The sequence below is a fragment of the Tympanuchus pallidicinctus genome, unplaced genomic scaffold (assembly GCF_026119805.1).
Source record: "Tympanuchus pallidicinctus isolate F22 unplaced genomic scaffold, pur_lepc_1.0 scaffold6, whole genome shotgun sequence".
NCBI classification, from domain to species: domain Eukaryota; kingdom Metazoa; phylum Chordata; class Aves; order Galliformes; family Phasianidae; genus Tympanuchus; species Tympanuchus pallidicinctus.
Window position 1 is genome coordinate 29,939,609 of NW_026294780.1, and position 72,089 is coordinate 30,011,697.

General features: G+C 36.2%; 1 protein-coding gene across 2 annotated transcripts; it reads right to left on the reverse strand.

The window, feature by feature from the left end:
* Positions 1–4,819: 4,819 nt before the first annotated feature.
* On the reverse strand, positions 4,820–52,626 carry SCEL (sciellin). Of its 2 annotated transcripts, none has more exons than XM_052664419.1 (18): positions 52,158–52,626; positions 44,987–45,060; positions 40,600–40,717; positions 39,882–39,944; positions 39,482–39,547; positions 34,532–34,600; positions 32,591–32,656; positions 30,906–30,971; positions 28,893–28,928; positions 27,953–28,024; positions 17,637–17,696; positions 16,511–16,567; positions 14,949–15,008; positions 13,496–13,585; positions 11,139–11,213; positions 10,117–10,225; positions 8,280–8,382; positions 4,820–7,525 (listed from the first exon to the last, which is right to left on the reverse strand). In XM_052664419.1, exons 2-18 carry the CDS (start codon positions 45,027–45,029, stop codon positions 7,509–7,511), a joined length of 1,170 nt encoding a protein of 389 aa, XP_052520379.1. In that variant the 5' UTR covers positions 45,030–45,060; positions 52,158–52,626; the 3' UTR covers positions 4,820–7,508. The 2 variants fall into 2 exon arrangements, with proteins under 2 accessions (XP_052520379.1, XP_052520378.1); XM_052664418.1 differs by having other exon boundaries at positions 39,482–39,550; positions 52,158–52,624.
* Between the last annotated feature and the right edge of the window lie 19,463 nt (positions 52,627–72,089).

The window sequence follows — 72,089 nt, forward strand, 5'->3', positions numbered from 1 at the left end:
CAAGATGTTCTCAAGAACACAAGGGTCCTTCATCCTCTATATAACACTCTTAAGATGAAGTAAAACCCATAGTTGCCCCCATACTCCACCAATAGTTGTCATGGGGTTATCCTTAGATGTAAGTCCGTGACAGGGGGCACAGGCCTTGGGGGGTGGGGGAGAGGAAAGAAGAGGTACTAACAGTTTGCCATGACCCAGCCAGCCCTGGGCAGCATGCACTCCGGGAGATGGGGAAGGGCAGAGAGCTAGCCAATAGTTTTAACGAAAACACAATGGCAACGACCTGAGGAGGAATGGTAATTTCCTGAATTTAACTAAGTCAAATAAAACAAGAGAGACAAGAGTATCCAAAATGCGAGTCAAACCACGACTATGCAAGGGAAAGCACGTGCTTTTCTCCACAGTGAGCTGAGATGGCTGAGCTGGAGCCAGAAGGAGAGAGGCAGATGCTCGGACCCTGTCCAGAGCTCCACCCCATTCCTCTTCCTGCCAGGTCCTCCAAGGATGCCGCCCCCTCCCCTCCCATCAGGATACTCAAACTACCCATAAAAGGCAGTAAATAGAACCAGAACATTAACTCGTTAACTCTCATTGGTCCACATGATGTTCTGATGGGGAATACTAACAACAAAAAATTAATAACAAAGCCACAACACAACTGCACCACTCAGCTTAGTGTTATCTGTGTACTTGCTGAGGGTGTATTCAATTCCAACGTCCAGGTCATTGAGAAAGACATTAAAGAGTACTGGTCCAAAAAGGACCCCTAGGGGACACCACTCATCATTGGCCTCCACTTGGACAGAGTAGCTGACCACAACCATATCACCTTTGTGATTTCTTTATATCCTATCAGATGTGATCAGAAAAAAAAACCACCTCACACTCAAAGCCCATTCTTGCATTATCTATAACTTATTCATGCACGAAAGAGTCCATATCACATAAATATGGTGTTACAGCTGGAAAGATTACCGTGAAAATGGGAAAAGAAACTAACAGGGAAAGAATGCTCACCTATATCCAAAGATCTATATTATGAGGAAAGACTCCACAGAAGAGGGATCTCCAGAAAGTATGGCAGTCAGCTCTTAAATGGGGTCTAGTACAGCCAGGCTCCACCTCTTCTGGTCAGACAGCTGAATCACCTTCACCTGTGCACCCACCGCTGACTCAGTCCTTGCCTCAGGTGATCAATCAGTGGTTCAGGCTGTGACTGAACAGTTACCATACAATAGCAAAGATGCCTAAAGTAGAACTTCAGCATAGTTACAAAACCTAAATCAAACCACTGTTTTTCCAGAGCCTCTCTTCCATATGCTATACCACTTTTAAAATACTCGATAGCTTTCCTGCAATAAATCATGAGATAAGCATTAAAATATTTACCATTCCTCGTAGGACAGGGTAGTGATGTGTCAGTCTTTCTGACTGTGGTGATTTTTCACCAGCACCATCACAGTGCTCTCTCACTCCTCCTCAAATAGATAGGTGGAGAAAATAGGATGAAAAAAATCTCATGGACCCAGATAAGAACTGGGTGATCACTCACCACTTACCATAATGGGCAAAACAGAATTGGTGTGAGGGAAATTAATATAGCTTATTGCCCACTAATAATCAAAGTAGGGCAGTGAAAAAACAAAAGCAGATTAGAAACAGCTTCCCCACACCTCCTCCCCACAGGTGTCATAGGACATGGAGAATGGGAGCTGTAGTCAGTCCATAACACTTTGTCTCTACTACTGCTTCACTGTCACAGTCTCCCACTCCACATGGGTCCCTCTCAAGGGATGCTGTCATTTCTGAACTGACCTTGTGTGAGTTTCCCATAGGCTGCAGCTCCACAAGGCTCCTCTCCTCAAGCTGCAGCTCTGGCTTGGGACTGCTGCTATAGGATCTCTCCATAGGCTGCAGCTTCCTTTTGGAGCAGCTGGAGCTGACTCTCTTCTGATATGGAGCAGCTGCTGGGCTCTGCTCACAGAGACTACCCTTGTGGGCAACATTACCAAAATCTCAGTACATACGCCCAGTACATTCTGGAACACTTAATTTGTTCCATTATGCAGTCTCTGCCAGCCAAACCTCTGAGGCTGGACAGGAGCTGCACAGTAAGCAGCCCTGAAACAATCTGTATACAAAATAAATGTTGCTGTGGCAAAGGCATTTTGCAAGTGCGCTCACTGGACTGATGAAGGACTTTTGAATTATGGTTTCTTTTCAGCTATGTCTTTTCCGTGTATTTGTTCAGATTTCTTCAGGAGAAGCAAAGTCCCTCCTACCCCCACTTCACTGTTTCCTTTATGTTCCTATTGAGAAGATCTGATTCTGTGTTAGAAAGCTCAATTAGGAAACAAACAGAAAGTGGAGTTCCCAGAGCACGTGCTTTCCTCTGAGTGTCTGGGATGTCTCACACTGCAGTGGAAGAGGCAGAAGAATTAGTATTTCTGTTTTCTTCCTCAAGCTTTCCACAGATGTCACTCATGTCAAAACTAGCATGCCTACTCCCACAGAGAATTTTCGTCTGCAGAAAACTGGTATTTTACTTCAGAAAGTTATACTGTTACTTTGTTAAAAGGATAAATACATTCTCAGTTGTATGGGTTTTTTTGTTTGTTTGTTTTTTGTTGTTGTTGTTCTTTTTTTGGTAGATTTACCAAATATTAGTACTCAAAATATTTGAATGTCTGGGATTACAGTGCTACATGTTCAAGAAGCTGGTATCCAATTCTTAATTATAACATCTGAGCTAGAGACAGAGATGACATAATTCCAGATTCCATAGCTGGATACTCCCTAGAGGAACCAGAAGATGTGAAGATAAATATTTTATAGAGTATTCATCTTGCAGTCAAGTTTTATTATTGATTTCAATGACACCATTATTTATGACAACACTATTACTTTTAAATTCCTATCCCCAGTTTCAAAAGCACTAACTCTGCTTGCCCTTAATTGGCTTCTTTGCACAATACTTTCGTTTTTTTCTTAGTCGTTTTCCCCTTTTCTGCTAGTTTTGTGTATTTTGACATGTGAACACTAGTATTTATTCCTCCATTAGGAAAAATACCATGAAAGCTAGGAAAATACTGAATTTTCTTTTCAGAAATGACTATTCTTTTCTTCTTTTTTTTTTCTTTTCAGAGTATGTAGTTTTAAAATATTGGCTGCCATTGCTTTGACTGTAACAGCTGTCTGAGAGTGCTAAACAGATGTCTGAAGACTATGCAGCAATGCCAAGACTCAGACATTGATTCTAATGGGCCAAAATCGGGAAGTTTTAAGTCTTGGCACGGGTAAGAAGAGGCTGTAGCCGACAATTTATAACTCACACAGGTATAAAACCTCCTGAAAAGCAGTAAATTATAGGTAGCTTTCTTGGAAAGGGAGGTGAAACCTGTTTTCCTTGAGCCATGTCCACAGGTGCAGAAGTACCACCCAGAGGCCGCTATGCTGAGTACTGCACAGAAAGAGGGAATTAGTTCCCATCCAGCAGAGTTCAGAGGCAAAAAAAGGCAAAGAATATACCAAAGCTTAAAAGAGATCATCCTCTGAAGTCTTTTCTAGTACACTCAAATGAAACTCACCACCTCACACTCCCTCACTATCCTGCTCAAGCCAAAGCTGAGTGCACCCAGCTCCTCTAATGGTGCTAGAAGGGAGCATGATGTTAACAGGGATAAACAGAGAATCATAAAGACTGCTTTTAATTATGAATTAGACCACTTTGATGACTCAAAGAAATTCCAGGATGTTCTCTTTGCTTCTGGGATTTTTTCTATATTTTCTACTCAATAGTAGTTCCTGAGGGTTCAATAGGCATACAGATATCGAGTGTGCAAAACTGTGCAGATAACCTGTGGTCTACAGGCTATAAGAATTCACCCTGCACAAGTCATGGAACATGGCAAAAACATGAATGGGAACATACTTTATTTCACACACCAGAGTATTAAACCATCTGGTTAAAACATAGGTAGTGCTGGGGGATAAATTAATCATGTCCCTCCTACTTTATGGGCAGTGCTCTTTTGAAAGAGAACACTACCATCTCCACGATTTTAAAAGATGAGAGTTTTGAGGGTGTCCGATACTAGCAAATGTGCTTTGAGAATATCTGCAGATTCTTATCCCTAAAATGCATGGAGTGTTTCTTAGATCTTCATTTTACTGATGCGGGAGATAAGAACTGAGTTGGCCAGGCCAGGCAAAGCGCATGACACTTTGAAGATTTCAAAGTCAAAGAAGTAAATATAAAATAGCCTTAAGATCTCTAGGACTATTCATCACTTACGTGGTTAAACAAAACATTTTTTAGTTAACAATTTCAGATTTTGGCATATCAAACCTATCTAGGTGTCTTTATCCACTGTCGTTACGGAATGGAGTGTGTCTCTGCTGTTAAGCTGGGGTGAAGAAAAATGAGATGATCTGGTGCAGTGGAAAGGAAAAAAGAAGGCTACAATTCTCTCTTGCAGTCTGATACTTATTTGACTGGAAGCTAGAACTGTCTCCTCGGGTATCAGTAGTTACTGTGAACAACAAGCAACCTTAGGATCCTAAAGCAAAAACAATGAGGAAAACCGGTATATTTTATCCTAAATAATAGGATTTTTAAAATATCAAGAGAAGAAAGTGTGTAAGTGACTCATACGTGTTTAAGGAGATACACACTGAACATGTACAACTTCCAACATGACATGCATCTCCATATCAAGGAGAAATACAGAGAGCTGTCCTACTGAATAAAAGCAAGGACCGTTTGCAGTTGACCACATTTTCATAAGCTAATGAGGCTCTACAAAGAAGAGAGACTGTCTTGTCAAACTCATGGAGGCATTTATTGCAAGAGGAAAAAGACTAGAAGACAATATTAACATGCTTGTCACTTTGCTTCAAGCAAAGACTGAGTATTCTGTAAGAACCTATATAGGATACAGCGGAATACAGTACAACAGTGAAACAGTTCTTGTGACGCTCCTCCTACTTGTAAATATGTAAATATGTAATGAAGTAGTTTTGATGCCATCTACATATGTATATGCATGAATGATTTTTTTCCCCTGTAGAGCTATGCCCAAGATTTGCAAAAGAAACTATCCATTACACACTGAGAAAATGGGCCTGATGAATCACAAAATCCCACATAATTTAGTACATCACCTCTCAGTGCAGCTTTTCAGTCTAATTTAAAGCATTATTGAAGATAACACATTCATTAAAACAGCTGTCAGCAAACTGCTCATTTCAATAGCTCATGGAAGTACCAGTCAAAGAGAAATAAAACACCACATGCTAATGATATGCAAAAAGGACAAAAAACAATTCCGTTTTGATACATCGCTATTGAGATGTTAATTTGATTTTTTTAATGACTACTGCTATCTGTGCTTTTATATGGTAAATATCACACATCACAAAACCAGTGTTTCTTTTCAGGAAAATTACAACATATGATAATTAAAAAAAAAATAAAATCAATCCACATTGCAAAATAGCCAGTGCTGTTCAGCAAGGATGAATTGATGAGCACAGAATTATTGTTTATTGCTTCTGTATTGTTACTTCTCTGTCAGTGATTATTTAAGTACCAGATATTTGGATCCATAGTTTTCTCCTGGTTTCTCAAACACTGGAATGCACTAGATTCTAATGTGCTGTCTCAGGTAAATATCCAGCAACTTCCATTGTAATTCAGCCTTAGGAATAACTGTTGGTCTCTGAACAGGACCAAATTTGTCACCCATATTAAAACTCCTCTACGGATTTTCTCCACCAGTTTTGCAAGTCTCATTACACCAGTAATGCACACGGTAATATTGATAATAATTTAACTAAAGCATGTCATCAGCAATGGGCACACAATAGAAAAAGAAATAATAGAAAACAGATAATAACAGATTTTCTAAAGCTACTACCATTAATTCATAATCATTTTTCATAAAAATAATTAAACAAATTATGTACTGTTACATGACTCTTTTTCATACAACAGTATGTACACTCTTTACGCTAGGCTAAAAAGACTGCATCATATTCAGTTGAGGGCCCAAAGGTTTAAATCATACAGAAATTCTTACCTCCTGTCTCTATTAGAGCAAGTGCAAACAAGGAGAGGAAATCTGGCAGTGACAGACATTCAACAATCTAATATTAATCTATGGATTTGGCACTTTTCAGTTTTGTAAGCTCTGGTCAGGTCCAGCAGATTCCAAGCACTCAACTCTGTCACAGTCATAACTAAGAAGTCCTTTTCAGCAGAGAGGTAAGGGAGGAAAATCAGTTCTGAATATTATGATCTAAAACACCTCAAAGCATAGAATAGCAGTCGATATCTTTGTTTTTCCAGTAAACCACTGAAATAATTATTTTAGGCAATTAAGGCAAATAACAATTAAGTGTCGCAGAAACATAACAGAGAATGAAGTCATTTCAGTTTCTGTGCTTCAACAGACATACACTGTCCAAAAATAAAAAGCTTTCAATGTAGGCTCAAGAGAAGGAGGTCATCTGTCTCGATGTCAGTGTCTAGAGATCAGAACTATTTACCCCAGGTTCCTTTGTAAGCAGTGGAAAGTAAAATATCTGTTCATAACATGGCTAACCTCATCATAAAATAGATACTTTCAATCTGACCAACCAGTTCCTAAAATTATATACTTCCTCACCGAAGATGTTTACATTTAGAAGAGATTAATCCATCCCAGATATTTAGACAGGCAGCTTGATAGAGTAAGAAACACAAGTACAACATAATGTCAGGCAAAGCACGTATTCTGTGACTTCATGGCAACTATGAAGTGTGCACTTCTTAAAAAAAATTCAACTGCTAATACAATGGTTACCAGGATTTAAGACATGGAGTGGGATACTACTGTGATAAATCAACTAACAATTTTTTTGTTTATAATGCCTCTGCCGTTAATAAAGGGAGATGTATTCTCCAAATATACTTGTTCTATCTTAAAATTATCATTTAAGTTATTTGGGAAGAATCTTCCTCTGGAGATTCACGTCTATCTTCAAAGCATGAAGAAGAACCCACCTCACTCTATATGAAACCAGTAGTTTTAAGTGAATAACTGACTTCTAGATGGCTAATCATAGATGAGATTAAAACCTTTCATGCTTCACAAAGATAACAGTTTCTTATTTATAAGGAGATATGGTTGCAATAAAAAGAATAAACAGCCTTCAGAACTGATGTGTAAGTTTATGTCCTACTCAGAAGTATGTCCTATTCAGAGCATTTCAATAAATTATCATTAGTTTTACATACAGTTTAGCAGTGATGAATATACTGAACAATAGATATCTTGTTTTGCTTTCTGGAATCTGTGTATGAAAAGGCATCTCAATTCTCATGGAATTCATTCCTTTGAGAACCATGCAGTAGGGCATTCTAGAAATAAAAACTGATTGTGTTCCTCAACAGTTTGAAGTAACAGGCCAATACACTTAAGTAAACACTAGTGGGACTTCTTTGTCTTACTTTCTGTATGTCAAAATTAGTAGATCCATTTTTCTGCAAGAGAAAAAAAAATGATTAGAGATGCCAAACACAGAAGCAGTCTCTAAATGTCATACAAGTAAAACTTTAGGTCTTCTTTTTTTCTTAGAAAATCAATCGGAGTCTGATTATCACTTCTTGTCACTTGCTGAAAGATGGTATATACATTTATAAAACAATATGCATACTTTTGGTATTTCTTTCTACAGTTTTATAACAGTTACAATGTCTTATTTTTTAAATATGATTAATTGTAAAATTCACTCTTCCCATCAAATTTTGCAATGGCTTAACAACACTGTTCTTTAACAACACAAATTGATTAATTTCAGTTTACATGATCATATCTCAAAAAAGCCCATAAGGCAACACTAGCTTATTATAACTTTTCATCTAGGTTTAAGTTTGTCTTTATTTGGTATAGAAGTACTGTTTTATAGTATTATGAATTAATAATTGCCATGAACAAAGAAGATTTAAAGTCTAACAACTTCTAGAGAAGTTAATGAAATAAAAGCTTCATTCTTTGCCACCTTGCATATTTGTTTACTCACTATCCTCCTCACAAAGTAAAGAATGTCAGTCAGTATAATATTTTCATTATAATTTAATAGATGTTTTTAATTTCCCTTTTTATGGGGCAGACTTTGAAAAGGTTAGCATACACTGATATAAGCAAAAGCAACAGACTTGTTGTAATACACTGAAGTTTTCTGAATGTTCCTTACGTTTTTTTCCTCTGTTCGATATAATAAATCTTGCATCTTACCCTTAATTTTGGAGTAGCAAGGCTCACAATGTACAGTTTGTCTGTAAATCCAAACACTGTCTCCTGCTTTCAGATCTTCCAGTGGTCTTTTGCATACTTCACACTTCAAAGTGCAAGTAAAAGTAAAAACAAAAAATAAAATAAAGCCCCTCACTACTATTCATTTCCAGCATACGCATTCATAAAGCAAACATATCCAGATCAGAACAGCATTTGTGAGTACTGTAGTATCATGAATTCTGAATTTAAAAAAAAAAAGAAAAAAAGAAAAAAAGAAAAAAAGTATTTACATGAAATAAACTATAAATGTAAAAATAAAATTTTCAGACCTCTAGAAGTCAGATATCTGAATCTCGGCTGGTTGTCTAGGTTCTATTTATCATCACTAACCTCTCTCTCTCCCCCAGACATTTCCAGAGGGTAATTTCTATCTTCACTTAGAATTTGATTCTAAAACAAGATGATTCACCATTTCAAGATCCCCTTCTGTTTTCACTGAGTAAAGGAAGCATAATTAAACATCCAACTCAGAGTAGAACTCAAGGAATCTGAACTTTCTTATTTCAAACTTTTTATAATACTTTACCTCAACCATTATATATATTTCCCATTACTGGAGAATCCAGAGATTTCTTCAACAAATGTAAGAAAAAGCTAAATTCTGAGCTAAATTTCCCTTGTTTCATGTCTTGAACTGCACAGATAAACACAAAGACTGACTTCCCAAAGTCACAAGGAGAGCATACACTGAGTGTATCAAGAAACACTCTCATTCTATTTACAGAACAGAATTTTGAACATCAGATAATACTTACTTGCTTAATTTTCTGCCAGTACTTTCATAAATGTGTAGTTACAGAAAACTTAAGCTGACTTTTGCTGGGAAAACACATTGCCAATTGGGAATATGTATCAAAAAGGATATAATCTAATCAGAAAGCTTAAATATTTAAAAAATAATTCAGCTGATAACAACAGAAGAAATTATCAGTCCTAACTGCATTCAAAAATAATTCCTCTTTATGTGGGTTCATCCATCTAAAAAGAATGGAAGCAAACCAGAGTTTGTATTTGTAATAACAATTTTGAGAAAGTATTACACAGTGATTGTCAGAGATGAAATTGCATTTCTAGTGCTCACTATTCAGGTTTGGGTGACTTTTCATGCAACAGCTGGGTAAAAGAGTAGGTCTGAGAAACAGAAACTATGGTAGACTGGGCAGAAAGTGATCTATGCTAATGAGGGGGTTTTGCACAAGTAATTATTGTTACAACAACAAATCATGCTTGAAGATGCAAGCAGAATTAAAATTATTGTATTATACAGCAGAAACTCTCCATAGCAACAAAATCTTAACTGATATTTTGATCCCAATGGGAAAGTGATTTCAACCCTATTATTTATGTAAATTCTTCTTACTAGTGCCTTTGAGTGTGGCTTTAACCGAGAAAATTCACAAAACTTCATAGAAAAGAAGTAGAATAAAATTTTACAGTATGATTAAACTATAAATAGGATATAATTCACTGTATCAGTCGGGAAGTATGTATAACTGAAGGCTTATAAATATGAATGACATTCAGGATATGTCCTGCTGTATCCTTTATCCTTCTGGTTTTTGCAAGAGAATGGAAGGAGAGGGAAGGAGAGGGAGAGGGAAAGGACTGGGGAGGAAAGACTGGAGACAAGTACTTCCTAGATTACTCTTCTCCTTTAGTATGCAAGCCTTCCTCATCTCCCACGCCTAAGGCCTAACTATTCACTTATTAGATGTGTAATATAACGTAAGTATTATATTTACATTTTATTTCGTAATAGTAAGTGAAATTTTCTTACCTTGAAGCAAGTTGAATGACAGCAAATTTGCAAGGCATCTAAGATCATTTTGGCATCTATGCCCAAGGGCTTCCTGCAGTATGTACATATATCTTTTCCAATTATACTCCTGTGTATATAATATAACATCAGCTGTCAGAAAAAGAGCAATCTCAAGGAGAAACCTGATAATCTTAGTGCACTGTGTGTATTTTCAAGGCAGCTATATAGGACATGTGTATAAAACAGCTCACCTAGTATTTATAACAACATCAATGTTTTTAAATATTTTCTCTTTTTTTTTTTTTTGCATCCTTGTAAGCCATCAGTGTATGTATTAGCTAGGTGCAACTGTCAGTGCTGCTTTTGTATTATAAAATTAACTGGTCCTGCTCCTTTCCAGTCAATGATAAAACAATGTATTCATTGTATTTCTTAATCATCCCCAGAGTTTCTTATACTTACATTGAAAAGGATACAAGTTTTTATGATTCTATGCATTTCCAAGTAATGGAAATATCCAAATTATCTGAACTGAAAGCAGTGTGCACATTTAATTTTTTTTTTCTTCTCAAGACATATTACTGATTTGAACAAATATTCTTCTATGCGTGGGAAAATATTTACTGGTGTGAAAACATGAAATTTTTAATCAGCATTATCATGTGGACCTATTCTCCCACATCCGGACTTAAACTTGGTCACATAAACACTATTTTCAAAAAGGAATGAAATTTTGCAGAGAAAGTAGCCAGCAGAGTTAGAAACCTACAGAATTACAAATCCAACTCTACCCCTTAAGGCCCTGGCTATTGTTTCTAGATGTTTTATATGTCAGCTCCAACAAGCCCACATAATATTAGGCTGCCAAACTGTAGTAATGATTTGAAGACAAGATCCCACTGAAAGGGAGTGCTGTATGAAAAGCTGTCTGACTAGCCTAATGATGACTTCCACTGCTCTCTTTTGTTCGAACACCTGAAAAGCTAATGTAAAACATCTGTGCCCTTTGATACTGCATAACATTATTAATGTGTACTTACTGATCAGAAGTAGAGTAAACAGTTTTGATAGTATTTCCAGTTATATTTTCATCATAGGCATGACGTGATGAATTTCTGCAAGGCAGTAAATACATAAAAATTATGAAAAGCTACTTTTTATTATAAAAGGCTTCACTACACGGATCATATGGAAATTAAACAAATGTAACACTGTTGTAAAAAAAAAAATCCTATTTAGTTATGAGTTCTTTTTTTGCTTTCATCAAGAAATATATATTAAACAAGAAAGTGTAACTTGGACATAAAGTATCCCTACACTGTGTTTACATGCTGTATGATTCTTTAGTATTTCAAAATGAAACATTCCACAAGGCTACTCAGTGAAATCTACACTACAACAATGGTTTTGCCTGTGCTCATATCTCAGCCTATATTATACTTACTATGAAATGGTGACATGCTGCGTTTTTGCAATTTTTGTCTTCTTTTACTAGTCCTCTGTCCAACTGTCAAATAGCTGAACAAAATTACAGTATGTCCCTAGAAGTAGACTGAGGGTCTTTGTAATACAGGTTGTTTCATGTGTAATTTGCATTCCTTGCGATAACTGAATTTAGCTGCCAGAGCAGTTAATTTTTCCTTTTTTTTTCCTGGTTACTTTTACTTGTCAGTTTTGTTTGGCATGAAAAGGATGAGCAACTATATGACAGCTGAACAAGCCATCTTGTCATATATGTTTTGAACGTTTCTGAACTGATTTAATTACCCTCATTCTTCCAGAAATCCATAAGGTATATGCTAATTCATGGAATCATAAAATCACCAAGTTTGGAAACGATCACCCAAGATCATCCAGTCCAAGCATCCCCTATCACCAGTATTCCCCACTAAACCATGTCCTTCTGTCCACTACATCTAAACATTTCATGAACACTTCCAGGGATGGTGACTCAACCACTTCCCTGGGCAGCCCATTCCAGTGCCTGACTACTTTTCTGGAGAGGATGTTTCTCCTAACATCCAGTGTGAATCTACCCTGGTGCAACTTGAGGCCACTCGCTTTAGTTCTATCTCTAGTTACATGTGAGAAGAGGTCAACCCCCACCCCGCCACAATCTCCCTTCAGGTAGTTGTAGAGAGCATTAAGGTCTCCCCTAAGCCTCCTCTTCTCCAGACTGAACAATCCCAGGTCCATCAGCCACTCCTCATAAGACCTGTGCTCCAGATCCCTCACCAGCTTCATTGCCCTTCTCTGAATACGAACCAGGGCCCTGAGGTCTTCCTTGTAGTGAGGGGCCCAAAACTGAACACAGTACTCAAAGTGAAGCAATTTAATGTAGGTACAACAATAATGATAATTTAACATAATTATTATGTTTCATATCAATCTTGCATGCTATTATTCAGTAACATTGTGAAATTTTTTATACTTATATGTGCTTGCAGAATGTCTTTTCAGGTAAAATTAACAGACTGACAACATGCATGTGTGGGGTATTATACAGCCCAGATAGACCTTACATTTACCTGTCTTTTTACATTTGTTGTAATATAAAAATACATTTGTTGTATTTTATGCAACACCAGAAATCTATTAAAACTGCACAGATAGTGAGAAATGTAAATGATAAATATTTTATATTTTACAGAAGATAATAATACGCATGCCATTTAATAATAATGCAAGCCTGGATTTGCTTGTCACAAAAAACTTCCTCAGATAAACATGCAACGATTTCCTCTTACCAAGAGATATGGTTTTTAGCAAGTTCTATTTCATATCCCTATAACGCATTTTTTTCCCCACTCAGAATTGAATGCTTTGAGTGACAGAGTCCAAATAGAGAAGGAGAATTGGTTTTAAAAATAATTTATACTTGATTAAAAAGTCAGAAACCCAGGTCACAGCAATAATGTTTGGAGTAAGAGATGAAACAAAGGCTAAGATTCATCCCATACAGCTTTAGGAAATTCAGAAGCCAACTCAGTGAATAATGTAATTTTTTCTTTACAGCCTTGGAAAGAAATAAGCTCTCCTACAGCACGGTGCATCTAGCATCTAAGTAATGTGCTGGATTACCTTTGCTCTACTGATTACGTAAGAATTTTGGCTCAACAACTCTTCTAAATTTCATGTGGCCTCAGCCACATCTCTAGAGCTACACAAGGTATACCCAGCCCTGCCCACTCTGTGCACTGAAGGTTTGCTTTGTGGGCTTGTATTTCTGCAGGAAAAATTTGAAAGGGGTCTGGCATTATATCAGAGACCAGTGTGAGGTTTTCAAATATCCTTGAAATTTCTTGCATAAAGATGCTTTCTCTTTCTTTTTTTTTTTTTTTTTTGGCAAGAAATCGCACTTCAAATGTAACGATTCTCAATTAATTGTCCACTGTACCTGCTCTTTCTTCTGCTGTCACTGAGGTAGGTTACTTCTGGGACATTATTTGAAGCACTTGGAGGATTTTCATATATTTGCTTAGTTATGCTAAAAAAAAAAAAAAAAAAAAAAAAGGCAACAAGAAAGCAGTATTTATAAAAGTCCTTTTCAGCTACACAGCCTTCAGTTACACTTTTGCCCATAAATGGAGCAGCTTATGTTAGTGACAGCAGTTAAAGAAACCTATTGTTTTCCTACTGTTGCTGAATTGTTGCTTATGGAAAATAACAGAATCACAGATATGTAATTTTAAGCCCCTCAGTTTATGCTAGTGGATAAATACATATCAGAAACTTCCCCTAACTTAATTGAACCTTAGTTTCCTCAAAGTGCCCACTGAGGTTTTCAGCTGTACAGTAGAGTTTCAATGGTTAATAATATTCTGCATATTCTTAGCAATATTCCACAGTATTTTATTCTCGTTTTTACTGTACTTTAGTTCCAGCTCAGAAATTTAATATTTTATTTATATATATACATACATACATATAAATACTAGACTAATGTTTTCATCAGTAATGATGAGCTAAACAGATACAGACTCTTATTTCAAGAAGTAAGATTATGATTCAAGCAGAATAAACCTTGTCTTCTGCAATTTTCCATCAGTAAAGATAATATGCCATCAAACAGGAATAAACCTTGTCAGATAAATTATAGGATTTAAGTAATAAGTGCTAATAATTTTCTTCACAATTTTACAAAGCATCTCAGACAAAAGCTACTCTTGTTTGGTTTGCCAAATGTTATATTCTGAAACAATTTGATGATTATAAGCCTTAACTCTGGATGTTTGGTCTGCATTTTGATTTATTTGCCAAGCTCTAAAGCTTTGCTAAATGAACCTCACTCAGTGCCGGTCGCTGTTTTATATGCATAGCATGCTGTGTCAAGCAGCACCCTCTATTGTGCTTTAGTACTAATCTGGCAGGCTTCTTTTCAGAACTGAAAGAGAAACTCATTCACTTTACATATTCAGTGTTATGTTCCTCTGGTCTGTTAAGTGGAACTGCTAGGATAAAAATGCTTATATTAAAAAAAAAAAAAGAAGTACTTCTGTATTCAGATAGCTAAGTTTTTCTTCATAATTTATATATACAACTAAATGGAAGACTACAAAAATACCACATGAGTGGTACCTGATAAGATAATACTGCCTTCACATTAGTTGACAAACAAGCATCAATGATTTTTTTAAGCTGTGAATATGTTTGCTTATGTTGCTTTGCTAATACATTCAGTTATGCTGCTATATTTAATTAATCTGGCACATTTTATAAATAATATACATATCTTACATGAGTTATGCACATTCAGCTTATTTGCATTAGGTATTAGTGTTTTTAGATACCACACTGAACAACTACAGCTCTTGCTATGTGGTCTTTAAATTTTAGACAGAACAATGAACCTTTTTCTACTTTGGTCATCAGGAGATTTCACTTCCACATGATCACCAAGGTCCTCATCTCTGTGAAAGTTAGAAACACCTCAAAATTAATCAAGTTATTTGATTAAATTTAAGCATTTTACATGCGTTGAATTTTGTATGTTGAAAAAGAAAAAAAAGTGTATGCACTTAACAAGGAATGTTCCTGACTATACTGAATGTATACTACAATTTCTACAAATCTTTACTTATGAATTAAAAGTTATCATTTCTAACTACAGTATTTTTCTGGTTCTCTCCACTGTGTCACTACAGAGATACGACATACTACTCAAAAAATCATATACAGAATCACAAGAGGGCTGAGGCTGGCAGGAACCTCTGGAGGCCATCTGGTCCAACCCCCTACTCAAGCAGGGCCACCCAGAGTAAGGTGCCCAGGCCCAGATCCAGCTGGCTTTTGAAGACATCCAAGGAGAAGACCCCACAATAAGCTTCTCCATTTATGGGCATTCCTTTCTGGGAAACCTGTGCCAGTGCTCCATCACCCAAATGGCATAGAAGTGTTTCCTGGTGTTCAGATGAAATCTCTTGTGTCCCAGTTAGTGCCCACTGCATCTTCTCATTGCACCATTGAAAAGAACCTGGCTGTGCCTTCTCTGCATCCTCCTCTCAGGTATATTTAAAGTAGTTGATACGGTCTCCCAAGACTCCTCTTCCCCAGGCTGAACAGTCCCAGCTCTCTCAGCCTCTCCCCAGAGGATAAATGCTTCAATCCCTTGATCATCTTGGTAATCCTCTGTTGGACTCTTTCCAGTATGTCCATGTCTCTCTTGCATCATAGGACTGTATGATAAGCCAGGTTGGAAGGGTCCTTGGGAGGTCTCTAATCCTCTGAGTTCTGATCAACTCACTCAGGATTTTTTGCAATTGACCCCTGAAAACCTCCAAAGACAGAAGTAGCACAACCTCTTTACCCAAGCTCCTCCACTGCTGAACCTCCTCCTTATGCAATATCTGAATCTCTCATTTCTATTTATGACTCTTACATCTCATCATCTTGCCATGCTACAGCTGAAGAGTCTGTTTACATCTTCTAAGTAGACTATATAATTATGTCATTTTAACTTGGTAATATGGTTATATTTAGTACAGGCACCAGCGCAATGGTTGCCAAAACGTGTTATTTGCTTTGCAGTTATATCCAGCACTGTTTTGTCTTACTACAGCTTAGGTCTCCATATATTCTCTAGGACCTTATGACAACATTTATACTAGTAACTACTAACTCACTGGCTGTGAAACAGCTGATTTGATAACAACATTTCATATTAAGTGGTCTGTAATTAAAAAACATGGTCATGCACTGTTTAAGTTTGTATAAGACAAAATCGAGAACTAAGTTTTTTCCACACTGAATTATTTATATTTACCATCCCGTATTTAATGAGGAATTTTAAGTAATTAGCTCAAATTCAAGTATTAATTTTGACTTCCGTCATTCCTTTATAGGAGAGTGTATTAGTATCATTATCTAACCAAAGAGTTTTTAGAAGTATGTAAGGGAAAGAAGACAGTCTTGCCTCTTATTTTTCTGAGAAGCAGCATTTATTTCAGTAAAATCCTCAACGTCTTTTACTCTGAAACAACAAACAAATAAACTGTTAGAATATTCTCTCTAGCTGCAAAGAAGTAAAGAGTAATAATTTCTTTGAACTGACTTTATATTGGTTCACCTAACTAGAAGAAATGATGATCTATGAAAAGCACTGTAACTATTGCAATAAATCTTAACTCTTTATAGGTAGAGGAAGAGCAAAAGAAAAAGGTGCACTAGCTCTTTGAAGCTGATAACAGAGTTGGAGACTTTAATCCAGAATGAACTTATTGATTGTACAGCTCTGGATGTCTTCCAGAATTAAGAAGTGCTTCAAAGTCTTGGACTCTGTCCTAATACATTCTCTGTAAATTAAGATTCGTAAAAAAGAAAGAAAAAAAAAGTCATATTCAACCTACAGTTTAGCACTAAACTGTATACAAATTACACAAATTTATATTTATGTCTACATATAGACAAGATTGTGTATTAAAAAATGGATGATCACATCTTGGCAACATTTATGTGCTGTTTCTTGAAGTTATCACACAATTCTAGTGTAAGATGTGAAAAAGGCTACATAGCACTTAATAGCACAGTACATTATATAGCTCTTCTAGCACTAGCAGTTCCTTTTCTGTATGCTGAAGGACTGATTATAGACCACAAGAAATTTGGCCTGAAACAAAGTGAACTGACATGCAGTTCGAAATCGTAGGTTCAAGCTGCTCTTCATGGCTCACTTCCCTTGGCTGACTGAAATGCTTTGTTACATACTATTGGGGCAACACTTATCATCCGTGATTTATATAATACTTTGTTCAATGCACCTTCCCTAACTACATTAATATATTTCTGTAATAGATTATTGAGAAGCATGTTGGGTATGTATGGAAGCTTGCCATAGATAACATTTGCTCAGCTGACAGTGCATGCACCAATTAATTCATCTGCATTTTTATGTTAATGTTAATGTCATTCTGTATAAAGAATGCCACTTACTAATCTAGAAACATTGTAGAGATTAGCAACATTACCTTTTCTGACATTCATGTTATTACAAACTAGAACTGCCTTAGAAAAGTAGGGCCTGAAAAGTTTTGAAGACTTACTCCTTGTTGCTTGTGAAAGACTGCGGATTCACTTTGATGAGATCATCAGGGTCTTGATTCCTTTACAGACAGAACAAAAAAAAAAATCAAATCAAAATGTATGTATCCTGCTACCAGTTAGCCAATACATATCATTTAAAATGAAATTATAATTCACATTCTTAATGAAAGTTGAAATTAAACTGATATGAAGTTCAAAGCACACATCACTGTTATAATTCAGATAAATTCATAGACTCAGACCTGTGTACATGAGCACATACTCCTGCTAGAATAAAATCACCAGATTAGGTTTTGGAAAGAAGTTATACCTTTTATAATTTTCCTGCTGAGCACATCACAGGCAGCTTCAGAAAGTGTCTGTCCTTTAACTTGCTAAGACACAAAAAGTATCTTTACCAGAAATAAAATCAGTCAAATATTTCTGACACCTGCATGAATAATTCCTTACCTAAAAAAAAAAATAATTATAGACTAACCCTTTCAGGCCAACAGTCAGTTGGAAAATTTAATAGTATCAAATCCAAAAATGGGGTGTTGCTTGAATGCTTTTATTTCTTTTCATAGGATTTAACCAGTGTCAATATGCTTCTGCATAATACCTCACGTCCATGAAAAATCCATTTTTCCAACTGAAAACTCCTGTACTGCAAAGTTTACAGCAACATTACCAAGAAATTATCATCTAGTAAACTTAACTCATTACAACAATGAATAAATGATTAAAAAAAATTTTTCTTAAGTAGGCAATTTGGAAAAGAATGATGCTTACGATAGTATGACAGTGCTCCACTATTGATAACTTGATAGCCAACTATATTCCATATGAGATTTCGTTCTGCACAGTTCTGCCATGAAACAGAATCTTAGTGAAATGTAAAGACTCTGAAGGATAGTATGCTCTGCATAGTATGGATATCTGCAGGATAGTATACTCTGCAGATCCTTGCAGGGTAGTATGCTCTGTCTGATTTTCAAAGGAATATAGACAGCTGGGGAACTACATTCCAGTTGGCTTTTTCTATGACTTAGCTCATTTAAACAGATACACTTGACATTTTCACTCGAGGTATATATATAAAATATTGTATTCATTTTTTGGCAATTTTCAATTTGGTATTTTTAAAATATTTCCTGGGGATTTTTCTTTTAAACAGACAAATTAATTGAAGACATCTTTCTATTAAAAAAAAAAGCAAACAGACACGGTGTGCTCCTACCAAAAGGCCAAATGCCAGAACTCTAGAACTTTTTGTACTAGTCTTTGAAAGAAGTAATAAAATGTCTTAATGGTTTTCTATCAAATGCTTCTTCATGGAATTCATAATACTGTAGAGATTATAGAGCACTGGTCACATATTTGCTGTTCATCTAGATAGCATTTTTCTGTCAACAGGGAACAAAGAAACTTCTCTTGCCCTTAGAAAAATTACATTAACTATTATAATAGAACAGTGGCAGTAACTTCAGATAAAATCATATAACCCAATGTCACGTCTACTAATATTTCTAAAAGAGATGTCAAGTATTAAAGTGGGGAAGAGACTAACCCATAAACTCATTTATTAAATAAGCTCTTTTAATATCAGAAAATTTCATAGAGTAAAAAGCCATTGTAGGGAAGTATTTCCCATTTCAGATACAAGTGTTATTTGAAAAATGAATTGGTGTCCAAACATGGCTGAATGTAATATATTCTTAAATTTGTCAGCAGTTTTTTAGGCTATAGATGACAATGGAAAACCACAGTATAAATTTTCTAGGATTACATACAGCAATTTAGACAAAATTGGAGAAATGTCTTTCAAATATGGTAGATGGCTTGTAATAGATACTGACATTTCTCATAGGTCATTCTGAAAGATGTCCCCTCCAAACACAGTATTTTCAGAGACAGCCATTACACCATTGTAAACATTCTGCCTGGGGTGAATATTTTTAGAAATGGATGGGAAGGAAGCAGGTTAGAAAGCTTGCCAGGAAAAGAATATATTGTTTGTTCATAAATTCAAGAAGATTAAATGCATTAATACAACCTCAGGATGTGACTAGATTTTTTTGGAGCACCCAGCCCAGGATAACAAATACATTTTTTTGTATTTTGCATAAAAAAATAATAAAATACTTGGAACACAGTGCAAAAAGTTTTATTATCATACTTTATATAAAAGGATTTGATTAAATATAGTATTGACAAAATTAATAAATTTCTTAAGTTGTAGATGTGCTTGTAATCATCACAAAAGTATGGATTGCATTTCCATTGCTTCATTTGCTTTTCCATTAATAAGTGACCACATCCAAGAGAAAAAAAGAAATAACTTTTTTTTTAAAAAAGCCTTTCTGCTCTTAACATTCCCTTACAGAACAGTGCCTAAAATAGCACTTTGGGTCTACAAAAAAGCCCCAGCTTGAAAGACAGAAAAACCCTTGTGCAACTGGGCCATCATGGGCCTCATTCCAAAAATCTTTTCAACCATGAATTTTGCAGGTGCTTTCTTTTTTTGTACCTCTAGCTCTCTGTGCAAAATAGGATTAGAGATGTGATAACTAATGAAGAGAATCCAGCAGAAAAAAAAAAGAAAAAGAATGCCAATGAAGATAAATATGTTTAAAAAATTGCTATCGTCAAGCTGCATGCAAAAATTATTGGTTATTTAACCAGATAGTTCTCTTTTGCCACATCTTCAACACCTGTGCTTCTCAGACACTAACTAAAAGGAAATCATTCAGATAAAAAGCTCTCCAGAGATTAGCTGATTTTCGAAAGCATGATGTATCTGACCCTGAATACCAGTACCAATACCAGTGAAAGTTTCTACATTTACAGAAAAATTATTTATTTTGGGCTATTTCGCTTTGCTAATGTTAGCTACTGAATGTCTTTATAGATTTAATGCATAAAAGACCTGCAGACATATTGAGTGAGTAAACTTTGAAGGCACTGAAATTGATGTATAATGCAACCACAAATTACGATTTTTTCTTTTATGCTCTGTATCACAAATTCAGAAATTGAACTGTCTACATTTTGCTTTGAATTTCATTCTGCATTTGAGTTCTAACTCAGTTCACATCAGATAAAGCTCTAATATTTTCCAGTCCTTTGTCAGATACATTTATGAGTCTCACTTATTTCAGTGGGTAATAGTTCTGTAATTCTAGTTTGGTGACGAGTCAGACCACCATCAAAGAAGAAAAAGGAAAATGAATCCTATCCACAAATTCAAGCACAGCTAATAGTTTTGGTGGTTGTTTTTTGTTTGTTTGTTTTTGGGTTTTTTTTTTTGTCTGTTTGTCTCGCTTGGCTTGAAAAAATATATCTAAATATATCTAAAATAGATCTTAAAATGTTTGACCGCATTACTGTGTCATTGTGCTGAGATCAAACTTAATCTGATCTTGGATGCAAGTGGGAGAGTGAGAAGAGAAATTTTAAACCAATACTGGCCATACTCTTGAATGATGCATCCTGAGTACGAGGTAGAAAATTATGTGACAGAAATTCCCTACTCATTCAGTGAATGTGTATACTTAAGCTATGAAAGCTATAAAAGTCTTGACTAGTCCATTTCTAGGTTCAGATGTTCCCTAATTACTGAAAGATTTGTCTCATTATCTAGAATATCTCTTTGCTGATGCACAAACAGCTATGTATACAAGACTTCAACATTGTAGGTGGTGTTTTATGGACAAGACAATAGAATTAGCACACGAATTTCAGATTTACTGACTGTTGGATATGGTGGAGCTGCCCATGAAATTTACTAAAACACCATTCTGACTGTTGGCTTCTATGGTGAATTTCTACAGGTCATGATGACACATACTATGCAAGAAGTAAATTCTTTTGATATAGATAGCCATTGTGACAAAATTAGGAATCTCTTGATAACCATCAAGTATCTGCCTTCTCAGAACTGACTTTTCTAGATGTGATACAAAACAAGTATCTGTTAGCCTTTCTCCAGTAATATTTCCCAGTTGATCTCATGAAGCACCTGATCCACAGTTTTTTCCTCTATCAAGACTGAATATGTAAAGGCCATGCTAATAAACTCTGGCTAAAACATTAAGGGAATTTCTGATCTGGTAGTTTCAGCACAGAAGACAGTTTGAGGTTACAAAAACAAATGGTTGCCAACTGGACCTTCCAAGTGTGAACTAAGAGAGGTGGTCTGGAATATATTAAATATGTCAGGCAGCTCACTGAAAAGCTTAACACCATGGGCCTATCTGAATTTTGATCTGCCATGCATGGCTGCTTTACTATCCTTATATCAGACTTTTTTCATGTATAAATGAGAAAGAATAAGGAAGTTCATTGAGAAGAGAGTGACATCTACTTTGAGGCAGGCTGCATTTCCTTCCACACCACTACGCTCACTAACGAGCACCAGGAATCTTCATTCAGACCAATACCAGAGGATGATGGAACAGAAGAGGTCTGCAGTCAATGTGAATGCCAATTTGAACAGTGCCAAAACCAGTGTAATGCTTAGCATAGAGAATTTCAGAGTTAAATACAGAGGAAGAAGCTGTTGATCAGAATGTTTTTAGAAGGTAGACTAGGAAAGATCACTGAAGAAAGAACACAGTCTTACTCAGTTTTGGTTGGAGAATATGTATGACCTTGCAAACACTACATTATCTTTTCAGTCAGGAATAAAGAACTTGGATCTCTGCACTGAAGCTCTGCTACAGCAGATCATTTGTATCAACAACAGAAAAGGTGCAAATCTGACAGAAAGGGCAGGCAGAAAGTCCCCATCATTAGAAAGTAAATTAGTGTTTTTGCCTTCTACTGAAATGCAAAAATATATAATCAAAAATAAGTGCATTTACTTGTACTATTAAAAACAGTTTTGAAAGTTCTAAGACTGTTTTCCTAACTATATGGAATAAATTGCCATTGTAGTCAAAGCCAGAACTGGCTGTCTGGCTGCAGTTGTGACTATTACATTATGACTATACTTATGTGACTCCAGTTATACTATCTTCATTTCCAACAATTTTTGAATAACAGAGGTCTACTAAAGCATTATATAGCCTATAAGAAAGTGAAAGTAAATAAATAGTCCACCACAATGGTAAAGGAATACTTGGTGTAAGATGCAGGCCGCCTTCTTTTGGTCATCTAAAATCTATTCCAAACAATAGTAATTTTCCAGTGTGTTTCTAGTGGTTGTTTGAAGCCACCTGCCTTTATCCACAAAACAGATTTCTCTTTTCACGTAATCGGATGACATAATTGTTAAATGCCTCAAGATGTACTAAAACGTTCCCTCAGCTTTGTACTCATTGCAGCTGTATAATAATAGTTCTATCAATAAATTTTCATTCAGGAGACCTGGCAGGATGGCCTTGATTCCACTGGATTGGAAAATTCTTACCTTTTCTTTCAAAGTTGTCAAATGTAGATGGACATAGAAAAATGTGTCCTTATTACATGAGATGGCTTAAGCACACGTAATTAATGTATTATTCTTTCATGATCTTTCACAATGAAAACTGGTAACATACCTCTGGTCATAGAGAATATCAGCAAAGAGGAGCATAATAAAGTGTATTTACAGAACCATTAAATTTGCAACTCTCTAAGAGGAATAATTACAGTGAATTACCCTGTACGGAACAGAAAAAGCTAGTACAATGCTTTATAGAAAATATAATACTAAAGTATCACAAAAATATTCTAGTTCCTCGTTTCCTGCTTACAGCAAGGAGGTTGGCACTAGATGATCTTAAAGGTCTCTTCCAATCCAAACCATTCTATGATTCTATGATTCTGATGCCTAGAAATTACCTTTCTCATCCATATACATACAAATACACAGCTGAGACATCTTATTCAACCTATCTGCACTGTAAATGGTATGTTAAAAAAAAAGACAAATATATGTAAAAGCTCCTGTAATGTGTGCTTCCGCAGATTAGTAGTCATTCACTGTTAGCAGCCAATATTACTTCAGATGCTTCAAGAGTTGTGATGTCTCTCTTAGTTTTTATGTAGGTCCTGCTACTTTTACCTCAGAAGTTTCTCAGTTTCGTAGATATGATATATCTACGAAAATACAGTACTTCTATAGCACTACAATACATTTCTTCTTAAATATATGAACTACTAGGAATTTGATGACAAAATAGAATAAAGGAATGCCATCCAAAGGAACCTGGATAGGCTTGAAAAGTGGGCACACATGAACCTAATGAGGTTCAACAAGACCAAGTGCTGGGTTTTGCACTTGGATTGGTTGGGCCAATCCCAGACATGAATAGAGTCTAGGAAAAGAACTCACAGAGAGCAGCCCTGTGGAAAAGAGCTTGGATGTCCTGGGGGACAAAAAGTTGGACATGTGCCAGCAGTGTGTATTTGCAGCCCAGAGGGCTGACAGTATCCTGGGCTGCATCAACACAGGGGTGTTCAGCAGGACAAGGGAAGGGATTGTTCCTGTCTACTCTATCCTGTCTACTCTACCCTTGTGGAACCCTATCTGAAGCATTTGAGTCTGAAGTCCTCCGTAAAAGAAGGATGAGGAGCTGTTGGAGCGGGTCCAGAGAAAGACCACAGAAATGATCGGAGGGCTGGAACACCTCTCTTATGAGGAAGTGTTGCAAGAGCTGGGCTTGTTCAGCTTGGAAAAGTCTCTGGGGAGACTTCATTGTGATCTTTCCATACTTGGAGAGAACTTACAAACAGGAGGAGACCAACTTTTTGCATGGGTTGATAATGATAGGGTGAATGGAAATTCCTTTAAGGTGAAAGAGGGAAAATTTAATTTAGATGCTATAGGAAGAAATTATTTGCTCAGAGAGTGGTGAGGCACTGGTACAGGTGCCTAGAGAAGCTGTGGACATTCCATCTCTGGAGACATTCAAGGTTGGATGGGGCTGTGGGAGTTCAAGATAATGTTCAGAGTAGAAACTGAAAAACAAGTTTGATAGTATGTGGAAGAGGACACTGAGAATAAAGACTGTTTCCAGGAGACAAGAAGTCAAGTGGGGCATGTAATCACTGTGTGATGACCTTGACTGGAGAAGAAATGTGTAAATAGAAGCAATTTGTGGCTCTGATTGGATGAGCACTGGGGTGGGCAGTTAGTGCCTTGGCTTGAAGAAGACTAGTTAAGTGTTCTGTTGACATTCTGGGAGGGATGGAAAGTTACAAGACGGAACTTGGAAATGTACATAAGGAATGTTAGAACCTGCAGTAAATGATTTGGATTGTTCACAACTGAGTCCATGCCTCAGATGCTGCACCAAACAACCTGATCTTGTGGGTACTCAAAAGCCTGATCTTGCAGGTGGCAGACCTGTGGTTTGGAACTAGATGATCTTTAAGGCCCTTTCCAATCCAAGCTATTCGATGATTTTGTGAAATTTGGATTTCTGATTATTCCAATTCTTTTGGTGATAATACTTCTGTTACTGTTCTGGTAAACATGGCCCACTGTCAGAAATACTGTTGGTTTCTGTATAGATCATATGCAAGAGAACAGCTTAGTTAAATGCAAGCGAACTCTCTCTCTTAATAGTATTTCATAGAAACATACATTTCCCTATTACCATCAATAATGAAAAATAGACTAAAGTTGTGTTAAACACCCTTCCAGGATGTTTGAAATGATTTAACAAGACTGCCCACAGGACATGGTCAGTAACGCAGTTGTCTAAGTTACTGCATTTTATAGTTGCTGAGATTCTGTAATGGAAAAAAGTGAAAATCTTCATTTTCCACTAAAATGGAAACAAAATACAAAAAGTACTTGGTAAACAATGTATAAATGACTAAAGGAACCATAGAATCATAGAATGGCCTAGGTTGAAAAGGACCCAATGATCATCTAGTTTCTGTCCCCCTGCTATGTGCATGGTTGCCATCCACTAGACCAGGCTGCCCAGAGCCACATCCAGCCTGGCCTTGAATGCCTCCAGGGATGGGGCATCCACAACCTCCATAGTAACCTGTTCCAGTGTGTCAACCATCCTCTGAGTGAAAAAGGACCCACAGACAGAAAAATATCCAGATAACTGATTTGAGGACAGCCTGTAATACTCTGAAAAGATACACAAGAATTATTACAATTATTATAGTGGTTATCTCTGACTTTTCTGGCTTCTACCCTACTTACTTATGCTGTCTATGGAACCTTTAGATGCCCTAAAAAACTGCAATTTGCCTATTCTGGTCTGTTAATCATACCAAATAGGTGGCCTCCATGTATTCTAAATTCATTTTTGCTTTAAGACAGATACTATATCTAACTCTTCTATTTGAAAACAACACATTGTTTTTTACCTTAATAGAGGCAGACTTAGGCTTTTCATTTAGTAGTGCATAGTGAAGCTTACATTTCCAGCCAAAAGAAAATATCTGCCATCATTTTCAGGTAAGTCCTTTCAAAAGATTTTATGTCACTAATGAGGTTTGATAGAAAACCACTTAGCATATTCCCTTTATTTTATACTGAAATTAATGCATTATGCCATTAACATTCATATTAGAATCCTTGACAAAAGACAAATAATCAATTAAGAATAACTTCAAAAATCATGACCTGAAAATCTTTGCATTTTGAATAAAAAATATGTGAAATTAAAGGATATAAGGATATATTGAAGGATATAAAGAATATATTACTTATACACGTCAGTGTTACTAGAAATACTGTTAATGTTGCCATTTATTTCTTGTGTTTGGCACAAGCGTTTTTGACAAAAGCATAGTATTAATATGCCATATTCAGAGGAAGAAATGAGCTGACAGCTGCTTAATGCATTTTTGGTTAGCATAAATTCAGCAAAAATTTGTAGTTTTGTGAAATTGACACATGAGTAACAGATGGTTGACATATAAATCATCAGCCAAATGTAAAGGAATTATAGCAGGAGGAAAGAGAGCAGAATTTTGCCCATGAAGATTGCAGGCTACTTATAGTTTACATGGTGACATATATAGCTGTAGTTAGTGTGAGGTTACCATAGTAACTTGTAGATCAGTCAAATATTTCTCCAGCCCTCTGCCAACTGAAGGACTAGAATACAAAGCTCAAGATGGTAATGAGAGATTCTGGGGACTATTGATGTGGACTGATTGAGGATTAAGACTTTTACACGCCTTTACAAGTGAAGAATGGTTGTGAATTCCCTCATTAATACAGAGCCATATTTAATTCTCTAATATCTCCCACATTTCTTGACAGGAAAATGTTTCACTAAAGCTTTTTCCAAAGAATTGCACTGTCATGTTATCTGCATGTTATCCTTAACTATTCCGTACTGATTTTGCATACTGAAGGGAGGGAACAAGATTCAAAATAGTATAAACTGTGACTGCTGACCACAAAACTACACGTTATGAATCGTAAAATTGAATTAGCTAAACTGGACTGATTTAAGTATCTGCAGAATTTAGTATTTCCAGTTAAAAACTACAAATCTGAGCTACTGTAGTTCTCAGTGCACACCTAGAAATCTACTTCTAATTCATGCACTTTTTAGTTGCATATTCAGGCATTTTATTCTGGTAGAATATTTTTACTCAAAATATCTCAACCCATGAGCTGTTTTTATTTTACTGTATTTTCTCCCCTTGTTGTTTGGATGAGGGGGAGCAAGCAAGTGGCATGGTGGAGCTTAGCTCCCATCAGTGTAAAACCATCACCCCTCAGTATTGCTAATTGTTTTGAAAAAACATGCCATCTCTGTTAGTAGAGATTCTTACAGTTGACTGGAATTTCAGCAGAACAACATTTCTGTCTTTTCTACCAATCATTTTCACGGTATTCTTTACACTGACACATTTCTAAGATACATCACTACATATGCCATCTAACTTAACACAAGAACAAATGCATCTGTATAAACATACTAATTTGTCATGATATGTGCTATTTTTTCCTATGTAAAATCTCAAAGTTGGAACTTTTTATACACATAACAGCGTGAACATACTCCTGCTCCCACAATTTCTTGAAGCTCCAAGAAAATATAGTATACAAACCATGCTACTGCAATGTGTCTGCCTCTACCTTTTTTATTTTTTGCAGCATCTATCTATATACTGCCCTTTATGATGCAAGCTAGATGCACTGAAAGAATTTGAAATGAAGACATCTGAAATAACTTAGCAACTCAGTGAAGTGGGACTCCAACTTCATACTTCTAGGACAATTGTTGGCAGTAGAGAAATGCTGCATTTATCACACACCATGACCAAAAAAGCTATTAAATATGGAAATGAAAAATAAAAGAGTACATAAGATGAATTTTATCATGTGCTATGACATCGTTTTAACTGTGTCAGTGTCTGTTACCTTGCTGTAGCTTGATCATCCATATCAGTCTTTGATTTTTGAGAGGTGACTTGTTCTGATGAAAAAACAGCACTGCAATACAAATGGTGAAAACATACTTAATGCATATGATATTTGGAAACAGGTTACATAATTTATCACTTATGTTAGTTATTATTGTAGATACGTTTACTTATTTCTGACAGGATCAGTCAGATTGGTCACTTTTGGAACACTGAAATGATAACAGTAGGTGGCAGATGCAACTGGGAATGAGAATCCATGTTTCTGTAGACAGTCTTTCTATTAAGATGGCAATTAAATTATGTCAAGTTTTGCAACTTCCTTTATCATAAGCCATGAAATTACAGACTAGTTAAGTAACCTTTTCCTAATTTAGGCCACGTGAAATATACATTTCATTAATGAATTGTTTTAATAAATTTATTTTCTGAAATTGGAGCAACTTTTGCAAATACTAAAATTTAGGGGGACTTTACAACAAATCATCCTATGTTAATGCTTTCTATTGCAAAACTTTTAATTTGTATAACTTTTTCATTTATGATTTTCTCCTTCTTCACTTTGCTTACTCATTCTCTTTTTCACTCTTTAAAACATCAGTTTAGCATTAACAAATGGTCACATTAACTACATGTATTATTGTGAATTTAAAATTTTGAAGCAATTTTAAATATTTTTATTCAGCTACAGTTTTAAAATTTTGAGTAAATATCCAATGAAGTGTTTTAAACTATGAACATAGCTATATTTCTGCAAAGATGGATGGCTTCTTCATGCAATTCTGGGACCCTGACCATGGAGGAAACTCACCAAATAAATCATAGTATTACAATTATAAATATGCTATATGAATAAATATAAAATAATAATCAATGTTTGTGCATAGTGGTGTGTTGCATATCTAGACTTACTAGGAAGCGAGATAAACAAGGCATACCTTGTTGGATCTTCCAAATTTTCTGATGATATGGCCCTGGGAAACAAAACATTTCAGAAACACAATGCTAATACTGAAGCACTTTACAAGCTTTTAGATCAGTAATTAGCAATTAATTTTACTTTTCTTCTTTCAAGAATGTACTTTTCCTTGTTTCTTAATGTAGTATATAATTTGTTCAACCCAAGTACTATAATGATATAATTATAATCACATACTTTATGTGTTACTAAGGCACTAATTCTTCAGTTAATATTCTCCAGTAAATCACAGATCAATAGTGTTTTGTTTACAACACACAATTCACAGTCCAGAAAACTCAATTACAATCAGCTGCTTATAGGCTTAGCTTATTTTTTTTTAAGCATTCTGTAAGGTGTTATTCATCCATTAAGACTGAGACAAAGCACTATAAAGTTCATGTGTCATGCTTGAATACAGAAAACTAAAATTAGGTCTCAGAATTAGAAAAGGTTATCAGATTATAAACTCGATAGAAAAATAATCCTTCATTGCTGAACTGCTTTCCTGAAGATAGTAAACACAGCAGAACATAGGCCATTCTCGTACCTGAAGAAAAGACAGTCCTCTGCCCCAGCTGTCCCTAAGACTGATAGTGACCTTTTAAAACTGTGGTTATTAGCATATACACACTTTATTTTCTGAAACTCATAAGCAAATAAAAGGCTCCCCTTTGGCTATTATTAGTTACAGTAATTTTCACAATTTCAAATAGCTTACCCATCCTCCAAGCACTTTTCAAAGATAAACAAATTAATCATTTAATGCCCATCACTGTTTAACCAAGTATGCATGGTAACATCGTAAGATGATTCAAGAATGGCAAGAGTTCATGAAAGCTTCATCAAGAATAGGCCTGTATTTCAGTCATCTCTGTCTGATGAGGGTAGAGAAGTAACTGGATAGTTAGTGCTAAGAAGGACATAGGAATCTTGGGATTTTATTGGAAGTTGGCAAGGTGAAAGCATTCCTTGCTTTCAAAATTACCATGATCATAGTGAGATCCTGAAATTAAATCAGATAAATTCACTGCAGCTGACATATTAAAGTATCTGTTAACTGGCTTTCCAGTGGTTGGTGAGTGACTTTGAATTTTGGCCAAATCCTCTAAATCCTTCTTTAAAGGGCTGCTCTCAATGAGTTCTTCTTTCAGTCTGTATACATATCTGAGATTGCCCTGTCCTAAATGTAATGCACTGCACTTGGTCTTATCAAACCTCATTAGGTTCACGTGGTCCCACATTTCAAGCCTGTCCAAGTCCCTCAGTATGACATCCCTTCCTTCTGTCATATCAACTGTACCACTCAGCTTGGTGTCATCAGCAAACTTCCTGAGGGTACCATCAACACCACTGTCTGTGTCACTGATAAATATGTTGAAGAGCACTGGTCCCAGAATGGACTATTGAGGAGACACTGTTTCACCAGCCTCCATCTGGATAAAGAGTCATTGAACACAACCCTCTGGCTGGACCATCCAAGGAATCTCTATCCATTTTATCCCTCTATCCTCTCTATCCTTCAAATTCATCTCTCTCTATTTTAGAGATAATGATATGGTGTGAGATTCTGTCAAAGGCCTTGCACAGATCCAGGTAGAAGACATCATTTGCCCTTCCTTTGTTCACTGATGCCATCACCCCACCATAGAAGACCACAAGATTGGTCAGTCAGCCCCTGTCTGTCTGACCAAGAGGCATTAAGAGATTCCTGCCCGTATGACTAGTAAGTAATTTCTGAAGTAAAATCACAGAGAAAACATACATGCATTGTAGAAAAATTTAGGAGCACTTATGCAACCTAAAGTCTTTGGCACTTCACATACACCTCCGTCAGTCATGGGCACCAAGCTGATTAGAGCCTAAACAAGTCTTTAGACATGAGATCCTTTTTCTACCCATACCGTCTTACTTAACCCTTGTAGGCTTACATGTGAAATCAGCTCCAGCAAAAAATTACAAAAGGAAGTAACTAATGATCATTAGTACTCACTGCTTGAATTCCACTGCTTCTGTCATGGTCTTATTACTTGAAACTGGGGGAGGCATCCAAGATTGTCTGTCAGTGTTAACAAATAAATGCTTGAGTATTAGTATACGTTATGGGATTGAACAGCAGTTTGAGTCTGTTTCTTCTAGAAAGATCATTAGAATCTCAGAAATGGTGTAGGAATGTCTGTAATGGTTCTTAAATTACTAATATTTTGAAAAAAAAAACTGCATAATTATACTCTTTAGACCATTTTTTAAAATCCAGACAATTGAATGGAATTGGAAATAACATCATAAATTTAATTACTATTGTGTACAATGTATTTTCTGACTCCACATTGTCTTTTCTGCAGTTCAAAATAAGTGGATTGTTCTCTGAAAACACAACAAAATAGAATGTACAAAGCAAACAAGGGTGTGAATACCAACTCAAGAAACATTTTTGGGCTTTTATTACTTGTTTTGTATTATAAGCACTTTCAGCTGTTGCTTTACTTCTTTTCTTGAAAGAAATCTATGATACTACTGATCATATTGTTTGCACATGGAATATGGGAAAAAAAAAAACCAACACAGATAGAAATAGTGAATGGAAAGGATACATAAAGCAGGACTTCATAGCCTTGGAGACACAAGTGAAAGGGATGAGGACCCAAGAAATAGTCTCCTTTACGTTGCCAGTCAGAGATAAGGGAGTGCACAGAACACTCGCTTATGCAGGACAAACACAGATTAATACCTGGCTACATGTCATTGCCATTCCAATCACAGAATACATTTCAGTGAAAACAGATTACTGGGCAACTATGGGATCCACTTGTCTATGAAAGGAACAAGAATCTTCACTGGCAGGTTGGCTGATTCAAGGATCTGGGCCTCGAACTAACGAAGCTAATAAAGCTGTAGCACTTTGTATATTTGCGAGCTACATGATGGAAGAATGCCCCTCAGCTCTCCAAAAATAACACATCAGAAACTTTAGACAGTTGAAAGTCCAGTTGAAGTATTTATATTAATTCACATAACGTGGATAACATGAGTAGCTTGTACATGCTGTCCACCTAGAAAGCTGTGATCTGAATGCTGATACTGAAATGTGGTGGGATGAACAACATGACTGGAGTGCTCTAGTGAGTGGCTGAAAACTGTTCAGAAGGGGCAGACAAGGAAGGTTGCCCTTTATGCAAAAAGATGAGTGAGACAGGGAACCTGACAATAACTGATATGGAGCGGACTGAGGTATTCTACAACATTTCTGTCTGTATTCACCAGCAATTTCTCTTGCTATGCCTCCCAGTTCCCAGAATCTCAAGGCAAGGATTGGAGGAATGAAGTCTTACCCACCACAGGAGAAGATCAAGTTTGAGATAATTTGAAAAACTTGAATGTGTGCAAGTTCATGGGATCTGATGAAATACATCCCAAAGTGCTGAGAGAGCTGATTCCTACAATATTCTCCTGGAGAAGCTGGCAGCCCATGGCTTCAACAGGTACACTCCTTGCTAGGTAAAATTTGTCTGAATGGCAAACTATCTTCAACACAGTACTCTCAGGGGAAAAAAAGCAGAGAATTCCTGGAGTTTGCTAGAGGAGAAAGTTGATAGTGTTTTTTGATACAATTATTAACAGAGGTTTAATACAGTGCTATATGTCCTCTGCCAATCAAACAATGGCAACAATGAATACCTTTTTTTCTTGATTGGAGAAGTGGCAGGAGTATTTGTGGATGATGTATTAGGAGTCCAAGATTGTCTGTTAAGAAAATATACTTCATTCATTCATTTACTAATTCATCTTTAATAGGTGTATCATTTTAAATGAGAAAACAAGGATAAAAAATGACATTTCCCTTATCAGAAAGACATGACTGTGCATAATAAATGATCCAATTATGCTTACATATGCCAAATGAAATTTTGGAAATAACTCAAATGATAATAGATTTCGGATATCTTAAGGAGTTCTCATACTTAAAGAATACGTGTCTTTACTTGCTATCCGAACTAATTTCTGACTTCTGAACATCTGAACTTCTGTACCAGCACTTCACTCTCCAAGTTCTAAAATATTTTTCATATTGTAAATTTTATGCTTTTCACGTAACTGTTAGTGCTGTTCTACTTTATTATATGCCTGTAAAGGAAGCTGACATCCTTCGTATTCCTAACTACATAAATTCCAAGTCAGGGATTTTTCTCATAAATGTTATCAAAAAAGTATTGTCTGTTCTCTTCAGTTCTTAATGACATTAGAATAACTAAAGAATGGAGTTTAAAAAATTATTTCATTGCTGTCTGGCAGGAGAAAATGTATACCACTGAAGTCTCACTTAAGCCCTACTTCAGAACTCATGGTAGTTAAAAAATACTCACAGTATTAAAATTTATCTCCAAACTCTATAACTTAAAAATCCAATTTATATATTTCATGTCATCATCATGACGGTTTACAACATTATGATATAAAATTACAACTTAAAAGAATGACTTCACTTGATGTTTAAAAGGCTTTATTTTGCTCTTCAGAATAAAATCTTGGCACTTTGTAAGATGACATTTAATTCCTGTGCTCAGTTCTCACTAGCAACCATATTTAGTGCAACTTATTTTTGATAGAACCCTATAGGCACTGATGAAGGCACACAGCAATATATTTGTTTGTTTACATTTATAACGATGGCAACTGAGCACTTCTGACTTTCAATTTTTGAATAAAAATTTCAGTTACTAGAGCTGTGCTTTAGAAATTGAATTTTTGAATGTTGTTTAATCATGTTAGATGTATCCTATTGTCACCTCTGAATCATAACATATTTTTTTAATATTATTTCACAGTATTTCTGCTATATTATTTTAAATGAAATATTGGCTTTAACCTGTTTGTAATGAAATCTGAACTTTGGAAAAAATAAAAGCTTCCAAAGAAACCATGAATTTTGTGTTTGATTTTCACTAAAAAAAAAAAAAAAAAAAAAAAAAAAAAATCAGCCTTGCTATCAAAAAATATTTTGTTACAACTTGGTTACCAAGTTTTCCATTGGCCAAAGTTCAGTGATATTTTCCAGTGAAAACCTGAGTCAGATTTTTTTTTCCCCTCTTGACTTTCCTCATGAATTCATGCAGACAAATGCAGAGTTCTAGAACATAACCACAATGAATTGATTTCAAAACATTCTCAGTCTTCGTTTTCTGTATCTGTATTGTATCTAAAACCCTGTATTTCTTAAATAATTGGTATGAAATGTAAATATATAAATCTGTGCTGATCTTTCTTTTAATCTGTGTGGACAAATAGGCAGTTCTAGGAAATAATAATTCCTCCTGTTCTAAAAACAAAGCATCTGAAAGACATCAGTTGAATTACCCACCAAAAGACCCTTTTTTACAGAATGACAGGGGTTGGAAGGAACCTCAAGAGATCATCGAGTCTACCTCCCCTGTTAAAGAGTCCATGGTAACTTAGGCATGGATGGCTGCATTCCAGATGTCAAATGGTGAAATGAAACCTGCTGTTAAGCCATATACCATACTAAGTATTTCTTTATACATTCTCGCTATATTTACAGGTAACTTGGATGATAATATCTGATATATAATGCTTAGATGACAACATTTCCAAAACACTTACCTATTGTTCTGCTTATTATTTAGAGTGGGAGACTTATTTATTTTGTCGATATCACTACTGCCTGGAATTCTGTTTAAAAAGAAAAAGCAAAAATAAACAAACAAAACAGAAATTATTCAAAATACATACTCTAGATCTTTATTTTAAACCACTGAATAAAATTAAAAGATGAAGTATCCCTTTGTCCTGTGTTCAGATTACAAATTTAATAGCACCACAAAAAAGGTACAGAAGAGAAGCTGACAATATAAATGTAGTGCATTCATATCTGAACAGTCTAAGCTCACTGAAAAACTGTTTTAAAAGAATATGATGTTTAGATTCTAAGTGATATATTAAGCCTTATTGCTGTAACAATTAATTTTAGAACAGAATAAAATTGAGTAGAATATATAGCAATTCCTTTTAATTATAACTGAACACTAGAAAGAAAGCAGTGTTTCTCAGATAAACAGTATGTAAGGTAATCTATTTCCATCCACTTCACCATTCCCTGAGAGATGCAGCAGTATGGTTTTCTTTATGGCTTTAGAGATCAATATGATTTGAAAATGCTCTAGTGAAAAATGCCTGACAAAACCTTGTAATGGCCTATAGGAGTACCATCTATCACAGAAGTTATGTTGCTTTACCTTAAATTGATTTTATTATGCCATAACAATTATACTAAGAACTAATCATGACTTTTAAGGCTCTTAAGTATTTTAGAGTTGCTGCCCAAAGCCCTGTCACACTTTCACAGAAAGCATTACGTAGCTATCATAGCTGAAACACAGTTTAAACACTTAAATACTTATATGTATATTTAATCCATAAATGAAATCACAGAATCACAGAGTTGAGGCTGGAAAAGATCTGTGGAGGTCACTTGGTTCAACCTCCCTTGAGTGGTGCCACCAGACTGCTCAGGAGTATGTCCTTTGGTAAGAAGAGAGAGAGTCCAAAGAGCTCAAGTATAAATTGAAGTAAATAAACTACAAATACTAAGTTGAGATGTTTATCTTAAATATTTGGTTAAATTAGTTGAAAAGTATTTTGAACTGCAACTTAATTACACGTGGAAATTACTTAATTCTTGTTACGTACCCCATAGATACATAACTATAGATACAATTATTTCGACATTTATAATCCAATATTATGTACAAAACCTTTTGTAAGCTGCCTTCAGCCAGAAATCACAGAAGATGGTTGTATTTAAAGAAAATCCTTCAAAGACACTGGGACACAATCTGTTCTTTCTTTAATTCTTAAACTTAATTGCTCAAATATCTATGTCATTATATGGCTGTCTTGTAACAGTGACTGGCAGCTACAGTTTCCCAAAAGATCACTAGAGGTCTCACTAATCTTGCAAACTGTACTGTGGATGCAAACATAAGTGTTGTAATTAATTCACTGAACAAGCATTTCATTAGAGTTTCATTTCCTATTTTCAAAAATTTAAGCAAAGTACTTTAAGTGGTGATATAGTAATAATTCTAGGTCAGACTTAAAGAGTCCACCTGGCATCCATCTGGCTGTTCAATGTAGTAATGTTTTGAAAAAAGTAAAAGAAGTTAACTGTAAAGTTAACTTTTCCATGTACAACTTTTCTGCTTCTGATAAGCAGTGGTGGAAGAATATACACAGTTTGTACACACACTGCTATCTACAACAGACACCTCTGGATTAATGATGCATTTATTCATTGGTTTTTCTGAACCAATTTAAATATCTAACCTCCACGTTATCGTGCAATAGTGACACCTAAGGTTAATTTGTGTTAACAAAAAAACCCAAATATTCTTTATTTTCTTTGAACTGTTATTTAAATCGAGTTATTTTTATCGAGTATCTCATCATTCTTAAAATAAAGCAGTCAAATTCCTTCCTTACACACTTTCCCTACGTTATATTCTTTGCCAAGCTAACAAAATGTTTTCTCTTCGGCCATTCCATGTATGAAAGCTATTCTGTACCTATAGACATATTTACTGACATCTCCCTTTACACATAAGTAAAATATTGCATAGTGTGTTCAAGATGTGAAAAATTGGTTAGTACCACTGAATAGTAGTTTATCTTCACATCTTAATATTACAATTTTTCTCTGATATATGAAGTATAGAACTATGTGCCAGTATATGTGCATCTACTGCAGTCAAACTACAGATTTCTCACAACTCATCTACTCTTTTGCTTGCAGCCAATGGTGCAAACATGTAGACAGCCCCAACATCTCTTCCAGCTCCTTGATACTGAAACTGATGTTCAAATTTTGCGAATACTGGGTTATCATAGAATCATATAATTGCTTGGATTGGAAGGGATCATTTAGTTCCAACCCTCTTGCTATTGACAAGGATACCACCCACTAGATCAGGATGCTCAGGGCCCTTTCCATCCTGACCTCGAATGCCTCCAAGGTTGAACTTAGGATATCAAACAATAATGTCCTTGAATATGGAAATGACAGGAGTTGGGAAGCATATCTGTACTTGAAATCTGCACGCGTTCTGCACAGTAGACTGCAATTTTACAACATCCTAGCTAAACAAAAAGTATTTTACTTGTAAGCACCCGAGAAATCTCCAGTATGAAGGTAATTTTTCTCAAAGCTGTCAAGCTATGAACAATGCTTTAGATTTTCTTTTACATTCCATAATCATAAAAGACATTTTTCAGCTACACATTTTAGCTTTGAGGAAAAAAAAATAAAATAATGAATGATTCTTTTTTTACACAGAAAACTAAGAAATATTGCTAGTCTGAAAACTGCTGTATTCTGATCTTGAGATTTCTTTAGTGCTGTTATTCTTGCCAGAAATAATTTTTAAGAAAATAAGGGAATTGTACCTGGTGGAAAACATCCTTTACCAAGGAACAGAAATACCTAATTGAACTGCAAGCTACAAAAAGGAGCTAAGAGAAGATACATCACTACACCCTTTTATGCCTCAGGTTGCAAATTTGAGAAGATGCAGAACACATGGTTCATATTCACAGAAGTGCCTTCTGGCAATGGGTGTGTATGAATTAATCCTGAAATTACTGATATCACAGATTTGAGAAGACTAACGATGACTGAGAAAAAAAACAAACAACTTGACTACCTACTTCCTCATTTTTATCATTTTAACATAGAACCAACATTATTCACTTAATTCCACATCAGTTATCAGAAATGTTCATTCACATATATGAACATTTCTTTATTTTTTTGTCACCTGTTGCATATTAATAACAATTTATCTTAGATATTTGTGCGTATGAGAACACAGGGAGCTAACAACCTAAAATAATTCAGGCATCTTTAATATCATAAAACAGAAATTCCCAGTTGGACAGAGATGTTCAGGACAATACTTTTCGTCAACACTATAGAAAGTGGAACTGCCCTATGGCTTCCAAACTAGCAGTCAGAGCTTCTATTCTGAAAAATAAGGCCTTAAATTTGTTTTTGAGTCAATGAGTTTGTGGGTAAGAATGACGGTAGATACAGTCTGCTTCCATTTCCGAACAGATTCCTAGAAAATTCCTCATTAAAGACTATTAAATAAACTAAACTACTATGTGGTAATAGAGTTCTTTCATGCACAAACAACTGGTTAAAAAGTCAGGAATATAGGTTTGGAATAAATGGTATTTTATTCAGAGTGGAAAGTGAGATCTGTACAAGACCTGAGTTTTCCATATATCTGGAAATTATCTGGAAAAGAGAAGCCAGACAATGTTGCTTGCCAATTACACTAACTCATGATAATCAAAGCAAATGCTGACTGGCAAGGCTTTCAGAATCATGTGTTAAAATACTAGATTTCTAAAATGGCAGGTGATGTTCATTTTTCTTAGATGCAAAATAATGCCTGCCAAGAAAAACAACTGATCTCTGAACTAGCTATTCTCACTCAAGAAAGAGGTCTTATAGTTATAAAGATAATATTGTGAAAATGAGCTCAATTCTCAGCGGTACTCAAAAGAGCAAATTCATTATGAAGTATGAGAAAAGATATGGCAAATGAACCAGAAACCATTGCTATATTCCTGTACATGTGTAAGGTGTGCTCTGAGGTGGACATTCCGTCAAAAAGACTAACATGGAGATAGAAAAGATATGGAGAAAAGCAGTAAGTAAAATAAAGTTATAGGCTCACTTCTTCATGATGAAGGAACAAATACAGTAGAATTCATCAGACTATAGAAGAATCACAGAGCACTGTAGCCCATTTTATTCCAGCTTTCTATTGACACAGTAAATGTAATGCAATCATTTGTCATTGTAATGCAGTCATTTGTCTTACAACACCATAAATATGGTCATCAAACAAAATTATAAAGTACCAAGATCCAACCATACAGGTCCATGTTTTCTACAAAGTGTGCATTAAATTCTGATAAGTGATAGGGCCTTGTTGATAACAGATACTAATTGCGGACTGAGTTTTGAAGATTTTTTGCAGAAACAATCTGCAAATACTGTTGTGATCATGTCTTAAAGAACTACACAGAAGTTAACACTGATAAGAACATTTAAATTAAGCACCTTTAAGATACCTGTATGGTACTGATATTTATGTTGATCATAGTATGAAGTGGCAACAAGAATTTGGAAAGAACTAATTATTAGACATGTGCTTAACTGTTGGAGATAGGATGCTGATTTACAGTTTGAAAAAAAGGAAACTGGGAAGGAGTAAATGGGTCATCTGTGTGGAGGTGTTTACTTTTATGAGCACAAGAGTCCACATGAACTGATACAAGGCAAGAAGAGCAAGATTTCAAAAAGAACCTTTTCCCAAATCACATTTCCATTTGTCTAATTTACAATTCATGCAAAAATCAGTCAAATTCTTCTACTTAGTAAATAGAAAAAAAGATACATAATTTATCTCATTCATATCTTCATATTTGAGACTACTTATATGTATGAGAGTCACAAAATTAAATACATATGAAAAACATCTGTACCTGTCCAAGTTAGTATCGGATCTGTATCGTCCAAGTGCAGTTTTCTGATCTTCCTTTTCATTTGCACTACTGCCATAAAAAAGGTTAAAAATGACACATTTGTCACTGTTTAATTAAACAACTCATCACATGTAAAACAATATAGAAAATGAATTAAAGTCTCATACGGAATTTTAGACTGTTCAGGTGTTAATAAATCCAATTATGTACCTACTGCAATCATCAGCTTAATAATTATGTCAGATTTAAAATGAGAACAGATTTACAGTGGTAAATTAAAGTCACATTTATAATGGATTATTATTTAAAGAAAGCTCTTGATATAAACAAGTTATAATGGAAGGGTGTTGCGTTTTCTCCGTCAGTATCATCAGAAAGATATTTAGATAAGCTACGATACCTGTGTAGGCTATCTTGGGATTTATATTGGTTAAGCACAGCCCTTCCATAGTTTTCATCAGCGCTACAAGGAGAATAAAGACAGTGGTTAGTTTAAATTTGAATACCAACAATAGAAAAACGTGTCTTGGCAAAAAATTTCTGTCCTCAGTCAGATTTCATAGCCATTTACTACCACTATAGCCACACCAACTACAGAACTCCCTATTAGATTACTCCAAACATTTTGGAATATGAATTATCTCTTCCTGTGTGCTCTTTGTGAAGGGCCTGGTCTCTAGGTGGAGTTTCTACTCTAATACAAGCACCATTTTGCATTACAGTAAATTTCAAATGATTCTGACTTTACTAAGTTCCTTAGAGGAATTTGTCAAGGTTTACAGTCTTCGGACCTGTGAAAAAGAGTAGGATGGTATTCTTGGAACATACCAACAGGAAATGTGGGACTTTTCATGCAAAGCACAGGCCTGAGATGCTCAATACATCTCATTAAATACTCAGTGCACAGAAGTCCTACTACAAAACAGTCACTGAAAGTCCAACAGACTAATGTTCCATGACAAAATGAATATTTCATCAAGATGAGTAAATAATAGTTATTTTATGAGATCTATTTCATTTTTGGTAATATAATTCATGAAAAAGTAGACATTCAAAGAAAATATTTACTTAGCATGATAACCTGAAGACGGAAGAAATGTACTTCAGATCTTTCCTACCTTTCCTCTTCAGGTCTCTTCTTTATCCAGCTGTTATCCTGCAAAAGGGTCCGTCGCTTGTTAACATCATGATTAGCTTGCTGTCTGCTTTTAATTGCAACAGAAGGGCTCTTCTTATCTACAAATGCAGAGAAACATGTCTTGAAAATGAAGGCAAGAGAAAGCTTTGGAAACCTTCACTATTAAAAAGTACTGTTAAAAAGGGTGAAATCTGTGAAAGTTCAGCTTTTTTACCACCAGAAAAGAAAAAGCACAAGGAATATGTTTGATGATCTTGTTTAGTGCAGTCCGTTTCCTTGAAAAGTTTGTGACTTAATGCTTTCAACTTTAAAAGGAATGCAGAAGGACAGTTTACCAAATTGAATTCAGTTTCATCCTCAATATGAAGCAGCTTGGGATATGTTTTTAACTCTAAACATATATGACAGATCTGATAGATGAATTATGAAATATAAATACAATGGTTTTTCTAGGGGCAAATGTATGATTCCCATTTCTCAAGGGAATCTGGGTTATGTGGTATCTGTATTTTTAGATGTGGGACAGGATACCAATTTCAAGTGAAAGCTAATCTGGAAATGATCACATGGTCATCCACCCACATCCAGCCCAACTTCTCTGAATTTTCAGGTTCCTCAAAAGGCTCAGACTCCCTCTGAAGCTTTTCCCTCAGTGGCTTAATTAACAAGGTTCTCTGTTCTAACCAACTATCTAGTTTTGCTTAACTTTTTCTAAATGTAGTATTTTTATGTTTTCAAAGGTTTTCAAGAGAAATAGTACAACAAACATGCACACGTATATAATTTTTATTTACTTATGCAAACAACCTAAAACAATGCTGATATCTAGTATATTGAGTAACTAATAATATGATGTTCACTTGATCTGTGAGAATATATGTTCTTCATTGTATTAGAAAGCTAATCTTTATTTCCTTTGGTTTCTCTTTATGAGGAGTTTGCCCCAGGAACAAAAATATTTAAACTATTATCCATTATTTCCATTTCTTTTTCTTCCCACTGAGTTTCATACCATCCTCTTCTTTGAAGTGGAATGGAATATTTTTTTGCCATTACAACATTTCTCTTTAAAATGCAGGACTAGAAGCTGAGCCCTATTAGAAATTCCACATTTTCCTGGTGAAAAAAAAAGGTGAAGTATTAAATACAAAAAATCTTTATCAATGGCATCCAGTTAGTCAACAACCTGACTCATGAAAAACGCTGAACTTTTCAGGTTTTCCTTCAGAGACCTTAATGATTTTCTCCATGAAATACTAATTTCCAAGCAAAAGTAGTTACATACCACATTTCAGGAGACATTATTATCTGATATTCAATAAGGACATTCAATTTTAAAGGAAGATCACACTTCACAGTCCATATTGTGCATTTTTCAATGCTGTATTTTGACATTTTGCTGTGATTATAAGAAAATGTAGCTCTTGCTTTTGATTCAAGATCATCAGCTGTAGTGGTAACTTGAAAAATGATAAATAACATGAAAAATGACAAAAAAGTAAGTGAGCGGTACATTGAATCATAACAGAACACCAAAAGATTTATTTTAAGTGACAGTGGCCAAGATTTATCTTTCAAATACATTTCTTCATGAAAAAAGCATACTATAATACCATGAAAAAAAGTCATCTAACTCTGTACTTAACTGCAGACCAAACTGTGCCTGTTCTTATTTGTTCTTTTTCATTGCAGATATGTCCAACCACCAAATAAAAGAAGGCTGGTGAAGCAATTCAAGGATTGGACTCCTTATCATTTGTATTTACTCAGCTGTAGGCACGTTCTCTGCTTCTTTGTTGAACTAGCTCTCTCCAAGACTAAGTGCTACAGAAGGGACAAACATTTAAAAGGCATGGATGTGAGAGTATAGATGTGTATTGCTGTCTCTTGGCCTTGATCCCAAAATTTAATTTTATTTTTAGAGCAACAAAGATGCATCCCTTTGTGACTATTACAAAATGAATATGCACATCAAAGCTAGATGTTCAAGAACGTGTTGACAGTCACAAATTAAGATCAGAACATCATCTGTCCTTACTGCGTAATTTCTGTACCAGTCTGTTCTCTTACACTTAAACTAGTTTCTTTCTTAAAAATATTTATTGAAACCTGTGCTAAAGACTTCAAAAAATGAAAATACCGCAGCCTTCCCTGCATAGCTCCTATGGTTCATTGAAATATCTACTGAAAATTCACTTCATTTCTTGCAAACAGAAGAGAGGAAGGAACTTCATCAGTTTAAACAATGTCATTGTCTCATAGTCACTGCCAAGAATGGATATAGTTGTAATTGGCAAGCAAAACTGTATTAAGGGCATTTGCTCAAAATATTTATTGTTTTGAGTATACTGATGCTATTAGCAATGACTGGAACATACTAGAGACTTGGATGAAGACACAGAAAAAAAACAGACTACAATCAAAAATCAAGGACTTGAATGAAGATGTAATATCAAGAACTGTGGCTTCCTATTTTCATAAATACGTAGATATTTTCAATTTGGTGCAATCATTTGCACTGGAAAAAAATCCAACACTTTAATTCATGAGAGTAGGAAAAATATGAGTTCAAGTATATGCATTCCAGAGATAAAATTTCTCTTTGGCAAGGAGTGGAGGTAACTCCAGCATTCCTTTCATACTTGCAGTTTTTTGCCAGAGCAGCTTTCAACTGTGCAATAAATCTGAATCTGTGCTTTGCTTGAAGCCACAACCTCCTCTAAATCTTGAACTGAAGACAGGAACATAACATGTTCAAGAAGTACTCAATATGAATCCAGTTATTAACTTGTTATATGGAACCTTTTTTCTATTCTAATGACATTTTATGAAAACTCTTATCATCTAACCCAAAATCATTTGGATTTCAGAGAAAAAATGGCTTTTTTAAATTGTTCAGTGCACATAAGGCTTCAGGAGACCTCCTATAAAAGCAGCAGCCAAAGGATATAAACTGTGTTTATTTTTCAAGAAATATTACAAGTTATTTGCTAGTGCATGAGGCCTACACTTTGCTGAACAGCATTCATTTCTAATCTAATCAGCTACCTCCTAAGTTTCAATTAAAAATTGAATACATATCTGATGCAACCATGTAGGTCACGTGAGCACAGGTAGATAGAGCATACTCTCTTATTTTGGCAATAGTTTATGTCATTATCACTGTACAGATTTGAATACAGATGCCTCTAGTCACTTATTCATATACTGTTTCTTCACTATTTCAGCCTTAATCTTTTCAGCAGGGCTTGAACAAGGGAACAGAGGAATTACTTCCCAAACCCAAGTGAATTCAGCCAGAGTTGATGAACATTCAGAATAAAGCAAAATACTGATTTTCAGTATGCTCAAGGGCATGGGTAATACAGCCTGTTTCAGACTGCATGCCTCCAGCATTTCCAGAGGCCATTTCCAGTTTTGCTGCTCTTAGGAAGCCCTCCTCAGAGGGCAGAATGCTTGCTCCCTTCCTGTCTTTTGCCTCTATACAGCAGGGCTGCCTTACACTGAGTACTGCCTACAGAAAATGGCAACATCAGCACAAGCTCTTGAAAGTTGTAAAAAGGAAAATACACAAATAAAAAAGTTTTTTTTTGCAGTCAATCCATTGGTTAGGCTGCACAATAGTAATACCTGTGGTTAAGCTGCCTTCCAGCCCTGGTCAGCCCTAAAAGCATGGCCGTGGCCATCTTGATGCTCTAAGACCTTTAGTGTCTCACCAAAGGCAGGCCCTCAGGCACCTGAAAACAGTAAATCTTTAGAAATATTATGTCCCATCTGACAATGATTAAACAACTTTTCTCCCTTCTCCCTTCCATTCTAATTTTCCACAGTTCCTTATTTTCTCCATTGAAGTCAAAGGGCAATGGATGGCCCAGCTGCCATGTTCCCATGGGATTTCCACAGCAACCAGGATACCATGGGAAACTGCCATCTTGTATCACATTGCCTGAATATGCTACCCAGCACAGTATTTCGGCCTAAACCTCTGCCAGAAAAAGCATGACATGACACAGAATCACAGAATAATAGAATCATTGAGGTTGGAAAGACCACCAAGATCATTTAGTCCAACCATCAACCCATCACCACAGTACCACTACTGTCACTCAGCATGACATCTAGCCTTTTCTTGAAAATCTCCCAGGATAGTGACTCCACCACCACCCTGGGAAATCTGTCTCAATAAACTTCTCTTTGCAGCTGTAGTGAGTCCAACTGCATATGACTGTCAAAGGGTGGTCACTGCTAGTGTTGCTACCAAAGAGTGCTGGTGTGCCTTGGAAGGGAGCTGTTCAATGGGCACAGCAGTGCTTGCAAACAGTAAGTGGGAGAAGCCCCAGGAGAAACTGAAGGATATTTAGCATTACCACTTTGATTAGGAGACTGCTTTCGTATGCTGAAGGCTGACATTTTCTTCAATAGGGTGTCCTTCTGTGGGAATCTAAAATAAAACACGAAAAAGAAAAGATGGCAGTAAGATTAGGAATCAGCCTCGAAGTCAGAGTAAATACATATGCCACTTTGATCAGCTCCTTGGACAAGTTTAGTAAGATAGAATGGCTTAGAGATAGCTGCAGCCTTCTTTGAACTGAAGTTCAGACATGGTATTCACTTTTCCATCCCTCATTAAGACAATATATAATCCTGCCCTGCATCTGTGCTCATCTTTCACTTCTTGTCTGGACTTCTTCCCTGAGAACATACGTGGTGATGAGAGCCTTCAGAGGAGAAGACTCAGGTGGGAAGATGATATCAGCCTGTGGCTCAGAGAGCTGCCTGGAGCACACGTGGGCTCACCCAGCCCTGATGACAGGTCTCACAGCTTCAGTGGCCTGCAGCTAACAGCAGGGCTCTGAGGACAGAGCAGGAGAAGGAGGAAGAGGTGGTTCTTCTGCCCTGCAGCAGTTCACAAGTCACTGACTTCTTTCCCTGTCTGGAACGAGGTTAAAAACAAGCCTGCAAATATGCTGATTTAAAAATATATATGGGAGTTGAGTCATGCAAAAATTTCATTATGTGATTTGAAACTTTGATTATCAGTCTTATATTGAAAATATCAAGTGGAACATAATGATATTTTAATAACCAAAAAAATTCCCTTAAGGAAAAAAAGAAAAAATAGTAACAAGAACATAATAATGTGTACATGATACTCTTTAGCAAACAATTTTCTGTTTGAAAAGCAGGATTTTCCAAGAAAACAATGTTAAGCTGGGATTTTCTCAACCCAGTCCACTGGTCAGGTTGCTAAGATTTAGAGCAGGACAAGAAAACAGTTTTTGTGACAGAGACATTCATTGACAAGTCACAAACTTTCTCTGAGTGACACTGTTGTACCTTACAGATGTAAACAGGAGATTGACAGACTAGAGCGTGTGGCTGTTTCTTTACTGATGGAAGGCAGTGGTGTCAAATTTTGGCAGAAGCTTAGCAAAGGTATTAGAAATAATGATGAAATGAAGGTATGGAAACAAAATCAACCAGTGGATGCCACAGTGAATTTCACTTAGAGCATATTATTCCTTTGTATGTTTCTGCTGCCAAATAATTATTAAAAGAGCTTATGATGATCAAAAAAGGAAAGCATTGACAAATCTTACTATAAAGTAAATGCATATAAATTTAAAAATAGTATTGAAGAACAAAAGTCCTCATCTGTCTTACTGAGCTGTGAAATTCCAGATGTTTAGAAGAGTTTAAAATTCTGAAAGCAGACTAGAAGACTCTGAGCCACACTCCTTTCTTTTAGTTGTTAGTACCAAGCACGTATTGACAAAGTTCATGTAGAAAACACGTCACTGCTGGATCTGATTTTCACCCAATAAAAATATGTTCAGGTCTATAGTGAGCCTTATTTATTTTGCAGCAGGTTACAAAATACCTTTCAAAATTACTGATACAAGGTTTTAAGTAGATGTGTACTGAATTTCCTGGGAACTGTTCAGGCAATCTATTTTAAATAATGAATATTCTTGCTATACATTTTCCTGAACTGTCACAGTCATATGAGAAAAAAAAAAAAAAAAAAAAGATGATAGTTCTGATTTATTTATATTTTCAGCTATATTTTCAACTTAGCAACCACTGGACATCTGATACTGCTCTTTATTTCAGTCAGTTCCTGGATAATAAGAAGCTTGACATTTCAGTATGTCAGTGAGTGCTGGCACTTTTTCATCTGGAGAAATAAAAGTAGTTTCTATAGAAGGAACTTCCATTTATTTTCCATTACAGATTTTAAAAGATATTTTCTAAGGGAAGAGTATCATAAAACATCAAAGAGCCTTCTTTTGTCAAGATCAGATCAAATGTGGATATTCTAAGGATTAAAATTTCCAGTTAAAAATTTGTACTTTGCATTTGAAATATTTCTCATTAAAACAGCAGGAAATTGCTATGTAGACTTCACAGCATACTGCTGCCTTTTTTTTTTTTTTCCATAGATTCATGATGGAAACTGAATTTTTTCACAGAACTAACAGGAAGTATCCTTCCTACGCCTTTGTTAAAAATAAAAAAGAAAGCCACAGATATTAGTTCAGAAAAATAAATTATCCCCAACGCAAACAGAAATCACATGCTTTCAGACTTGACTTTAAAATCTACAGAACAACTAAAAATGCATTGAGAATAGTGACTTTGAAAACAACTGCAAAACAGGCTTTCTATTCCCTCTTACATCCATGCATGACAAAACAAAGTCCAGCAGAGAACTGAGAGCACTCCACAGTGAGTCTGCTTCTTTCATTCTTCATCTTTTAATTGAAGCTGTGTGTCATCTCATCCTATATTCAGTTTGCATTGTTGTAAAAAAAATATTTCTGTTGCACATGCGTACAGCATCCAAAATAAATTACTACCTAGTCTTCAAGCCCCAAAGTAGAGTGCATCAATGAGTGTTAGAAACAGCTCAATACCTTTTACAGACAGCACTGAAAAAGCGTCAAGCATTCAGAAGTTCCAAACCCAGGCAATTTAGCCTTACAGCGCAATGTCATGTTGTCCTCAAGGTTTATGTATTGCTTTTGTACTTTTAAGTTGTATATTTAAGATTAATCCATTACAATTTTGAAATGCAAATTAAAAACCCTTCTAATTTGGTCTCTGCACAGATGATGAAGAGTCATCAGAGGAAGAATTAGATTTCAAGATCTTAAAAATGGAAAGAATCTTGCATAAAGAGGCAGGATAAAATTCAAAGCATTTTTTTCTTCGTCTTCACTATTACATAAAAGTGTGTGCATCTGCATATGTGAAAAGAGGAATGGACAGAAAGCTATGAGAATCACATTAGTTTGAAAACTTAGACTTATAAAAATCTAAAATCAACACACTATTCACACAGGTCAGTGAACAGTTTATCATCATCCCATAACTATGAAGACATTAAAAAAAAAAAAAGTTTTTAACTTCTAAAATCAAATTGTGAGAAAGAGAAGCTCTAGTCTTCTATAGTATAGTAGTAAATTACGTTCAGGTTTTCTTAATAAGAGCTCAGCCACTGAAGCCAAACAACTCTGTTGGAATGCAAAATAAAAACAAACAGGAATGCTGCTTCAGTGCAAATTTGAATTTAAAAACAGCGTCAGTAAACTTTAAAAGAAAATGAAAACTGCCCAAGCCAGTCCAATGAGCTACTCCCAAAAGGTTTTACGGCATAGCAGTTCTTTATTCAGAATTCCCCACATTTTTTGAGAAATTTAAACACAGTTTAATCCAGAAAAATATCTTCAAACATGACTTTAGAGGTAATCAAATGCCTCTTCAAGCTGGTGGTAGAACCACCATAGAATAATAGAATCCTTAGAGTTGAAAGATGACCTTTAAAGGCCATCTAGTCCAACTCCCCTGCAACGAACACTTAACTACATCAGATTCGCCAGCCTGACCCTGAATGTCTCCAGGGACTGTGCATTCACCACCTCTCTCAGCAACCTCTTCCAGTACCTCACCACTCTCACTGTAAAAGATTTTTTCCTTATATCTAACCTATGTCTTTAAGCTTGAAATCATTTCCCCTTGTTCTGTCACCACAGACCCTGCTAAAGAGTCTGTCCTCTACTTTGCCGTAGCTTCTGTAATAAGTTATTCAGAAAGCAGCAGAAGTCAACATATAACCATGTTCATAATTCTACATCTCATTTCCATGTCTTGATCAGCAGAAGACCTCAGGCTGCCATAAATGTTTAAAGTTAGACCTTCTAGTTTTCAGCTAGTCTGAATACTCCCATACTTCAGAGTCCTCTTGCCTTCCTTGATTTGGTCTGGGCTGTAGCTTTCTATATGATTAGGTTTCACATTTACACATTTAAAAAAAAAATAAACAAACACAAACAGGAATAATACAAGCATTTTGCATAAGAATCATTTTTTTCACATTAGACTGAATTAGTTACAGCCAAACAGTGTTTCTGTTCTATAGCTTCTAGCTATGTGAGTGATTAAGATCTTATTCATAAATATTTATATTACAGAGAAACATTACATTGCTTCTTTCCCCATCTTAAATATACTGCATATTATCACAGTGCATACGTTGTTCATTGAAGTAGATCTAAAAATGTAGTGGCAGGTACATCCTCTTTTCTGAAAAGTCAGAAAATTGATTCTGTTTTCAAGCATATGTGTACTGTATCCTTGCAGTTTCAACTTTTCAAAAACACCAGATCCCTGCCATATGAAAGTAAACAGGCACTTCTTTCTTTATCCCAAATACAACACTTTCCACTAAAATCTCATCTTGAAGCACTATGCTGCTCTAAAGTAAGGTGGAAATTTGGTATTTTTTAAGTATTTATAGCTCAAAATTTTAGAGTCATTCAAGTAGAAATTTAACAGAAAGGTTAGAAAACTAATATTCCACATCCTTAGTGTTTTAAGCTATTTACTTCCCTTCACTTAAACCAATGAGAAATTCTGAACAAAATAACTACACTGGTGATTGAATAAAATGAAGGTTTACTTTGGTTTAATCTTTTTTATACTTTTTCTCCATAGGCACTGTTGAAGTTAATGCTCTAACTCATAACTTATCCTTCATTTATATAAAAGGAGTGTCAAAGATATGATATATTAAAAAAAATCTCATCTGATCATATTTAATCACAGTACCACATTAGTAAACATTGTTATTTCATCTTGAATATAGTAAAATCTTTATTTCTCTTGAGTATAGTAAGACCCAGATGTGTGAGCAGCAACTGATTGAAGTCACTTCATCTTGATAAAGGATAAAGATCGCAAAACTTTGAAATAAGGTACTGGGATACACATCATTACAATTCTAGATAGATAACCATACATATGAGATGCAATCTGGATGGTCTGGAAATCAGCTGTTTCTACATCCATCATTTCTCCTCAAGTGAATGTTTATCATGATCCTATCAAAGGTTGTGACTGTTTGTCAGACTTGACTAACTATACATAAATAAGAATTTGTATTTCTAAACATGGGTTCACTTCCTGGTCATGGACGAAAGCTGTTTTTCAAGTCCCCATCACAGCAAGAGATAGCCAAAGCTGTATCACACTTTGTACGGCCAACCTTGCCTTATTAAGCATATGACTTAAAGGGTCCAGTATGGCAGGTGCAGATCTGTATGTATAATGGATGCTGTGCTCTTCTCTCTCCAAAATTACCACCAGCACCTGTTACCACAGTTCAAGACTGTAGTTCAGGACACAAAATAGAAAAAATAATGCTGTTGTTCAGTGTTAATCCTACAGGCATCTTAGCAGCACACATTAACTTACTGCTCCCCTCCACCCCCCGCCCCGGGATTGGGGATAGAATCAAAGAAAACAAAGTAAAACTGGTGCGTTGAGATAAAAATATTTACAAAGATAATAGGAAATAGTTGTAATTATTACATATATATATAATTGTATATGACAAATGATGCACAAGCAACTGCTCTCCATCCCTCAGCTAGTTCGCTGAGCAGCAAAAGAGAGCCTGATGAACTCACACTCCCTTCAAAACTCCTTCCACTTGATGACATGTGGTTTAGAATATCCCTTCAGCCAGTTTAAGTCAGCTGTCCTAATTCTGTTCCCTCCCAGCTTCTTGGACCTTTTGCTGAGAGTGGTGTTGGCTCTGTGAAACACCGCTTAGCTGCGACTATAAACATCAGTGTGTTAACATTGTTTTTCTCCTAGAATCAAAACAGAGCACTATGCCAGACACTCTAAAGAAAACAATTCCACTCCAGCTGAATCTAAGGCACTCAGTGCAGTACCAAGTGAGTAGTCAAAGCTTAACACTGAACATGTGAATATCAAAATTGTAACTGAAATGTTTATCTGGCAATTTATTAACTTTTCTGTACTTTTGCTGAAAACCACAATAAAAGATAACTACACTTATTTTGTAGACCACAATTTTATTATTTTGTAGACTACATTTTATTTTGTAGAATGTTTTGTATTGAAGAACAATAAAAACACATTCCTAGAATATTTTTCTTCTTGAGATTCATATCAGATAAAAAGCAATATAACACATTTTTAAACTTCTGGAAAGAATACAGTGTGTATAAATGAATATTTTACTACATAATTTGGGCCAGAGAATTCATAACAGCCTTTGTAAAGAATAGGAATAACATGCACATACATAAAGTTACACTAGACAAGGTTAGAACAAGCAAGGTTGGACCAGCGAACACACAAATGTAAGACAGAAGTCATTCATCTATTTGTAGCAGAAAGAGCTCTCAAAACTGGTTTTTCAGGATGTGGGTGGAGAAGATTCTGTTTTGAAAGAAATTATGCCTTGGAACTGTCCCTAATGTATGCCAAAAATCAACTGCTAAGACAGAACCCAAATTTGTATGTGCTTTGTAACTAGAAATATTGATCCATTTTAAATGTGTGTAGTTGTTTTAATGGGGTACAGAAGGTATTTATTTTAGATTTTTTTATTAATCTATTTCCTTTCATTTTGCAACATTTCTAATAAAGAACTTTTCCTGTTTATACATGAGTTCACATCATACTGTGGCTAAATCACTGTATCACAGAAGAACAAGCTATACCTTATGCAAAGGTAGAAATTAATTCTTAATATTTCATGAGTGGTTTGTTCTTTAGAAAAATCTATTGCTATTTTCTTTTGAAAAATCTTATAACTAAAGCAAATTCGAGTAAATTATATTTTAATAGACTTCACTTCATTTTAGATAAAAATTCCAAAGAAACAGTAAAGAAACAGTAAGTCAAGTCATAGAGTAAAAGTGACAAAATGACATTAAAACAACCATTTGTGAAAAGGGGTCTGAACTGCGAGTTCATCATCAAAGAACTACAATTAGTAATAAAAAGTAATTAATCATGTAATTAAGACAGTATGGGCAAGAGAAGATTTCAGAAATGTGGAGGGAATTTTGAAGACTTAAACTGAGACACACGAATTTTCATAGCACATTGACTTGTTGAAAAGATTCCTTAAAGCTGGACACTGCAAAATCACACAGCATTTGAAAATGGAGGACTTTAAATACTTGGTATATATAAGCATAAAACAAATGCTCTTACCTAGATACGGTAGAAGTCAATGTCCTAGCGTGGTTCAGTATGGTAAGTCAACCTGGAGATACCTGGAAGTGAGGTACAATCAAAGCAGATAGAGAGCTGAACTGTTGTTCTCCATCCAGCTGCCTGAAAAGTCAAGAGACTTCTACTTCAGAGGCTGAGTCACTTAAGGAGGAGGCAGGAGGTGTGGAAAAGGGTGGCACCTTGTAGAAATACCAGATCAATTAAAAGTACTGGGAAGTTGTTATACTTCTGTGCTTGCTGTACTTTTCAAGTTCAATAGGGCTGGGCTTCGCAAAATAAAATGCTTCCACATGCCTTGAAACTGAAATCCAAGCAAAGCTTGAAGCAATATACCAATCTCATTAGGATTTTCCACAGACACATATATTGCAGAGCTTTAGCACTGTCTCCCAGATAGAGGGTTTCAGGTATTTACACAGGCACACAAAAAGAAATGGTGCATTTCATCACAGGCAAACTCTACAGAAGTGGAGAAGGCACTGTATACTGATAAACATTAGGTATTTGCTCTGTCAGAATATGTGGGCAGAGGCAAAACATCTGTGGGGAAAACCCTCCCACATGAGACCTTGTTGCAAATCTCTCTTATCTCTGCACGTTTGCATTCTCCTTCAGTACAGCCAACAATAAACAGAAGGAAGAAAAGAGACCACCTCTGCTATTATTTAATTTTTATTTACAGTGACTACAGTTTGTTTCTCTGAAGGCTAAAACTGTCTCATCATTACTAAATACAGTGTTAGGGAACAATCACTTTGTTATGTGAATGCTTTGTAAGATGATATAGTTCAATTTGGGGCACAAAGTCTGTTATAGATACATTTATATGAATATATATATATAGAGAGAGAGAGTCTATGCTTTTTTTATATTTGGGGAATTTTTGCAACAAAATGTGTGAGAAATGGTTATACAAGATGTTCCTTTAGTTGTATTGTCTTTCATTAAACTTAAGACTGTACTTTAATACTGAAAAAAGCGCACAAACCAACTTAATAAATGTCTCTTAAGCCATGTTTCAAATCCTTCTTTTTGCTGATGATTATCTCTTCACAGGCTAGGTAGTTAGTAACATGAAGTTACTATCCAAACACTCGTTATATCTGATGAAACACAGCTGATGAAGCAAAGCAGCAGACCAGAAAACACCAAGTATGAATACTAACAACCACAAGTTTCAGAGTTAATGAATGCAAGTATACCTTCTCGAACTTTGTACATCTCAGCATCCGTGTTTCTGAAAGTGAAAAATATTTACAGCAGTCATGGCATGTTGAAGTATATTGTACTGTATCTTCAAGTTTTTGCAATCAAGGAGAACGTTTTGCAAATGCATCTTTTTATATACATGTTGCAATTTTACAATTTTAACATGCATGTCTTCCAAATGAAGTAGAAGTCCAACTTCATTAGCAATACATAATGGTAAATAATTAGGCTAAAACAAAATTCTACGTATATTTTGAGTTGAAATGGAATTATAACTTTGACTTATAATAACAACACCCGAGACTTAGAATATCATTTTAATTTGAAGGGCCCTTTTTCACTAGGTGTTGGATGGCATTGCTTTGCCAGCATTTTACATTCAACCAAAACAATTTTGCCTATAAATCCAAAATAGACTTAACCTATCTTACAGCACTGCCTTGTTTAGCCTGTATGTTTGAGAAATACCAAAAGGGGTGAAGCCAACAGAGTATGTCAGAATTCAAGTGATGCTTTCCTATATTTATAACCTTTCAACACAGAAAATAAACTATGAGATATAGCAAGCCAGTTCTGAAGCCAAAATCTTCCTTTAAGACAGTCTTGGTTGGCATGACAGCTTAGAACCTCCACAGGAAAATGCATAACTCCAAGAAATTCCAACAGTGGTACTGAGCTCAGATTAAGAATAAAGGCCAGCTATATTATAGACTGATCTACAAAAATCAGTAGATTCAATGGATGGTGATTTTTTAACTTTAGCTATGCTAATTACTTACTGTTCAGAGCTGGAAAAAAATAGAAAACATTATATTCTCCAAATTTAAGTAAATATGACTCACTGCTATTCATTCTGTCTGATATTCTCTATAGCAATTTTGCAAGTACTGTGTCTGGTGAATAGGGACTATATTACGCAGTAACGCATATCAGGAATTGAACATTTCCTGCATAAGCATACAGTGGAAGTGACTTACTTACAAGTGTTTCCCATGAACCACCTCTTCATTTTTCTGAAGAAATTTAGGTTTTAGAACATCAGAGGAACTCAAATTTTGCCTCTCAGTCTTAAGTGTATTCCACAGATTGCGTGAATTGTTCTACAGTCAGCATGAGAGAACATTTCTGTTTTCAGACCGTAGTTTAAAGCCCATATTTATGTGAAGAAAGGATGTAAAAACAGAGTGAAACAATTGCAGACTTTGTTAAAATTTAAAACGTCTTCCTCATTCCCTTCCTTCCCTGAAGTAAAATTCCCCAGTTATAGCACAGACATCCATTCTGGAATCAGATTTTTCAGTGGTGTCAGAAAATGGGAATGCAAAAAGAAGATGCAAGTATGTGATTCACCACCAATGTCTTCCAAAGGATGCAATTTACTTGATCCACCAGCTAACAGCATGGGGCCACACTGTTCCTTTAATTTATCAGTGGTGAAGGAATTCTTGATGAGTTTAAATTAATATAGATTTGGTGATTACAGTAATGAATTTCATAACTATCTATTTGACGTAACTTCTATACTTCTATATGTTCTGCTTTTTCTTGCAATTCTCTCTCTCACAAAAAAAAGGTAAAAAAAGAAAAAAAAAAAGAAAAAAAAAAGAAAATACACAAATAGCCACATCTTCAACTGATACAGAGGAATGCAATTCCACCAAAATCATTCTGATGATTCCCATTAGCAGGCTATCTGGTCTGACATGGTTTATGAGGGAAAGCAAGAAATGACTTAGAACTCCTCCTTACATTAAGTCATCTCTTTAATTTACTAATAAAAAAATAGAGACACATTAGTGATTAGTAATCAGAGTTCATTGTCTCTTGCTGATCAGGCTGATAGCACATTTTGGAGGCCATTTCCAACAAGTTCATTGGGATTAGGTTTATTACTCATCCAGAGAATTTTTCTTTTCCCAGTAAACTGCCAGTTTCCAGTAGAGGATGCTGACTTTTAAAATTCTGTAGCACTGGTAGAAAACTGTCCATAAGTAGTTCAGAAAGACCATCAGTTAGATCTGAATGGCTAATTCTGTGTTACTGAAGTCAAATGCGTGTATTATCCAGTAGTAATGACACACTATTTTACTTCCTGATTCCCTCCTCTTTCTGAACATGATAGTTGTTCTATATATTTAACTTCAGTTTGTACTTTCCTACAGAGTCCATCCTTCACTGCTACTAAAATGCATTTTCTTGCAGATTTTTATTGAATTTCCATTTTACAAGTGCAAAATGTACTGCTAAGAATTGTTCTCCTTCCACATTCTTATTAAGGTTTGTAAGATGTCTGTCATGTGAAAATAATGTACTTCAGCCTAGCCCTGTTAAGGTATTACATAGACACAAAACGGAGAGAGGAATGAGCGATGAGTCAGCAGACAACTTCTTGGGCAAATACCACTCTGTGACTCCTCCCAAAAAGAGAGGAATACCTTACTGAATACCTTTTTTTCATAGACTGTATTCCAAAATAGAAATCCTTTAATACTGTAAACCTTGCAGTTAGGACTGGTAAATATCAGATGCGTCTGTTGTTACTGTTGTGTCTGTAAGACTTCAAGACCTTCCAGCAAGCAATGGTCTAAGTTTTGAGTTTCAAAATACAAAAAGAATAAACAAAGATACATTTCTCCTACTAAGTTAAACATACCAAGCTCAGTCTCTGGCCAGAGGACAAGTGGTGCAGCATGATTTGCATCTAGAAGGCTAAATTTGCTTGCTAAAACAAATTGTGTAGCTTCATCCTTACTCCTATCAGAGCATGAGGCTTGTACTAGAGACAACCAGGCCTAGTTTTTGTTTCAGAGAGAACTAATTAGCAAAGACAAAACAGTAGCAAGGAGTGTGCTAACAGGAAGGCATGGACAAATGGGAAATTTCACTCAAGTCTATCCCTTCTTAATTAATTGGCGTGGTCACATTCATTCAATCTGAGTTTTGCAAAGTTAACTGCATTTGATATAACTTGTGTCTAAAGGAGACTAAAACTATAATAGAGAAGTGTCAGCAGTGGATGATGGCCAGCTGACAGCCAGCGTGGCTTAACAGGCAGAAAGAGAGTGACCTGTATTTGGTTGGACTGTTGCTTATCTGTGCTACCAGCACATTTTTCTTTCTAAGGCATCGTCTATATCACCTATGTATGAAGGTAGGAATTTTGAAAAGTAACTCAAAAGGATTTATGGAAGAAAATCCCAGCCTAGCAAATGTTAAGGAATGGTAAGGAATGTTCATGCATAGAGTGACATCTTTCTCTCAAAGGTGACTAACAGAAAAACCACTTCTATCTTCATTTCCACTCCACTCCAACCTTATAAAATAAGAAGATGCTTGGGACTTTTGCTACTTCTGTGAACAGGTGTACTTTTCAACTCCAGTGACAATGAATAACCAAGGGAACATATTGCCTGTAAGTATATCCTTATCAAGAGGTATTTATGACTCAGAACCAGGCTAGGTACAGTTATTGGAATTCTAGTAGGATTCACAGCTGCAAGAGAGAGGAGTTGAAGAAATAAGGAGTGTGGTTTGTTTTTGTTTTGTTTTTGTTTGTTTGTTTGTTTTAAAAGCTATTTCCTCCTTAGATCCCACAGCTTTCTGTAACTCTCCCCTGAAAATCTTTGTCCTCCTGAAAAAAAATGTTAAAAAAACTGATTTGATGTGAGATGAAGACTCCCTTTCTCTCTAGGCATCAGTCTAAGATGGAGATTTTGATGATAGATAAGCGATTTTGAGGGCAGCCTTGCAATGTCTAACTACTGGCATTGCCATGTGCCTGGAATCCATTTTGAGAACTTTTTCCTGCCCTGGTGCATAGAAGTCAGAAATCCTCTGTCTAATCTACATGCATCTCAGAGCATGCCTAAATCTTTCAAAGGACAGAAAGAGAAAGCAGTTGGAAAAATCATGTAGACTATGCCTAAAACCAAGTTAATGCCACTCCTCCTTTTGACCTTTTTTACCTGCAGAATATCTTACACAGTGAGTTGTAAGGTGTCTTCCAGGGGCTTCATCACTGACTAAATGGTATCATATAAATAAAGGTATTATATGTGGAATTCCTCTCTTTATATTGTATGTTTCAGAACTGTCTTGCTTTTGTGATTAAAAGAGACAGAGAGGAAGGTTGTTTTGTAATACTAGGTAGGAATGGCTGTGGTGCAGTGTTGAAATTGATTGAGAGCTACTTTTTGTAAGTATGCTAGTGTTAAAATAAGCAAAATATTTCAGTAGATACAAAACTCTAGAATGTACAGAGAGAATGTGTACTATGGATTTTATTTTATTTTTTTGGTGCCAGCCTGGCTTGCATTTCTGGGGAAGACTTTTTGGCTGATAGTGTAGGTTTGCAGAGCAATAGTTTAACCACACCTTCCTGAGTGCAGGAAGAAGCACTGTCAGAGCTTTTTCATATGCATTTTTTAATTGCGAGGAAATCCTTAATGACATTGCAGATGTATGTAGCAGCCCTCATTTTCCCAAAGGGTGTGGCAAAATTGGAAATGGGAAAAAAATGCTGTACTAGTATGCAAGTTGTCTAAACCATCTCACTGCTTCTAGTTTCCACAAAAAAATGGCTGAGCAGTTTCTTCCATTTCCCCTTCTAAAATTGCTTGGTAGAGAAAACATGCTAATCATAGCAGGTGCCAGCACATTTCATGGCAGGTAAATTATATTCAGTGTTAATGGTCCTGTTTTTCTTACAATTTGAATACCTTCCTACTCTGCAAATGAGGGCAATGTCTTGCAAAAATTCCTTCAAGTCTGTTCCATAGTATTCTAAGCCTGTGTATCTTAATCTTGCACCACTATCGTTATTTTAGCTAAAGAAAACAAAGAGATGCTGATAAAATCTACTGACAAAATCAATTGTCTAACTAATATTATTCTGAAAATCTGGCTATGTCAAGTGACATCTGCATGGTACCAGCTGAATGGCTCTAACTGGTTTTGCAGCTTATGTTGCTGATAAATCAATTATTTGTTACTATTTGTTATATTGCTTGTGTACATGGCTAAAGAAATAAAAACCAGACTGTGAGCAATAGTAGTGGGATTGTGATAAATTAGATGTACTGTTGTCGTTAAACAATAAGCATGACTACCACTATCACCTAGAAATCCTCACTGAGAAGTCTGAAAAGAAGCCACAGTGCTGATTTCAGAGAAGGCAACTCATTTAAAGAGACTAGAGAACAAACTGAAGAGAGGAAGGTTCTTTCCTGGTACGTATCTAAAATTTTCTCTAAGTAATTATAGAATCATAGAATCACCAAGGTTGGAAAAGACCTAAAAGATCGTCCAGTCCAACCGTTCACCTATTACCAATAGCTCCCACTAAACCATGTCCCTCAACACAACATCCAGCCATTCCTTGAACACCCTCAGGGTCGGTGACTCCACCACCTCCCTGGGCACCCTTTCTGAAAAGTAATACTTCCTAATGTCAAGCCTGAATCTCCCCTGCCATAGCTTGAAACCATTCCCTCTGGTCCTATCACTAATGACACGAGAGAAAGAGGCCGACCCTCAGCTCAATACAACCTCCCTTCAGGTAGTTATAGAGAGCAATGAGGTCTCCCCTGAGCCTCCTCTTCTCCAGGCTGAACATTCCCAGCTCCTTCTAATGAATCTGCTGTAGACATTTTAGACACATAAAAGACATCCCCCAAGCTGTTCTTTTAACAGAGTAGATACAGAGATGTATCTGCACCACAAAATGATATCTTTGTGAAGAGGTTCAAATTATACCTATCTGATGGACTGGGTTTTCCTCCTTAACCTTGTATTGTGCAGGGATTATCTGCAAGGACTAAGCAGCCTCTTATAGTGTAATTATAATTTCTTTTATATTTGGTACAAATGAATTGATTCAGAAATGAAAAATTGTCTGTCATTTGAAAACTTACAAGGAAGTTTTGTATCAGTAAAATAACTGATGGACAAGTGAAATAATATTTTGTCTATATAATTTAATCTTTATTTGGTAAGTGGTTCCACTTCAGTTAATGCGTAACTGCTAACAGTTAACGCATAACTGCTGTGCTTAACAGATCATGATCCTGTTCCCCATTCACATCGAAGTCAAGCAAGAGAATGGCAGAAAAGTAGTTCTGACCCTGTTTCCCATACATTTATATCTGTATTTCTCTGTGCATATGTATATATTTATATGAATGAGTATATACTCCTAATTAAAGCAGTTTAATAAGAAGGCTTCCAGGCTTATGGAAGAGAAATCCATTAATGATTGCTAAATAAACTCTAAGAAATACTCCAATATGCAAATAGATAGAGCCTGTAAGGACACTTAGGGAAAGCCATACATATTCTTCACCCATTCTTCCACTCTTCCATAAGCATCTGCTGTTAGCCACTGTTGGAGATAGAATACTGGGCTAAGTGAACTGACCAAAGACTGGACACCTATGTAAGTACATACGTAAGTATGGAGAGCACTATATTTTGCTAATGTGTTTTTAAGACAGTTTTCTTACACCTAACTACCTTTGCAGTCAAATAAAATTGCTCATCTGATTGAAGGATAGATAAAAAAGCAAGATAGGTTTATGGTATGTGTTGAAATGTAGACAATCTGCAGGAACACAATAGAAAATGGTGGAATCTTCTCTCTTTCTTCCCCTTCCAGCAGAATTCAGCTGTTTCATTGTCCTCCCTTGTCCATGGAAGTAGAAGGATCAATAGCATTTCCTAGCATATTCTGAGGTATAAATTTCAAGTGCAGATTTCAGTCACAAAGAAAAATGTGAAAGAAATCAGAACACGCTTCCTAAATCAACACTTCACCAAATAGGGCATAGTGAACTGGAATGCCAAAGAAACAACTGAGCCCTCTTCTTATCTTTACTGAACACTTTTCTTATGATATAAACTAGCCAATGGATTGTTATAAATGTAAGTTAATGTATTTTAAAAATCAGATTTTCTCTTATTCTATATAAATTATATACTTTGGAAAAAGTATTTTCAAAACTGTGAATACTTTGGAAAGGATGTTGGCAGAAACAGTCTTTCAAATTATTTTTAATGTTCACTACATGAAGAATTGCACTGAAAGTTTTTTTCACTTATTTTTGTTCCTATTGTTAAGATCAATGACAAGACCGGGCTTTGAAGCAGGTTATTTTCAAAGTAATTTGTGTGATATTAAAAGAGAAAGAGTCTGGTCAAAATTACTATAATTATCTGGATGTAATAATGGAGCCTCAGATCAATTCCTAACATTCCAGATCCTGCCTTGGTCCTATGGGGGCACAACATGAAGAACTCAATAATTTAAAGAATGAGTTGTTGTAGATCTTTGCTCTGTCTTTTAGACTGAGAAAACTAAATGAAAATTAATGCCCAAGTAGATAACCTGATATCTACTCAATGAAAGGAGAAGCCAAACTGGTGACAATTATATTCGAATATTTTTTTCTTCAGTGCAGGGTGAGGACTTCCATCACAGGCTCTGTTTAACAAAAAAGCTAGGCAACATCAAAAGTCAGGCTCCTACTTCTATGTTTGTCACCCAAGAGTCTACTAATGAAATTCATCTCTCTAATGTAGATGACTAAAGTAGGTCAGAGCACTGGGCTCTAGAAGTTACTGTTTCGCTTCACTGTCTTGAAAGGAAGCTTAAGATGACAAGTGAGATGAAGGCATCTACACTGTACACAGACATGTCAGATCAATCCCATGTAATGGCAGGATTTCAAGTTAAATTTTTACTCTTGCAAAAAGCAATGACTTCTTGTCAAACTGAAAACAAAAGGGAACAATCAATTTTTTGTCTCTGTCTCTGGACAAAACTCAAGTTGCAAAGTTCTTTCTGCACCCTGAAAAGTACACCATCTGTACTAAATTTTTTTCTCATCTTCAAGCATGTCCAGTGATGCATTGTAGAAAACAGCTTCCCCGCAACTGTGAGAACTGATAGAAAAATGTACGATGAGGAAATTGTAACCTGGGTGTGTGGGAGTCTGATCCACAGAGAATGTGCAAGACGAGGGGAGAGAGAGAAACCGAAAAATAATTGGTGTTCTTTCTTTTCTTTCTTTTTTTTTTTTTAGGGGTTTGGAAGGGAGGGGGCAGTTTCTTCCCTTTCTTTCATAGGTACAAGAATAATATTCATGTTTCAAGAAAGAATATGCCAAATCCTTTTTTGTTTTGAACCCTCTAGTTATAACAAAAGCAATACTTTAATTTGGGAGTTTAGCTGCCCTGTAGTTAACTGTACTCATTCTTTTCAGTTCCCTGAGCTGCAGACAAAACAGTATCAACAGGATTTGATATCTGTGGACTTGTGAGCAGAACCTCCATAGTATTATGCTTGAATCACAGTCTTTGAATTTTTATATTTTCTCAAATTTTCATTTGAAATGTGCAATTCTGCTCAAGAATATTTGAAACTTTTAAGTTCATAGTGGTTTTACCATTTCAGGTTGAAGCAAAAAGCCTCACATCAGTGAGCTATGCTGTACCTTAATTATACAGCCAGGATGGGTGTGTGAGAATAGCCACCGTGCACCCTAGAATAAATTGCTGGGTTTGGTTTTTCTTGATTTACAAGTTGGTATATGAAGTGCACATTCCCAGGGAGTGGTGAAAAGTGCGGGTGTGTTAAGCAAGTTTAAGAACATTTTAAAGAGACACAGTCAGGTTTGTGACATACTAGATTTGTGTACTTCCTCCTTCTTCCCAAATAACATTTTCTGTGCTTAAATCAGCTGCCTCTCTGTGTAAGTGATACCACGAAATCCAGTGTAGCTGTATGCGTCACACTGATCTCTCTCTGTGTCTTTTTTTCTTTTCTGTCATCAACCAGGAAATGAAACTGCCAAAACTGCTGGTCTTCATGCTCCTTGGAGAGCAGAATTCACATGCCATCTAGCCCAGCCATTAAAATCTTGTGGTTTTCTATTAAAATAGCTGTGATCAGGACAAACAATTCTTAGATCAAATTATTTCTTAACTCTGAGCAGTTTAGAAGTTATTTGCTAGTGCTGCTGCGAATACTGCTCTAGGGTATGGAATACCCTAGTCCGAAATCTGGCTTGCAAATTCACAAGAACCTTGTAAAAAATCATATTGTTTTGAACCTGGAAATTCTTGTATCCCAGAAGTTTTGCATATAGAGCAGGCATCATATTGAATCTTATACATCATCATACATCTTATACATCATATACATAGCACTGGCTTTGAGCCTTGAAAAACTAAAGGGTATTTTCTCCTGAATAAAGACCTCTACTGGAACTAAAGATAATTTCAATTGAAAATGAGAGCAATCTTTTTTAAACAGCTTGCACAAGAGATGACTGGAATATCAATTTCAATCTCTTGCTCACTGAAGGGCAGAAAAATTAGAAGAGTTCAAACTGTGTACAAATTTCAACCTGCCATTATTGCAAATAACACTTTGTTTGGAAGCATTCAACCTCACATTCTAGGGAACACCTTAAAATCTTTTTTCTCTACCAAGTAATAAATATGTTAAATTTTGGATGTTTTCCATGACATTATAGTATATAACTTACAGTGCTACCTGATATTCCTTATTATCAAAACATTTAAAATCAGAAGAGCCAGTGTTTTGTAATTGAAGAAAATGAATACTTAAAATTTGTCCTTCTAGAAGTAATGTGAGCACCATGACATGCACAAAAATCATAGTAAATCACACTAAAATTTAATTGATGAAAAGAGCACTTGCAAATGCCTCTGTTTGGAAAAAAGAGAGTACAAAGAAACTGAAATTTGGAATTAGGTAATAAAGTAACTGAAGCAAAATGATGTCAAAGAGAAAATGAAAGCAAGCAGAAAAGAATTTAGGAAGGCAAAGAACAGTATAATGTTAGATATTTACAGTGCAAATCATAATGATCTGTGATTATGAAGGGTTTTGAGAACTGGAAACATGAAGACACATGTCTTCTGTTGTTTTTAAGCAAAGATAGAAGTGTTTATAGGACTAAAAGAATAACTCTTTCTCCCTAAGTTTTACATTACAAAAATCTGTGATCAAGTGAAGAAAGAAATGATCTTACATGAAAACTGTGTCACGAACAATGCATGGCATGTTAGCTATTCCTTCCACTTGGCTTGTGATTAAGACAGAATAAAATCTGAAATTTGCTGCAGAAGGACAAATAAAAGCAAATGTTTCAGGAAGGGTAGTTGTTCAGTTGAAAACTAGCCAAAGACAAGCAGCCCTGGGAGGTACATACAGAAAGCCAAGTTCACCTGTAACCTCTTCAGACAATTTTTCTCAGGTCAGCCTCCTGAACAGTTAGACGTGTAACTACAGTCACTGCCTGTTCAGGAAACACCCCAGCGATGGCCATGAAGCAGTATCTCTGTCTCTTACCTAACTGTACAGTGCAGTGTTCCAGTAAACTGACTCTGACAATAGCTTTGCAGTTGGCAGCAATGGTGTGGTTTCATTATCAGTTTAAATTGATCAAATGCCACATTCCCACCAGGAGTAGTTCTGCCTTCCCTCTTCTGCCCTTGGCTATATTCTAATAACAGTTCCTCAGATCACCTCAGTCAGATCAGCAAACTGATCCAATACACAGAAGATCTTACGATTAGAAGAATTGAAGCAACATGTACAGCAAAAATGAAAGATACTGGGTAGAGCAAGACCACCCATTAGTCTTAGCGTGCTACTAGGAGGTTTACACCAGTCACAAGACCAACTGTTAAAGCTAGTGTCTTAATTTAGCAACTACTGAACCAGCAGGACAATCCATATCTTAACAGCATTTTAACCTCTCTGTAAATCCAGTTTTGTTGTCTCTAGTTAAATTCTTCTTCTAGAGTATTTTCCCATTCTTAACAGGTCTTTCAGATTATATCCAAAATCTCTTAAAGTACTGCACTACCTTTTTTCTCATCTATATATTGCGCCTTGCTCAAATCCCTTCAAATACATATATGGGAGAAGCTATGAAAAACATCAGTATTTGCCACGTGTTAGCCATAGATCATATCTTCCATATGAAAGAATCTTTTCTGACCTCAAAATTTCTTTTCTTGTTAGTGATCCTTAGTATCTTCCAGGCACTACTGGGACAGACAAAACTTGAGGATGGAACTTGACAAGAACCGTTATCACTTTAGATGTCAGAGAAGTCAAATGACCACCAAATAGGTTGACAACTCAGAATAGAAAATGCTTACATTTTTAGGCGTATGCCTTTGCATGAAGACTTCAGTTGAATGAGAGGATCCATTCACAGAGTCACAGAATTGTTGAGATTGGAATGGACTTCATAAGCTCATGTAGTATAACACCCTTAAGCATGATCAGCTAGACTGTATTGCCCAGGATGGTGGTCTGGTTGAGTTTTCAGTACTACCAAGGATGTAGGCTTCATAACATCTCTGAACAAGCTGTTCCAGTGCTTGACCACCCCCCACAGTAAAAAAAGTGTTTTCTTGTTTTTAGATGGAATTTCAAGATTTTTAATTCATTCCTGTTGCCTCATGTCCTTTCAGTGGGTACTAATGAGAAGACTATTGCTTCCACTTCTTGAATCAATGCCAGCAGGTATTTATACACATTGATGAGCTCCCTCTTGATCCTTCTCCAGGCAGCTGGGACTCAGCTTCTCACATATGAGAGATGGTCCAGGCCTTTAACCATTTTTGTTGTCCTGCGCTGCACTTGCTCCAGTGAGTCCATATTATTCTTGCTCTCAGGAGCCCAGAACTGGTCACAGTACTCCAGATTTGGCCTCACCGGTTCTGAGCAGAGGGGAAGGATCATCTCCTCCCATCTGCAGGCCATACTTCTTTTAACACAGCCCAGGATACTGCTGGCCTTTTCATGCCATGATGGTGCACTGCTAGCTCACAGTCATTTTATTTTCCATATCCTGGACAACTTCCATTCCAAGGACCTTCTCAGCAAAGCCACTTACCAGTTAACTGATATCCAGCATGTACTGGTGCCTGGGATCAATCCTCCCAAATACAGGACTTTGCCTTTACCCTTGTTGAACTTGATGAGATTCTTCTCTACCCCATTCTCTAGCTTGTCAAGTTACCTCTGAATAGCAGCACAATGAACTGGCACATCAGCCAGTCTGCCCAGTTTTGCATCACCTGTGAACTTGATGAATGTGCACTCTGTTCTTTCATTCAGGTCATTAATGAAGATGCTGAATAATACTGGCTCAGTGTTAAGCCCTGGGGCCATCTAAACCATCTAATTCAACTGTCTAAATCATAGAACTTCCTTCCTTTTATGATGAGTGACAATTTCTCTTTTTCCTAAGCTGTAAGTATACTGTATAAATTGCTACTTCCTCATAGGGAAAACTAAGCCAGAATTAATAACTTTGAAAAGCAGCCCACACTTTCTCTGTAATTATGTGCATCTTTTCATGGGACAGTGCTAACCTGTTTCTTTCCTATTTTGTTTTCTCCCATCCTTGCCACATCCTGTCTCTGACAACCTTGACTGATGGAACAGATAAGGGCATCCTTGAGCCCTTCATAGAATAACAAACAAGAAGGAAGGAGGTAATCACAGGTACATTTGCAACTCTTATTTGCAACTGTTATTATAAAGTCAATGAAATGTAAACAGCCTCCACTTCTGCCTTGTAATTAATTAATTTTTAAAACGTAATGATTTATTTTCATTCTTTTGCAACAACAGAGGTGACTATTAAGAAGTTTACAAAGGGAAAGAATAGTACAAGCTCAAAAACTAAAATTTATATAGGAGAGGCTATTTAAACTTAAATATAAATTTCTGTTAGCAAGTGAGTTGAATGGAATAAGTAGATATATTGTATTGTGATGCTCCCCTCTGAGTCAAATAGTATGTAGTCTCTTGAAGTTTTCTGTACATACTAAAGGTACTCATCTGTGATGAACACCCAAGCTAATCTGGATGCAGTGGCATTCAGTGCAGTGCAGTGAATCATGCAAAATCATGCAGTGCAGAGTATCTCATAAATAGTAATATGAAAGCTAAAATACATAAGAACTTTGATTTATTCAGTAAGGGACATAATATGTATTTGGTCAAATCTATGATCATACAGTGGAAGAAGGCATCATAGAAAGCATACAGATGAAGAAAACATGAACCATAACTTTATATATTTTAATTTCACAATAAATTTCATATTTGTAAATATATATGTATATTAGTTTACTGACTTTAAATACAATCATGCACAATATTAATGTTCCAGATGACAAGTTTTATCTATAGTTTTCTTGTTTAGCATGCCATTAGTACAGGAGTCCTAAACTCTGGCTCTTGGGTTGCTCATGCAGTCTCTAAATACAGAGTGGCTGTATGTGTCTTATATTACTTTCTCCTTAATTTATGGTTAATAGAATAGTCTTAGTCAATACTTTGCAATAGCAATGGTAGACAGAAATCTGTTTCTGGTTCCAGATGTACAGAATTCAGAACAACAAGGTACCTACAAGATGTAAGAGATCTCTGCTCTCAGTATTTTTCTATTGAATAGTCCTGAATGCCTACACTAAGAGAAAGGGAATTTCAAGGAGCCCCATATTCAGGCATCTCTGCTTCCATGAATCATTTAAGGTGTCTGACTCCACACAAAGCTGACTCAGAGCTCTGCACGCTGGTGTAAGTGGCAGATGACTCCCTGTGTCCTGTGGCTATGTCTGACTTTCCTCAGACGGTCTGATTGCACTGATGTTCTTGCTGAGACCTTCATAAATACTCCCCATAAATCCAGAAAGAAACCTGTGTCTAAGACTAAGGACAGACGGAGTGTGTGAAATCCTCACAAAACAGCACCAAACAGAAGACATGAGATTACTCCCTTGTAAATATCTCTATCAGCAGATAGGAATTTTCAGAGCACTTGCCTATGAATGTCCAGGAGTGAATTCTCAGGGATCCTGGGCTGGTTGTGTTCGTAGCTATTTCTGCCCAGTCCAGTGTGATAACTCCAATAGCAACTGTCCTACACTGTGGCTTCAAGCAAGGATCAGGTGTGAGTGATATCTTCTGCCATTTTTCAGGTTCGCTCAGTACAGTGGACAGAAAAATTGTGAATGGCTGATTCGTTATGTCTGGTATCACCAGATGAATCTGTAGGAGACTGCTCAAGGTGAACAGCTTTATTATCTTCGTGCTAGAGAGAGCAGTGCCCTTGCATCTGTCTGCAGGCCTCTTGCACCTTCCTCTGAACTCTCTCAGAAATAAGGTACTGGTCTGGATGGTGTGTACATCCAAACTGGTGTGTCCATTCCTCTATAATGGAAAGCATTAAAAAGTACAAAAAATAATAAATATTTTTTAAAAGAAGCCCTTCTATTACCCTTCTTAATAGAAAATAGTGATTAAAAATACAGTATCAACATTAAAATGTTGCAAAAATCGAAGTCAGCTTCCCCTTTTTAACTCCGGTATTTAATTTTTTGCAATATGTCTCATAAAATATTTTTATCCACATACACATTAGCACAGAGATCACAGGACAGAAACGTACATAAAAGGATGAAGAGTACACACTACTAATTTAATTTAATCACTATCTATTAAATATTTTCATAACCGCCATCCTCCAAAGAAATCTATTTTTGTTCTGCCGAGAGCAGTTCCTTAATGAATGATGGGGTAAGAAATATAACACATATTATTACAAAGAATGATTTAGAGGTGAATGTGCTGATTTTAATTATCACAGTTAATTTTGAGGCTTCACATTCTATGTAAAAAAAAACAAAAATCAAAACACCAAAAAACATTTGCTCTGCTTGCACCAGTTTGTAGTTGGCTTTAGACACTAACAGTGTGTTTTTTCTGGTACTGCTAAGTCCTACCTTCCTTGGCAGGACACAGTCTCAAACCCACCCTGACTGAAGTGACTCAGATAGTCTTCATCTGATCAGACAGCTATAGAGAATAAAATCGCTCCTCAGCTTCCCACAGTTCCAATCTGCAACTCTTCCAAAATGGGTACTCGTGTATAGACCTTTATGAGTTGCTTTCTGGAAAGAGTTGCCCTCTGTGTTAAGAAGCAGATACACTGTGAAGAGCTCCCTCTGAGAAACAGCCATGAACAGTAGAGAGCTTGTGGGTTCAAATTAGGCACTGGACCAATAAAGGGCATCTGGTGGTCAGTGTCTACTATAGGTATCATGGTTTTATAATTTTGTAATCAGTTATTTGTTATTTCACATCATAGCATCATGTAAAGCATGGGTAATTAAGAGTTAATACACCAGTTCAGTGGACTGACAACTTTCCAGATACCTGGTCCTCAGAAGAGAACTACATATTCCAGAGGACTTCACGTTCAGAGAGGAAGATAAGCCAAGGGAGGAAGTCACAGGATCTCGCTCTCTGTCTCTTTCTTGCTTGCTGCCTGGCAGTGTGTAGATGTGCTCCCCCGCTGTACACCTTCAGTTTGAAGTAGGCCTTTGCTTTTGGACACTCTCTTTCTTATTTTATTTGATTTATTAGCTTCAATTTCAGTTATATTGTACTATATTATGTTATCTTGCATTCTGATATCATATTTAGTAAAATTAAGTTTTCCTCCTTAGGTCATCGCCACTGTTCTATTTCTGGGCTCAGCTCCCATCTCCCTAACCTTCCCCTTTTCCCTTCCCATTTTGGGACCAGAGAGCCCATGGGCCTACTGCTCCCAGTTACAGGCACAGATTGATCCAGTAACTCCTTGACAATAGGACACTTGATCAAGGCGAGCTTGTTGACAAGGCTTTCTTGTAAAGCTATAGAAGGCATAATTTTTGCAGGCTCCCATCATCCTGGTGGGAGATTTCAGCCACCCAGCTATCTGCTGGGAAAATAACATGGTAGGCTGCAAACAGTCCAGAAGACTCCTGGACTCCATTGACAGTGACTTGCAAAGAAGAGCGTACTTCCTCTGACAAATGAAAAGGGAAAGCTGGTCTTCTCAGACATTGAGAAGGCTGAGGTACTTAATCAGTTCTTTGTCTCTGTCTTCCTGGCCAGTCAGGCTTCTCATGCCTCTTGTGCCCCTGAACTTCTAAGTGGGGGCTGGGGGAGCAAAATCCCTCCTAGTGAAAGAACAGAGCAAGTCTGAGCACACCGAATGAGGATGACTGTATACAAGCCTATGGGGCCAGATGACATGCATCCAAAAGTTCTGAAGGAACTGGCTGATGTGGCTGCCAAGCTGCTCTCCATCATATCTGAAAAATCATGGCTATCAGGAAAAGTTCTTGGTGACTGGAAAAAGGAAATATCACTCCTAAATTCAAGAAAGGGAGAAAGGTAGACCCACGGAACTGTAGGCCAGCGAGCCTCAACTCTGTGCTTGGGAAGACCATGGAACAGGTTCTCCTGAAAGAGATATTAAGGAACATAAAAGATGAAGAGGTGATTCAAAACAGCCAGGACGACTTCACCAAGTGCAGATCATGCCTGACCAATCTCATGGCCTTTTATGACAGAGTGATGTCATCAGTGAACAAAGGATGGGCAACTGATGTCATCTACCTGGACTTGTGCAAGGCCTTTGACATGGTCCTACACCACATCCTTATCTCTAAATTGGAGAGATATGAATTTGAAGGCTGGACTGTTCGGTGGATAAAGCATTGGTCGTATGATCATAGCCAGAGGGTTGTTGAGATACTTCTATATCCAGGTGGAAACTAATCACAAGTGGCATCCCCCAGGGATCCATCTTGGAACTGCTGTTCCTCAACATCATTATCAGTGACATGGACAGTGAGATTGAATGTATGCTCAGCAAGCTTGCTGATGACGCTGAGCTGAATGGCACAGTTCACAGAATAGAAGGACATCATCCAGAGGGTGTTCTCTTAACGAATAAAAGTAAACATGCTCAAAAAGAGGGCACTTGAGAATCTAATGAGATTTAACAATCTAATGATATTTAACAATGGTTAAGGTTGCACTTGGATCAGGGCAATCCCAAATATAAGTACAGACTGAGAAAAGAACTCATGAGAGTCACCCTATGGAGAAAGACTTGGGGTCCAGATGGATGAAAATCTAGAAATGAGCCAGTATTTGCATACAGAATGGCAACAGTATCCTCAGCTGCAATAGAGGAGGAGCCAATAGGGCAAGAGAGGTGATTTTATCTATTCTGGCCCCATCTGGGGTACTGTGTCCAGGTCTGGAGGTCCCAGTGCAGGAAGGAGGAGGAGAAGCTATTTAAGCAGATCTAGAAGAGGGCCACAAAAATGATCAGAGGGCTGGAGTTTTGTGAAAAAAGGTTGAGGGATTTGGGCTCATTTAGCTTGGAGAAGGCTTTGGGGGGATTTCACTGTGGTCTTCCAGTGCTTGAAAGGAGATTACAAGCAGGAGGGGGACTGACTTTTTACACCATCAGATAGATAGGGACAAGATGGAATGGCTTAAAATCTAAAAGAGGGTAAATTTAGATCTTAGGAGGAAATTCTTTACTCAGTGTGGGGTCTCTTATCTAATAAACCAGCACTTAGTACATTGTCCTGAGAGAATGGCCAAGATACTATGAGCCTGAGACGGTGCATTTCCTTAATCTTGGCATGATTTTTTTCCCTTTTGCATATGCTCAAGGAGAAAATGCAAGAAGCAAAAAAAAAAAAAAAGAAAAAAAAAAGGAACTGAAGCATTTTTTCCTAAAGCAAAAGTCCAAATTACGAATCCTGAAGAGACTTTCCTCCTACACATCAGAAGCATGGATAAAAATCCTATATTTTCCAGAAGGTGCATGTGGTGCAATTCAGTCATTCAGCTATTTTGCTCTAGCTACAAGAATGGGCAAACTTACAGAAGTGGTATATCTAGATTTTGCTAAAAATAGTGTGAACAAAAAACTCAGTTCTCAAAGCTATTGCCATACTTACATTTTATGAAATGCTGTTTGAATTTAGCAATATCAGTATTTTCTCACTTTTTGTAAGCATGCGTGACATATTAAAATGTGTAAGACCGAGGCCCAATTTGTTTTGTCTTATAACTGAAAAGAGAAGTAAAACATCACTTGCACTGTCTATATATGCTTTTTATTCATCTTTAAGATTCCTGCTACATTTCAGAAGGTAGATTCACAATTTGTATCTTGTAGCTGTGCTTTGCCCTTCCTGACATAGTTCAGCACAAAAATCTTAGCTTTTTTCTTCTGGCATCATCATAGAGTTTTTGAAGCCTCCATATTCTGTTACTAAAAGATTATGGTTGCTATGAAGTGTAAAATGTACTTTATAGCTTGAGATGCATGGAGAGAGATTGCCCAGATCAGTCCACCTGAATGAAAACCTCGGGGCAGTTCAGACACCCCCTTCTAGACTTCAGCCTCAGCATACTCTTGCCCATGAGAGTAATGAATGCCTTTCAGTCACCACAGTGCATTCATTTGTCCTCAGTTAACAACAGACCTCACACAAAAAATGACATCCTCAAGAGGGATTCTAAGATTTAAGCCAAATAACTGAATAGACCATGTAGCAAAGAACATAGTTGATACTTGATTTGACATAGTGACACTTGATCTTTAGGAGCTAGTGCAAATACCTTTTACTAAGAAAGAAATATTTAATATTACTATACTCATTCACTTATTTGTAATGCAAATACCCTCAAAGCTGAGACCAGTGCAGATTTGCAGTCTTATTCTAGAAAATACTTACAATTCAGTGCAATTTGCACTTTGAGCACTAGGTGGAAACGGAACAATGAAA

Excerpts from the sequence above, each read along its gene's own strand:
- SCEL (XM_052664418.1), bottom strand. The coding sequence starts at position 45,029 with ATGTCAGCCTTCAGCATACGAAAGCAGTCTCCTAATCAAAGTG. Across the intron at positions 39,945-40,599 it reads AAGAGACCTGAAGAGGAAAG|CGCTGATGAAAACTATGGAA; the intron begins GTAGGAAAGATC and ends TTCTCCTTGTAG. Across the intron at positions 10,226-11,138 it reads GTTTACTCTACTTCTGATCA|GAGTATAATTGGAAAAGATA; the intron begins GTAAGTACACAT and ends TTATATACACAG.